This window comes from Humulus lupulus, chromosome 1 (genome assembly GCF_963169125.1).
Source record: "Humulus lupulus chromosome 1, drHumLupu1.1, whole genome shotgun sequence".
In the NCBI taxonomy this organism is placed as follows: Eukaryota; Viridiplantae; Streptophyta; class Magnoliopsida; order Rosales; family Cannabaceae; genus Humulus; species Humulus lupulus.
In genome coordinates, this window is record NC_084793.1 from 248461962 (window position 1) to 248534050 (window position 72089).

The 72089-nt window shown below is 38.5% G+C and overlaps 3 protein-coding genes across 3 annotated transcripts; all 3 read left to right on the top strand.

Moving 5' to 3' along the window:
* The first annotated feature begins 48332 nt into the window (after nucleotides 1-48332).
* Nucleotides 48333-48999, top strand: LOC133832125 (protein ALP1-like). Its single transcript, XM_062262512.1, has 2 exons — nucleotides 48333-48846; nucleotides 48929-48999. Exons 1-2 carry the CDS (start codon nucleotides 48333-48335, stop codon nucleotides 48997-48999), a joined length of 585 nt encoding a protein of 194 aa, XP_062118496.1.
* A 2770-nt stretch (nucleotides 49000-51769) lies between these two features.
* On the top strand, nucleotides 51770-52504 carry LOC133832134 (uncharacterized protein At2g29880-like). The gene is made up of 2 exons (XM_062262520.1): nucleotides 51770-51859; nucleotides 51941-52504. The coding sequence occupies exons 1-2, from the start codon at nucleotides 51770-51772 to the stop codon at nucleotides 52502-52504; spliced, it is 654 nt and encodes a 217-aa protein (XP_062118504.1).
* A 1325-nt stretch (nucleotides 52505-53829) lies between these two features.
* LOC133805301 (small nuclear ribonucleoprotein SmD1a) lies at nucleotides 53830-55914 on the top strand. The gene is made up of 5 exons (XM_062243442.1): nucleotides 53830-54025; nucleotides 54118-54151; nucleotides 54253-54329; nucleotides 55306-55497; nucleotides 55623-55914. Exons 2-5 carry the CDS (start codon nucleotides 54138-54140, stop codon nucleotides 55682-55684), a joined length of 345 nt encoding a protein of 114 aa, XP_062099426.1. The 5' UTR covers nucleotides 53830-54025; nucleotides 54118-54137; the 3' UTR covers nucleotides 55685-55914.
* Nucleotides 55915-72089: the final 16175 nt, after the last annotated feature.

The window sequence follows — 72089 nt, forward strand, 5'->3', positions numbered from 1 at the left end:
AGTCTCAAATAATTCGAAAGCCAAAAAGTCCCCTCCTTGAGCTATCTTTCTCTATTTATAGGCTCAAAGGGGATTACATGAATCTGTTACAAATATTCTCTCCTAAATAATCGGATACTCAGGAGATTGTGGGAGTCAATTTCGGGATTTACCAAGATCTTTATAGAAACATCATGAAGCATGCGGAACCTGCGACCAAGCTGGTCGCAGGTAAGCTTCGGCTGCCTACTGCTTATAATTTGTCTTCTAGTCGATACCCTAGCAGAGTTCCTCCAAGTGTCAGCCACGTGTCCTGGAATCACTCGCCACGTCATCTACGCCAATTTTTTGGATAACATTTGCCCCCCAAGTTTATTTATTATGAGCAATAAATAAACTTTTGAGGAAACAACCCTTCGGTGACCCCGCCATACGTGTCAGAACCCTTCGTGTGTTCTTGGAAAAAGCAACCTACTCTTGTCTAATCATGACTTTTCACTTCCCCAGTAATAATTCGACGGCTATCTCATTTCCCCATACTTCAAAAAAGGGGAAGCTGATGATTAATCCCTTTTAATGCCACAGACAAAACTTATAAATAGCATCTCCGAAGTTCTCTTTTTCTTTTTACGCATGCCATTACTCTTTCAAGAAACTCTAAAACCAGAGCTTCCATTTTCTTCCAGAGACCGTCCTTCTATGTTTTCAAGACTCAGCCCGAGAGTTCCCTGATCTCCGAAAACTCTTACCAATCTCCACGACCTTCTTTCTAGTAAGTCTTGGAATCTTTATGTTTCATATTTTTGTAATGCATGTTTTTTGTATGTTGACTGTTGAGTTCATCTATTTCTGGGTTGAGATGCTTGTCAGTAGAATGTCTTGTGGGTGAAAAAAGTTATGAGTTAGTTTGATAGTTGAGATCATACTTTTTAGGACGTAAAACCGAAGTAAGAGTTCGATTTTTAGGCCAGCCGAAAAAATAGGTTTTTCCCGCCCTAAGGGGAGTTGAAAAAGCTTTTATGAAAAACTTTTCACTTTCACCCTTTGATCCGTTTCTCAAACTGTTCGTGTGGAAAATTTTAGCTTTTGTTAGAATGCTGCTGTATAAAAGCTTAACTTTTATACTCGACTAGCGTTATTCTAAAAAGTCTAAAAAATTCTCTATCCTCACCTCCCCATTCTTCTGTTTGCAGACTTTAATGCCAGATTTGTGGGGAGTTGAACGGCCCATCGACGACGCTCTTCTTGCCCAGCTGCTCGAAGGCGAGGAACAACCGTCCGACCGAGTTTCCAAAATCCCATTTTCACGATCTTCCTCTAGACCTCGTCCATCACCTCCTCAAATGGCCCATTCTAAATCTTTAGGCAAGAAAAGACCTGACTCCGAAGATAGCCCAAATTCTCCTGCCCAGCCTGATTCACAGGCTAGGGTTCCTTCGACCAGTGGTCGAGAAAATCCCGCTCCTGACCCTAATATCCAAATCAGAGCCCGCCCTCGTCATCAAAATCTTCCTGATGTCGAGTGGTATCTCTCCCCGACCAGCCAAGTGACTCCTTGGATGCTTGCCAACTACCTCAGGAAGTATCCTCTCACAGGGGTCAATCTCAAAATTCCTGCTGCAGACCAAAGGGCTAACCTTCCCGGAGGTGTATACAGTGCTTGGTCTAGGTATCATATAGAGGCGGGGCTACCCTCCCTCTACATCCTTTTTATCAGGGGGTGGCCAACTATTTTGGTGTCGCCCCCTTCCAAATTACTTCGAATGGATATAGAATGCTGGTCGCACTCTATATCCTGTACAAACTTAAAAAAAAATGGCCAAAACCTACCCCCCATGAGGTCAATTATCTCTTCGACCTCAAGTCCAACCCTCAACAGTATGGGATGGGCTTCTTCCATCTTTGTCACCAGGAGACAAACCAGACGTTCCTGAGTGACACTACACACATATCCAACGTGGGGCAGTACAGCAAGGAGTACTTCCTCACTCCGGACATGACCAGCAACAACCTGGCCTTTGCTCGAGGAGGTAAGTGCTGTTTTTACTGGTCGATACTTTTCATCAGCGAATTTCCCTTCATTTTTCTTAAACTACACTTTGTCTTTCAGGCCCATGGTTACGTCCGACCCCAACACCAAACATGGTGTTGAGGTCCACCGCATTGGCCAAGATGACAGACGTAGAAAAAAGCGTCAAATCCCTGGTCACTGATGAAAATCTGAGGCTATCTGGCCTCCTGGCTCCTCGCCATGAAACAAGAGGACATGTGGTAGCAAATGCCACGGCCGAGGGGGATCCCGAGCAGCAACCCCCCGCGTCCCCTCCTCGAAGGAGGCCGACGGGGGTTACAATCAGGGAACCCACGGGTAATCCTTCTGCAGAAAGGCCTTCTGCACCCCAAGGCAAGGGGAAATAAAAGGCAACAAAGTCTGTTGTGGACTTGGGTGAATCCTCCGATGAAAACGGTACAGTTATTTCGCTTTTAAATAGCTTGCCAATTCCCTGTCACTTGTTTGACAGGGAGGGAAACTTTACGTATACTCCAAATCTAGGGCCAGACTTCTTCGTGCCAGATAGTGAGTGTGTGACTAATAGAGTCAATAGTATAGCGACCTAGTTGTAGCTCGGGTATTAAACTTTGTGACCTCTTTCTTGTTTTATCAAGAGTTTTTATCTGCCTTTATCTTATTATTTGCATATCTTTATTTGTACGCAGATATGGCCACTCCCAACGTCTTCAATTTATATCAAACTGAGGAGGAGGTAGAAGTCCCTCTGGTTCAGCGAAAAACATCCAGGAGGCATAACGGCGAATCGAGCCAAGGACCTCCTGCCAAGAAGGGTCAAACAAAAGATCCTTCCAAGGACGTGCCAACTGAGCAAACTTTTGCCCAGCCTTCGGTTCCTGTTGAGAAGGAAACCTTGCCTGCTACGATGAACCCTCCACCTATAGCCGCCAAAGAACAAACCCAGCGGGACGAAGCTCTTGGGGCCAAACTTTCGAACCGCACCTTGCGAGCAGCCAAGGACCGCCTTGCACACATCGTGAGGTACGACCGTTGCAAGGATGCGATGGCTGAGGCAGAGAATATGGGGGTCGACCAAATTCTGAACAGGGCCCTAAACGAAATGGCCAGCGTAAGCATTTCTTATCTCTTTGGCTTCCGTCTTTTATTCTTTGCAACAGACTCTAACTTTATCCTTTGTCCACAGGCTTTGCTGACTGCAACTGCTGCTCGTACCCGTGCCCAAGCTACCATCGACCAGGCTCGGGCAAAGGCCATCGAGAGGTACCAGGCGAAAGCTGCTGAGGAACTTCAGGCTGCAGAAGCCAAGCATGTGGGGGAGTTGGAGGCGGTCACCCAGCAGAAGGATGCTGCGGTGGCAAAGCTAGCGAAGGTCGAAGCTTCGAAGGTAGCTTTGAGGAAGCAGAGGGAGGAGTACCAGGAGTCCAGCCGAGTCCAATACCGCGAATGCAAGAGACTCAAAGAGGAGCTTCTTGCCAAGGACAAGGCCATAGCTGTTCTTAAGTGCCAAATAGAGCAGCTGAAGCTTACCAATGCCAAAGATCTGGAAAGGTACAAGAATGCGACGCTTCGGTGTTTTTATGACTTCTATAAACACAACCAGGGCACCAACTTTGACTACCTTTCAGAAGATGTCAGGAATGCTAAGCTGGCCCACTGCACTGCTCGATTGGCTGAAGAAGAGGAAAGAGCAAGGAACCCTGCCTCCCCAAGCATCGCTGGCGTGGAGGAAGGAGGAGTCATTGAGGATACGACCAATCAGAATGTTGATAAAGACCCTCCTGCTCCTAATGCTTCTTGAACTTTTTATTTTTTTTCTTTCTTTAATTACACGACCTACGGGTCGTGATGTAAAGACTATATATCTTTTTTGAATTTGCTGCATGGGCAGCAAACTTTCCTTTTATTTGAACAGTTACATCCAAGCAGTGATGCTTGCAGTGTAAAAGACTGCATTATGATGTTATAATATTTTCATTTACCATAACATCTGTTTGTATGACCGAACTTAGCATAGTACTTTGGTTTGATTTAACAAAATATAAATTTTGAAAAATACTCTAAGTACCTTAGCATGCTTTCACTTATTTTGTTCATGTGTTTACATACCTTTTGATATGCTTTGCTATCGATGTGCCTTATATGCCCCCAAGTGATCGAGGAGCTTTTAGTTCCTGGGTCACTTGCCTTGACCACAACTTGTTCGAACATTTCTGCTTGGTAGGAAACGTAATACTTATACTACAGCAAAACAACACACGTAATGAACAAATACTTGTAAACATAAATTTACAAAGGTTGGCAAGAATGACTGGCTGCGCACAGTCCCTTATAATCTCGTATTAAAAATGGACTAAACATGTCTTTACGAGTGATCCTAAAAAAGGATCTTACATATACAAGCGATTAGCCATACAACGTGGCTAACCCTTTTTGCAAAACTTGTAAAAAGTAAAATTTAATACAAGCCAGTCCTTTAAAAAGGATTGTTCACTGATAATACTTGCGCAGGTGTTCTCCATTCCAATAACGTGGAACAAGATCTCCGTTTAGGCGTGCAAGTTTGTAGGTGCCCGAGTGAAGGACTTCTTCAATCTGGTAAGGTCTTTCCCAATTAGGTCCGAGTACTCTAGTAGTGGGGTCGCGGGTATTCAAGAAAACTCTTCGTAGCACCAAGTCACCGAAGTTGAATTTTCTTTCTTTTACTTTTGAGTTAAAGTACCGGGCGACCTTTTGCTGGTACGCAGCAAATCGGAGTTGGGCTCTCTCCCATATTTCGTCAATTGAGTCTAGGGACTCCATCATCAGTTGGTTGTTCTGGTCCTGGTCGTATGTTATGCGTCGATGTGAGGGGGGATCTAACTCGACAGGAAACAGGCCTCATATCCGTAGGCTAAGGAAAATGGGGTATGACCTGTCGCTGTTCGGTGAGACGTTCTATACGACCAGAGGACTTCAGGTAGCTGCTCTGGCCATGCTCCTTTAGCGTCTTCAAGCCTCTTCTTCAGGGTGTCCTTAAGAGTTTTATTCACGACCTCTACTTTCTCGTTTGCTTGTGGATGCGCAACTGAAGAAAAGCTTTTGATAATCCCGTGCCTTTCACAGAAGTCGGTGAATAAGTCGCTGTCAAATTGGGTTCAGTTGTCTGAAATAATCTTTCGGGGCAAACCATACCGGCAAACAATGTTCTTGATGACAAAGTCAAGAACTTTCTTGGTCGTTATGGTAGCGAGTGGTTCAGCTTCGGCCCATTTGGTGAAGTAGTCGACTGCCACAACTGCGTACTTCACTCCGCCTTTTCCCGTGGGCAGGGATCCAATCAAATCTATCCCCCATACTGCAAAAGGCCACGGGCTCTGCATCTGTTTCAACTCGTTTAGAGCTGCTCGCGGAATTTTGGAGAACCTTTGACATTTATCGCATTTTCGTACAAACTCCATTGAATCTTCGTTCATTGTCGGCCAGAAGTAGCCTTGTCTTAGAATCTTTTTTGCCAAACTCTGCCCCCCAGCGTGATCTCCGCAGAAGCCTTCATGCACCTCTTTTATTAGTTCCTTAGCTTTTTTTGGTGTAACGCATCTGAGTAGTGGCATTGAATATCCTCTCCTGTACATAACACCATCGACCAGTATGTACCTAGCAGCCTGCCTTTGTAGAGTTCTGGCTTTGTTTCTATCTGTTGGTAGCACACCATTTGTCAGATACTCCAAGTAAGGCGCCATCCACGTATCCTCCATTCGGATTTCCATACTGACTTCAATTGCTTGTATGCTTGGCTCACTCAATCTTTCTACAGGCACAATGTTCAAAGTGTCAGCATCTTTTGCACTCGCGAGTTTGGCTAAGGCATCTGCATTCGAATTCTGATCCCGCAGTATTTGCTGGAGGGTATACTTCGTGAACTGGGCTAGCAGGTCTTTGGTTTTATTTAAGTAGGCCACCATTTTTAGGCCTCGTGCTTGATATTCCCCTAGAACTTGATTCACTACCAGCTATGAATCACTGTAAATATCAAGCCTCTTTATGCTCAAGTCTTTCGTCATTCTCAATCCAGTGAGGAGTGCTTCGTATTCGGCTTCATTATTTAACGCGGTGAAGTCGAACCTGATGGCGCAGTGAAATCGATGCCCTTCCGGCATTATCAATATCACTCCCGCTCCTGTGTGGGATTCGTTGGATGACCCATCCGTGAATAACTTCCACGAAGGAGCTTTCTCTTGAGGCTCAGGCGCACTAGGCTGTTCGCACTGCTCGCTGTCTGGGAGTTCGGTGAACTCTGCAATAAGATCAGCCAAGATTTGTCCTTTTACTGCTGCTCGCGATGAATATGTGATATCGAACTGCCCTAGTTCGACTGCCCATTTTAATAATCACCCAGCCGCCTCTGGTTTTTGGAGGACTTGCCGAAGGGGCTGGTCAGTTAAAACTATGATAGGGTGGGCTTGAAAGTAAGGGCGTAGCTTCCTTGAGGCCAAGATTAAACAGTATGCTAACCTTTCGATGGGTGGATATCTCAGTTCTGCTCCGATCAACCTCTTGCTTACATAGTAAACCGCTTTCTGTAGGCCTTCCTCCTCTCGCACTAATACCGCACTCGCAGCAACTTCCATGATCGCCAGGTAAATGAACAAAGTTTCTCCTTCTATCAGCTTGGATAAAATGGGAGGCTGTGCCATATGTGCTTTCAAGGCCTAAAAAGCTTGCTCACAGTCCCTTGTCCATTCGAACTTCTTATTGCCTTTAAGTAGATTGAAAAAAGGGACGCATTTGTCTGTTGATTTTGAAATAAATCTTCTTAGGGCTGCAATCCCCCCGGTTAAACTTTGTACATCTTTGATCTTTTCTGGCGATTTCATGTCGATCAGGGCTTTTATCTTGTCGGGGTTGGCCTCGATTCCTCTTGAATTTACAATGAACCCCAAAAACTTCCCTGATCCAACTCCGAAGGAACATTTGAGAGGATTTAGTTTCATCTGGTACTTGTTCAATACATCAAAACATTCTTGTAAATCCTTCACGTGTCCTTCTGCCTTCTTAGACTTTACCAGCATGTCGTCCATGTACACCTCCATGTTTATCTCGATCAATTCTTTAAACATGTGGTTAACTAACCGCTGGTAAGTCGCACCTGCGTTTTTCAGTCCGAAAGGCATTACTTTATAACAGTATAAGCCTGTATCGGTCCGAAAGCTGGTATGATCCTCGTTAGTGGGATGCATGCTAATCTGATTGTACCCCGAATATGCATCCATGAAGGAGAGGATCTCGTGTCCTGCAGTGGCATCGACCAACTGGTCGATTCTTGGGAGTGGGAAGCAATCCTTTGGGCAGGCTTTATTGAGGTCTGTAAAATCTACGCAGGTTCGCCATTTGCCGTTAGGCTTGGGAACTAGCACTGGATTGGAGACCCACGATGGATAAAACGCTACCCTGATGAACCCATTCTCCTTCAACCTTTCAACTTCTTCTTTTAAGGCTCTTGATCAATCTTTATCGAGCAGCCTTCTTTTTTGTTGCACGGGTGGAAAAGTCTTGTCTATATTCAAGACATGGCTGATAACTGCAGGGTCTATCCTAGCCATGTCTTTGTGCGACCAGGCAAAGACCTCCTGGTTCTTTCGCAAAAATTCCACTAGTGCATGCTTCGTGGTTGGTTCTAGGTTTTTCCCGACCTTCACGACTCTGGTCGGGTCTTTTTCGTCGAGTTGGACCTCCTCCAGGTCCTCAACGGGTCCAACGTTCTCTTCAAAATCCCCAAAGCGAGGATCTAGATCTCTATCCTCACTTTGGGCAACACTCTATTTGGTGACTTCATCACCGGATTGGGCTTGTGTATCAATTGCCATCTACAACCTATCTGAGGTAGTGCTCTTTGATGTTCCCTTTTTCGCCTTCGTGACTGAGGCATTATAGCACTCTCTGGCCTCCCTCTAGTTTCCCAACACGCGTCCTACCCCTGCGTCTGTCGGGAATTTCATGGCTAAGTGCCACATAGAGGTGACAGCCCGTAGATTAACCAGTATAGGTCTCCCAATGACGGCATTGTACGCCGAAGGACAATTAACTATTATAAAAGTAGCGAGTAATGTCCTGGTAGCAGGCGTTGTACCTGTCGTCACTGGTAGTCTGATTGATCCTGCGGGGGCAAGTCCCTCACCAGAGAAGCCATATATTGTCTGGTTGCAGGGCTCCAGGTCCTTAACGGACAACTTCATGTGTTCCAGCGAAGACTTATATAGGATATTCACCGAACTTCCTATATCGACCAGAACTCTCTTCACCATCATGTTGGCCATTTGGATATCCACGACCAGCGGATCGGAATGTGGGAACCGAACATGTTGGGCATCGTTATCAGAGAAGGTTATTTCGCCCTCTTCTGACCGAGCCTTTTTCGGCGTGCGGTCCTCCACAGTCATTATCTCGATGTCCTGGTCATGGTGCAGAGTCCGAGCGTATCATTCCCTGGCCTTTCCGCTATTTCCCGCGAGGTGCAGGCCTCCACAAATGGTTAACAGTGTGCCAGTCATGGGAGCAGGCTGCAAAGGTGGCGAGCGTTGGCGTGTGGGCACTTGCTCATTGCCACCTGGAGCTTCTCGTTGGGAATTTCCCGAGGCCCGTACGTATCTTCTCAAGTGTCCTTGTCTAATAAGGAGCTCGATTTCATCCTTCAGCTGGTTGCATTCGTTGGTGTCATGTCCGTAGTCATTATGATAACGACAGAACTTGGTAGTGTCTCTTTTCGAAATATCCTTTCGAATGGGGGCAGGCTTCTTATAAGGCAGACTGGAATTCGTGGCCTGATAGACCTCTCCCTGAGACTCAACTAGGGCAGTGTAGTTAGTGAACCGAGGTTCATAACGGTTACCCTTGGCTCGTTTATTGTCAGAGGTGGAAGGCTCATTGTGTGGCCGTTTTCCACCATTCTTGCCATTGTCGTTACCGTTCCTGTTACCCTTGCCGTTGCCGTTAGGTTTAGACCCATTGGCGGCTTTGGCGGGCTCGGCAACCTTCTTATCCTTGCCTGGAGGCTTTCCATCGTCGGCAATGGCATCTTTGAGCTTGATGTAATGATCAGCCCGGTCCAAGAATTCCTGGGTAGTTCTGACTCCATCTTTTCGGAGGCTCTTCCAGAGAGGGGTGCGACGCCTAACCCCTGCGGTTATGGCCATCATTTTTCCTTCGTCCCCCACCATTTTTGCTCCAGCGGCTGCTCGCATAAAGCGCTGGATGTAGTCCTTAAGCGATTCTCCATCCTGCTGGCGTATTTCAACCAGCTGGTTTGCCTCGGTCGGATGCACACGACCTGCGTAAAACTGTCCATAAAACTCCTTTACGAACATCTCCCAGGAAACTATGCTTGCAAGAGGGAACTTAAAAAACCATTCCTGCGCGGCATCAGAAAGTGTTGCAGGGAAGATCCTGCACCGAGCATCTTCAGACACTTTCTGAATGTCCATTTGTATCTCAAACTTATTGACGTGAGATATCGGGTCACCGTATCCATCAAAGTTCGGAAGCATAGGCATTTTAAACTTTCCAGGAGTCTCTGCCATAGCTATCCTCTGGACGAAAGGAGTGCCTTTTCTCCTGTCATGGTCGATGTAAGATGTTCTTCCCCCGACCAGCTGTTGCACCGCCTGGTTGAGGGCATCTATCTGGGCATGTACAGCTATAGGAATCGATGTGGCCTTTGTTGCTGGGGGGATGTTCTCGCCGTGCCGCTCACGGCGATCGTTGAGTACATCTCTCAAGTCCTCGTCTCTTCTCCGCTACTCGCTAGCTCCGAGCCGGTTGAAGACGTTATTTTGTTTGGGCTGCCCCCCAGCATCTCGTCTGTCGGGTTGGTCATCTTGAGGTGGCTGGCTCCTGTTTCCACCTCTTTCGTCATTCCTCCGACCGGCATTTCCTCTGCCGGAATCGGCTTCATCATAACCATTGCCATCTCTGAACCGTGATTGGCTGTGACGGGATCGACTGTTCCCTCGATTCCTTTCCCGGGCTAAAACGTCCCGAGCGTTAGAGGGTGGCCTGCGTTGGTCGTTGGGTCCCCGTGAATTATCATGCCGTGGGGGACCTCGGACCACAAAGCCTAACTCTGAGTTCCTCCTGTTACCAGGAGGATGTTGACCTCTGTTCGGAAGATTCGGCTCGTCGCCCCTATGGCGTCTAGGACTGCGAGGTTGCTGCCCGGTCCTATTCTGCCTCTGCGACGGGGGATTTCCACGACCAGCTTGGGAAGGAGGCTGTGCCTCAGGGTCTCCTAGAGGGACATCATCCTGAGGCGCTGGTGGCTGCTCGGGCCTTTGTGGGCTCGAGGGTTTGATAGGCGGACTAGGATTAGGACCCCTGTGGGGTGGCCCATTCGTAGGTTGATCAGGCTGCGAGGCAGGTGCAGCCTGATTCCTAGCCAATTGCAAGGCTTCCTCGAGGGCTGCCATGGCTTCGCTCTGGCGACGGTCCATCTCCGCCTGCCTCTCACTTAACTCCGCGCGCTGCTGTTCAATCTCTTGCTGCTGTCGCGCCATGATTTCGGCAGCACTTTCCTGACTGGCCCTCAGATTGGCCAGCTCTTCATGCAACGCCCCCAGTGTACTCTTCAGCATCACGTCATCCATTTCTTCCTCCTCAAAGTCCAAATGTGGCTCATCCTCAGCCACGCTTGCAGGAGGAGGAGGAGGCGGGTTTGATGGTGCAACGGTGGCCGCCTGTCCAGTTTTCCTTGCAATTTTCGCCATTGGTTTTCTCAACGGTGATATACCAAGCTCTCAATGAAAGCACCAGAATGTTGACCCTGATTTTGGTCAACTGACACAGAGTCAAAATACGCTTGACGTGGATGAATGCGTTGAAAAGAACATGATGACGAAAATAATAAGAACACGATATTTTATAGTGGTTCGGCCCCAGGATCTGGTAATAACCTCTGAAGAACAAGACTATCTCAAATAGAATCTCTCTAGTCTCAAATAATTCGAAAGCCAAAAAGTCCCCTCCTTGAGCTATCTTTCTCTATTTATAGGCTCAAGGGGGATTACATGAATCTGTTACAGATATTCTCTCCTAAATAATCGGATACTCAGGAGATTGTGGGAGTCAATTTCGGGATTTACCAAGATCTTTATAGAAACATCATGAAGCATGCGGAACCTGCGACCAAGCTAGTCGCAGGTAAGCTTCGGCTGCCTACTGCTTATAATTTGTCTTCTGGTCGATACCCTAGCAGAGTTCCTCCAAGTGTCAGCCACGTGTCCGGGAATCACTCGCCACGTCATCTACGCCAGTTTTTGGATAACAGTAGTATAATTGAGTGGGAGTGCTAATCATAGATATGAACATCTATAGCTTCTGATGAAGAAGTGAAACGATGGTTTCCTTTTAGTTTGGTTCAAGGTGTTAAATGATAGAGAACTCATTTCAGTAATTAAATTAGTTTACTGAAATATCATTTACAAGGAACTAAGTGTTTTAAGGATAAAATACAATGAGGGGTAAAACTGTATTTTAGTCCTATCTCATTGTAGACCGTCTATAGAGGATTGAGTGACAATTATGGTTGTAACAATGGATAATTAATAGCGTATCTATATTTGTTATAGAGTGTTCTATGAATTCAAGAGTGCAATTCCAAGTCTATAGTTGAGTCACGAGGAATTAATAAGTTAGTAAATTTATTTGTTAGATTTATGATAACTTATTGGAGCTTGATTTAATAGGCTCATGGTCCCCATTGTACCTTGGATAAAATCATCTAGATAGTCTCAATTAATTGATTTAATCATCAATTAGAATTATCAAAGTTGACCAGGTCAATTTTGGATAGTTTCACAGAGTTGTGTAATTTTGAGAAGAAAAGAGAAATTATGGCAGATTTATTAATTAAGATAAATTGGTATCTAAATTAATAAATAAATTTAAATCAAGATTCAAATTATAAATAATTAATTTGATAAAGGATTTAAATAATTATTTAATTAATTAAATCAATAGAAAATAATACAGGCCTTGATTTTAAGTCCAATAGGCTTATAATCAAATGGGAAATTTCATGGGCCTATAGCCCATGATAATTTCGATTTAGGGCTTCAAAATGGCTATTATTTTATTGATTTTTTGATTAAATTAAATGGTCTAATTGAGTCTATAAAAGGAGTGCTTAGAGAGAAGTCAAAACATAAGTCACAAGTCAAATTTTCTGATAGTTTTAGATTCTCTCTAAACAGAAGTCCTTTTCTAAGCTTCTTTGTTATTTTCTATTCTTCTCTCTATATCTATCTCATGTGCTGATAATTGCCCACACTAGTCTAGGTGGTTCTAAGGATAGATTGGAAGATTGTGAAGAAAATAGAGAAACTGCGACAGAGAGGATACAAGAGTTAGAGAAACTGAAGGAATGACTCTTTAATTCTGCTGCGTATACTGTAAGTATTCTATTCTTTGTTTCTCTTTGAATTCAATTTTAGAAACATGTTTTAGGCTATCTCGTATTAATTTGTTTAATATTAGATATACATGAAAATAAATAAAGATCATGTATAAGCTAATCTAACAATATGATCCTGGCTGATATTAATAATTTTTTTGAAAATCCCCTCCCCTACATTCCTCTGCGTATTTTGATATTTTTCTATTTAATATCAATAGTCATGTCTTAGACTTCCCATTGTATATTTTATTGTAAGCTCTAATCAACGTGGCTTGATTATCACAATGTATCAAAATCTTTGATACATCAACCGCGGTTTTTGGTATCTCCATCATGAGATATCTAAGCCACTCGACCACTTTGCTGGTTGTCGCTAAAGCTACAAACTCAAATTCTATGGTTGAGTGACATATACATGTTTTTTTCTTAAATCCCCAATAAACCGCACCCCACCAGGGTGAACATCCAATCAGTTGTAGAGAGATTATCTCCTACACCAGATATTCAACTTATGTCGGAATATCCTTCAAGTATCTTATGTACATTTGAATATTAGAGGTACGTTTATTTGGTTCTTTTAAGGTATCCAAAAACTCCTTCTATAGCCTTCCATTGTTTGATATTTGGATTGCTAGTAAACCTACTTAGTTTACTAACAGCAAATACAATATCCGCTCTTGTACAATGTGCGACATAAATTAACTCCCTATTGCACTTGCATACCTTAATTGAGTCATCGCTCTCCCTTCATTCTTTTCAAGATTTTGGCTTGAATCAAAGGGCGTGTTTGCCTCTTTGATATTAAGATGACTAATTTTGTCAAGTATTTTCTCAATATAATGAGCTTGACCTAAGGCATATCCATCTACATTTCTTCTAACTTTGATACCTAGTATGGTATTAACCTCTCAAAGGTCTTTCATCTTGAAAGTAGAAGATAGAAACCTCTTTGTTTCTATTATGTCTTTCATGTCATTACTTAATATTAACAAATAGACACGCTAGAATTGTTAGGAATGAGTTTCCTAATACGCAGCGGAATGGTGGTGTGGTTGGCCCAGTGTACAACAAAAATTTTGTAACATATTTAAACTAACTTTAAATATGCGGATCCATTAATATACATACATTAATCATAAGCAAGATAATAATAGAAATCATACCTCTTGAAGCCTATCAAGTGTCCTTGCTATCTTTTCGTATTTAGAACGATCTTCCTATCCAAGCCGCTACCACATACTCACACCAAGATCTTCCAAAGCGTTCTCTACACCTCAAGAAATGTGTGGGCACTTAGAGAATGAAGGATAGTTTATTTGTGATTTTACTTGATGTACTCAACACATGAGATTAAGAGAATAGGCCTGAGAATTGGTTCTTTATTTTCAGGGAGAGAAAACTATCGTTCTATTTTTCACAGAGCGAATGTTTAGAGTTGTCTCACACCTCTTTCTGAATATTTTTCTGATTAGTCATACTTAAAAGAAAATATTCAAATTTTAAAAAATAAATCTATAACCATTTTACAATTTACTTTTTAATTAATTAATTATTCTATTAATGAAAAAAAAATCCAAAAACTAATTTTTGAATTATCCATTAATTAATTAATTAAATAAATGAAAATCTCATCCCTGAAAATTGCCCTACACACCACACACAGTCCATAGACTATGTATACATGTGTAGCTTCCCTAATTTTAGGGATGTTGGTTTTTCAATTTTTATTTAATTATTTATTCAAACTACTTTGTCAGATATGATCTAACAACCTGATAACTAATTCAAATTTGAATTCAAATTAATTATCTTTTTAATTAATTATCAAATATAATTAATTATTTGAATAAATATTAATCTTTTAAATTCAAATCCAATTTGAACTTATCAGATTATTTTCTCCCATTCAAATAAAGATATTTAATTAATTCTAGCAATTAATTAAATCCAAAATTTTTGAAAATAAATATTTAATTTATTATAATTTCGAAAATTATAATTAATTAATTATTTAATTAAATTTCAAAATTAATTTAATTATTTAATATAATTTCAAAAATTATACAATAAGTAAATATTAATTAATTTTGTTAACTACAACTAATTTGTAATTAATTAATTAATCACTATTATCATATAATTGCATATTTGGCCTGAAGAACAAATTTCTTCTTAAATATGTCTTTAAACTATTTTCCCTTCATATCAACTCTTACCTTGAACAGTGTTGATAGAGCCGCTATGGGGACCTATGAACCTATAATTCCAAGCTCCAATAAATTTGAGATTATTAATTAAACTCTTTAATTAAATAATCTTAATTTATTAATCTCATGATTATTCCACTATAAATATGAGACTGCACTCTTGTAATTATAGACATTTCATTTACTGAGTACTTTATAATCATAAAGCGTCCATTGATATAATCATTTCATAATTATCTCTTGTTTCCTTAAGTACCATTGACTATACTAGTGAAGGTTAATTCATAACTAAATTATGAATTTGAGCTCAATAACCTTTCAGTCCCAAAAGTCAACCCTTAAGAGAATCATCATTCAATCTCTTGCGAGAAGGCATAGATTCCATATCTGTATACTATGTCCCCAGCCATCTACATTAATGAGTTCCCAAAACAAAAGTTTCTAGCTTGATCATTCTGACAGACCCTAACAAGTGAATCAAAGAACTCATATACCATAAACAGGAGTTCATAGTAACTTCAAGATTAAGATCTATTTGTATATGATCATCAGTTGATATATTTAATTAATACTTCGAAACGGTATTTAACTAAGTATTAATAAACATATCTGGTCCAGTTCTATATATTCTTTAATATATAAAGCACCTCCACTAAAGTGTCCTACCACACTAGTGATCCGGATCTAAATCACATGTATTCATAATACTAGTGGACTGTACTTGCAGTAATTAATCTAAAGATTCCATAACTTTATTTTACTGCGAACTATTCAAGTTCATTTATCTTAAACACAATCCTCCCGTACCAATACGTGTTTGAGATCACATATATGAACTTAGGAATTTTTCTGATATTTACTTAATATTATCACAGAATAATATAGTCCATAACATATATGCATAACAAATTCAATTCATTTATTTATTTCATAAAAACAATGTCTACTACATATGCTTTCAGGGCACATTTCCAACAAGAATGACATAATCATCACTAGTCTTAGAATATAAGTACTTGTCTGCGTATTGTGTCTAAACCCATCCAAGACAATAGCTTCATCAAAGTTCTCATGCCATTGTTTATGTGCTTATTTTAAACCATATAATGACTTAACAAGTCTACATTCCTTATGTTCATCTCCCTTTAGAACAAATCCTTCTGATTGCTACCATTTAGGAATGTCGTTTTGACATCCATTTGATGAACATATGGGTTGTGTATTGATGATAAGGCAAACAACAATCTTATTAAAGTTTTCCTTGCCACCGGTACATAGGTATCAAAATATTCTATGCCTTCCTTTTGTCTAAACCCTTTAGGCACCAATCTTGCTTTAAAGGTTTGGATGGTCTCATTGGTCTGATATTTTCTTCGAAATGTCCACTTACTACCTATTGGTTTTGATCCTTGTGGTAGATCAACAATTTCCGAAGAGTAGTTAGAAATAATTGAATCCATCTCATCATTCCAAAATATGGAGTCTCTTGAAGACATAGCTTTTTGGAAGGTTTTAGGATCATCCTCTACATGAAATACCAGTAGATACTTCCAAGTGTCTCCATTGTGATTACCCTCTACTAAGTAAATAATGTCCACTTGTGAGCTCTTATATTGTGATCCTATCTCGTTAAGCCTTTGACTTCTTCTAGGAAATAATAGTTTCTCTACAACCTTTGAAGTTAACTCCTCTTGAGTTCCTTCCAATGAGATAGGTTCTTGAGGTTTGTTGTGATAATACAACAAGTTCTCAAATAACTCAACTTGATTCAATTATGAAATTAGACTCCAAGTCTAATAGTCTATAGGCTTTATGATTTGAGGCGTAGCCTACAAATACACACCTTATCACTCTAGGACCCAACTTGGTCATTTTAGGTTTTGTACTCTTGCAATAGGCAAGGTACCCTTACACTTTGAGATGCCATAGGTTGCACCTATTTCCTTTCCATATCTCATACAATGAAATTTGATTCTTCCTTAAAGGAATTTGATTTAGAATATGATAAGTGAATAGCAAGGCTTCTCCCTATAATGCAAAACTTAAATTTGCATGTAAAAGCATAGTGTTTACCAGTTCTACAAATGTTCTATTCTTTCTCTCTGCTATACCAATTTTTTGGGGTGTATAAGGGGATGTACATTCATGTATTATACCATGTATTTCACAAAACAAATTGAATTCATTAGAAAAGTATTCACTGCCCCTATCACTTCTCATTACTTTGATTTTCTTTTCCAACTCTGGCTTTATAAATTTTAAACATGCTAAAGGTTTCATCCTCATTCTAAAGCAAGTAAACATATGTGAACCTGGAACAATCATCAATAAAGGTAATAAAGTATCTATGTACACCTCTAGTTATCATTCCATTCAATTCATATAAATCACTATGTATCGAATCTAACGAATTAGTATATCTTTCAATACTAGGATAAGTTTTCTTAATCATTTTAAATTTAACACACAGTTCGCATTGATCAAGCTCAACATCATCCCATACAATTAATTTAATTGTACTATAACCTAATGAGCAAGTCTATTATGCCACAGAGTAATAGAAACCAAGCATATAACATGAAGATGTAGATGTATTATTGTCAAAATTGGAGTCTTGAGTACATAATTTAATCATACCATCACTTTCCTACAAAGTGATTTCCCTTGTACAAAATTAGTTTACCGGATTTAAACATCGCTTTGATGCCCCGTTTGCTCAACAAGTTTCCACTTACAAGATTTCTACTCATATCTGGAACATATAATACATTTGTAAGAAGAAATTTCTTTCTGGATGTAAAGAAAAGATCCACTTCCCTTGCCCATCACCTTGGTTCTATGCTCATTCCACATTTGGATTTTATGGGCATCTTTGGTCTCTTCAAATGTCTTGAAGATTTTTCTATCATAATTTACATGAATGGCGGTACAAGTGTCATACCACCATCCCGCGCTTTACCTTATATAGCATTCACCTCACTCAAGGTTGCAACCAACTCCTCTTTAGTTGTGTTGACCTTGGATCCAAAGTTGGTAAATTTTCAGAATTTGCATTCCCTAGCCAAGTGACCACTCTTGCCATAAACAAAACAAGGGTCTTTGACACCCTTGAATTTCCCTTCATTCTTCCTTGGGGCTAGGTAATTTTCCTTCTTTGATTGGGGCTTCTTGTGAGCTTTTCCCTTTGATTGAGAGAATTTCTCTATGGTGTTAGCCTTGGATGTCCCTCCATTGAACTCTTCCATACATTTGACTCTAGATCGAGACTCGTCTTCAATCCTTAGGTGCTTGAGGATTTCCTCCAAAGATATCTCCTCATTCTTATAGAGAATCTTCTTCCTATAGCTCCTCCAAGATGGAGGCAACTTGGGTATTATAGCACCCACGATAAAGGACTCTGACAAGGTTATCTTTAGAGTAGACAACTTATTCATAATGACTTGTAATTCATTCACTTGAGGGAGTAGGGTTTTTCATCAAAAAATTTAAATTCCATGTGTTGAGTTATAAGGAATTTCTTGGTATCTTCTTCTTCGGTTTTGTATTTCTTCTCAAGTACTTTCCAAATTTCCTTTATCAATGTTGTGTTGGTGTAGAGATCATAGAGACGATCTGAGAGAGTGCTGAGGATGTGGCCACGGCATATGAGTTCATCTTCTTCGCGCTTCTCCCTTTCCTTGGTTACTTCTTGAGAATCATTGTATTTTGGTGGACCTAAAATCTTCAAATCTTTGTCTAGGATGTAGTAGACCTTCAAAGTTGTGAGAATGAACTTAATCTTGTCTTTCCAACGAACAAAGTTAGAGTCATCAAATCAATCTAGCCTCACTAGATCATGGGATATGAACTTGAGGGCTGAGAAAGAGGGACTTTCTTCAATGGTATAATTTTTTTACATGTGTTTTTTTACCGATATGGTCGTAATCAGCTAATACGATCAAATTAGTTATTTTTTATACTAATATAGTGGTAATCAATTACCATTATCAAATTATTTGCTAGTGGATGGGTATAGCTATACCTCCCCACTAATAATAGTAGTGGAACAAATAAACTTATTTCATTGTTACAATTAAATTCTATAGTCATCTAGCTGAATTGTTTCAATTTTTGGAAATAAAATTCAAGATAAATAGGTTTCCTCCTGAACAATGACCCTTGTAGAGTCTTGCCTTAATTATTTTGCTTTGCAGAAATGCCCCCCGAACTAAGTTATTGAAAACATGCCCTTATGTTACATCCTGCTAAAAAATTTAATGTTTTTGCTGACGTGTTTGGGAAAAATTTAATGTGCGGACACTTGTCGCACTTTAATTAGTCCAGGTAATTAATTGTTTTAAGAAAAATCTTTTTAATTGATTTTTAAATAGAAAAAATATATTAAATATTTAAAAATAAAAGAAAATTGTTTAAAATAATTTTTTTTAAAAAATCAATTAACTGTACCAACTAAAGTGCGACATGTGTTCGTACTTTGCATCTACCCCAACCATGTTAGAAAAAAAGTTAAATTTTTTGATATAAAGTAAAAGACGGACACATTTTTCAATGCTTTTTTAGTTTGAAAGGCATTTTCGCCAACCAAAATAAATTGATGGACAAGACTCTATAAGGATCATAATTTGGGAAAAAAACTATTTATCCTAAAATTATCTTATTTTTCTCAATTTAGAAGGAAAAAATTATTATTGAAAAGAAACATAACAAATGGTTAAATTGGAAGTGAAGTAAATTTTGATAATATAGTTGAATTGATTCTTCATATAATCAAATATAACATAACAATATCAAGCCATAACCTAACACAAAACATATAATACAACAAAGTTAGTCCCTACATCTAACATAAAACATGTAGCATAATTAGGCCAAATCAAAATCTAACACAATATAATTATATAGATTATTCCTATATCTCAAATAGATATTCTATAAGTATAAGGAAAAGTGTTAAAAAGATAGAGAAAGGGATGAAAAACACAAAGAACTATGTATCCTACATAGGGTGCATATGGCCAATTTGGTAAAGTTGTAGTTTATTCAATAATCAACTTAAAATTATTGTTGTGTATTTGGTAAATTATAATTTAAAAGTATTTTGAGATATAAAAATGATATTATAGTATTTGATAAACTTTATAATTAAAGTGGTTTGTTGATATAAAATTACTAAAATAAAAAATATTTAAAAATATCTAATAAATATAAAATTATAAAAATATTTTTTGTAATTTTATTTTACATTTTTTATTAATTTATTTCAAATATTTTTATTTTGAATGGTATACATAATAAATAAATACATAAAATAATTATAGATATTCCTATAAGATAAAATCTAAAATTAGGTTGTACCAGCTTAAGATTTTAATTTTAGCTTTTTTATAAATTATTTAATAATCTGAATGTTTACCAAACAATTTTATTGCATATTTTAAAAAAAATCTTTTAGATTTATAAAAGTCGTATCAAACTACTAAAAATTAGTAATATAGCTTGGAAAATATTTGGACAATCTTGAAACAAATTAAGGGCATGTTTGGTATTATTTTTAGTTTTTTGTTTTCAAAGTTGTGTTCTCAGAAATGAGAACAGAAAACTGTTTTTGTAGTTTTCAAAAAAACAAGAGGTGTTTGGTTAATGTTTTCTAAAAACAATTTTTTAGTTTTATTTTTTTATAATTTTAAATAAAAAATTAACAAATATATTTACAAAGAGAAAAATATTTTAAAAGTTTGTAATAAATAATGAGATAAAATAATTTGAAAAAAAATGATGAAAAATAAGAAGTGAGAAAGTAAGGAGAGAAAATTTGAAGAAATAGAAATTGAGAAGAGAGAAATTGATCCAAGAAAAAATGAGAGAGAATGTGATGAGAAAGAAAGTGGAGAGAGAGAAGTGAGTAGAGAGAAAGTGATGAGAGAGGAAATGGGGAGAGAGAAAAAATGAGAAGAGAGAAAGTAAAGAGAGAGAAACTAATGACAGAGAAAATGATGTGACAATAAATGATATTAGATAATAATAATTAAAAAAGTAATGTGATAAAAAAAAAAGATAGACCAAAAAAATTTGAGAACAACAGAAAATAACTTTTTGATGTTCTCAAAATTTTATGTTTTTTATAACTTTATTTTTAAAATCTGTTTTTTTTATTGTTTTCAAAAAACACATTTTAACTTTTAAAAACAAAAAACAGTCTTTTAGATAAGGGGCCAACACTCACTAAACCTCCATATTTGGCAAGAAACATCAAGTGTAACTATTGACAACAATAAAATGTTATATTTTATTGCTTCATATTAATGACATGTAATAATATTTAGGAATTATACCTTATTTTAAATTTATAATTACAATTTTAAAAATAATAAAAAATTATCATCACCCCCAAATAATTAAAGAGAAAACAAATTTTCATTCTATTTTTGACATTTCCGCACTCTTATTTTATTCCCTTCTATGTTTAATCATTTCTATTAAACATAATGTAAGATTGTAGACGGAAAAAAAAAAAAGAGCTTTTATTGCATGTTGTGGCTAATGGATTTGCAAAAAGAGCGAGGATGTCTAACTTGAGTGCTTCTAGGGAAGTGGCTCCGGGGCCCTCATTTTTTCTGCTTTTTTTTTAAAAAAAAACTATATTGATTTTATATATATATTTTTTCTTAATTTCTTAAAAAAAATGTTTTGGCTAGCCCTCTTTAATTTATTTTTTCACTTTGGCTCCTCTTGACTTGCGAGTGTAATTATATTATAAAGATTAGCTGAGTAGTTGACCTGTTAGTCTGTTTTTGCAAGAGTCAAGAGTAAAGACAGAATATTTTTATTTCCCTCTTTAATGAATAATATTTGCTACCAATGGGGAATTCTTTCTCATCTTAAATGAAAAATGGAAGTGATTAGATTTGTACCAACAACAACCATAAATTAATTTAATACCACAATAAAAGGATATAATCGAGCTTTTTTAGATTTTTGGTTCTGTCCATAAGTACTTCAATGTTCATAAAGATGTAGTTTTGCTGTTTAATACAATATTCCATTCTTAAATAATAATAATAATTTGGTCAATTTTTTTATCATTTTTTCTTGTCACTTTTTTTTAATCATTTTTTACACATCACTTTCTTTTTTCATCATTAATACTCATATTATGTTTTCATTCTTCATTTCGGTACTAACACTTTTTCTCTCTTTATTTTTGTCTTACCATTTTCTCCGTCGTCAGTTTTTCATTTAATTTGTGTTCCTTCCACTGTGTTTAATAAATTGGAGGAAGAGGAGAGATGAAGGGATGAGATTTTCACTAAATCCTAAAAAATGAACCTCTCAAAAAAATAAGAGAATGAGATAACAAAGGAAAAATAATAATTAGTGGATTTGCCCCCAACGTTTGTTAATAATATGATTGTACCCCTTGAATTTTAACATAGTATTATTTTGCCCTCTAAATGGCAAAATAAGTATTCTTTTACTGCTAACTTTTGACACAATATTTCTTTGCCCCCTAAATGACAAAATAAATATTCTTTTACCCCATAAGTTTAACACAATTTACAAATCATTAATTACTTAAGGATATAATGGTCTTTTATATGATTAATTAAACAAGTATTTTTTCATACCAAAATATTTATGAATATACTTTATCAAATATATATATATATATATGCATATACAAGATTTATGATATGACTATTTGCATACAATTGTCAACCTATTACAAAAAAACAATACTTTTAATATATATTTTAAAGAAATTAATATATGAGAAAAAAAAAAAGTTATTATATAATAATAGTTTAATGTCATGAAATATTTTGGTAAAATATATGTAAATTTTATATTGTTTAACTCATGTTATTTTGTTCAAAAAATAAATAAATAACTCTTGTTACCAAAATATAACAATTTAATATTTTGGTAACATGATTTATTTATTTATTTTTAACAAAATAGCATGTGTTAAAATATAACAATTTTACATATATTTTTAAATAATCTGGTAACCTGAGTTTTTTTTTAAATAAATAAAATAACATAATTTTAAATATAAAATTCTTACATATATTTTACCAATATATTTCATGATATTAAAGTATTGTTATATTTTAATTTATTTTTTTCTTCATATATTAATTTTTTTTAAAATATATATATTGATAGTATTGTTTCTTTAGTATTGGGTTGATAATTATATGCAAATAGTCATATGATAAATCTTGTATACATAATTATTTTGGTAAAAAAAATAACTATATAATAAATTTTATAAAATACTATTATATCCTTTAGTAACTAATAGTGTTAAACTTATGGGGTAAAAAAAATATTTATTTTGGCCATTTAGGTGGCAAAATAATACTATATCAAAAGTCAAGGGGTAAAATAAATACTTACTTTTTCATTTAGGGGGCAAAATAATACTATGTCAAAAGTCAGAGGTTAAAATTATACTACTAACAAAAGTTGAGGGGCAAATCCACTAATTGTTCAAGCAAAATTTATAAAGAAAATTACATAAATACCTTCTAATAATTTAAATACTATATTTTACAATAGTTAGTTTAATAATTATGGATTTAAACTTTGTATCAATCATTCATACTCTCCTGTGAATTTCAAGCAACATAAAGGGAAGATATCACCCTCTCCATTAATCAATGTCTCCAACATTCTTAAATTTCTGATCCATTCAAGCCTCCAAGTATCCTACCAAACATAACCAAATTGTTTTCCTCGTCTAAACTTTTTCTCTTCTTAGTTTCTCTTTTATCAATTTCTCTTTTATCACTTTTTTATCACTTTCTCTTTCACGTTAATCATTATTTATTATAAATTTTCACAATATTTCTCTCTCTAAATATATTCATTAATTTTTCTATTCAATTTTTATATATATTTTTTAGGAAACATTAGTTAAACACCTCTTGTTTTTAAAAATAATAAAAATAGTTTTCTACTCTTGTTTTTAAAAAAAAAAAACAAAAATAATGTTCAACAAGACTTAATCTTTTTCGTCCAAAAGGAGAAGGAAAAATTGGCCAAGACCGCTACACTGTATATTTGTAAAGGTGCAGGACTTGCTAATCAAGCCAACCAATTAAAAACGTGATTTTTGGAGTCATTAATGTACTAGGGTTAAAAGGTTTTGGTCTCAAAAGATGCTTTCCATATAATTAAACATTTACACATGGGATCCCAAAAGAAATAGCATTTAAAAGTCTATTTACAAAATTTCCAGAGTTCAAACAACCACCAGCCTTTCTAAAGGCAAAACAGAAGTTTATGGTTTTCCTGTCCCTGTCTCCCCTCAACCGTGGCGGCTGAGCAGCTGATCATGTACATTCTGCTCTCAGAGCTCTCCAAATCAGGGCTGATCAAGCTTGCCCTTGTCTTTACCTGCACCACAAAGCACCCGTGAGCCAAGGCCCAGCAAGAAAACATATCATATTATTTAATAAGCAATAATAACATTTGGTTAACCCTTTAAGCATGTTCATACCCTTAACATACCACAATAATCACAAAGTATGGAGATTCAACCAAAGAGTCAGCTAATCATCACCCAACTATACAGCATAACAATCCACCAATCAATAATATCAAACAAATCACATGATAATCAGGGTCGACACCTTAGGTCATACCCTCTGTTTACCTCACTGACTCCGGCCCGCTTAAACCGAGCTCAGTGCATAATAAGCTGTCCTCAACTACCAGTGGCCGAGCCGCGCCCTATGCGCTAGTGTAAACCTCAGCACTCTTAGGCCGTTGGTTTACTATTTACATGGCATGATACCATCCTTTACAAAGCATACAAAATAGGGAACCCTTAGTCCCATTATAAATCCACAACCGGGAGTAGTTTTCTTACCTTTAACTTCCAAGTTTACAGATTACGAGCAACACCTCTCGAGCACGATCCGCTTCCCGAGCCCTAGCTTAATACCTAGTCATAACCAAGATAGGTAGTAGCATTAATAATCGCGTTAATATATTCGGATGGAGTTCTAGCTTCTGGGACATTGAATTCTACCAAACACGGTTGTGGAATCGATCCCGAGCACACTAGGTTAGGTTCTCGCGCTTAAAACCTCAAAAAGATCAAGAATACCCTTAAGGGCTGCGACCCTTGAAACCTAGCCGCGACCCGCCCCTAAAACAGAGGCTAGGCCTCTCTAAAGATAGACACGCGCCGCAGCCCTGCTGTAACGCCCTAAACCCCAGGGACCGTTATGGTGTGCCTTGTAAACAGTGCTAAACTCACTAATCGAGTCATTTGGCCAAAATCGTGTAACTAGGTATGATTAGCGGTTTAGGGATTAAAATTTTTGGTTAAGATGTAACGTTTCATTAGAACGTTTAATATATATATATATATATGTTGGGATCCCAAAATTATAATTTCAAAGTCTACTACAAGAAAATATTTACAACAAGTCGTTCTATGCGGCAAAACAGGGTTTAACCCTAGTTCCTTCTCAACCTCGACCGTGTGGACGAGCAGCTGCATATGTACACTTCATCACCTAACCTCTCCAACTCAAGGATGGTCCATCTTTCTTTTGCCTTTACTTGCACCACATAGCACCCATGAGCCGAAGCCCAGCAAGAAAACACAATAAAGCAGAGTATAATATCAGCAATGATCGTAATAATCATCCAAGACTCTCAGTCCCAATATAAATAGGTGACAGTCGCAATAGTCACAAAAGTGGGTACAGCCCCCCTCTAGCCATGTGACGTTAGGGTCACTCGGGCTTAACTGATAAGAGAACCTTTCATAAGGTTGAACAGGATAGGTGTATGGTGATTAGTCACCAACATAACCTTCCCCATGACTTACAGTCATAACCCTGGAACAGCGTTCCCTAGCCATGTGACAAATAGTCACCGGGCCATATGCCCTGGCTCTGAATAACTAGTCTCAGACTAGCCAAGCGCTTATAAGTTCATCGACCTTAGGGTCGGTCCAGCGTTAATACCCCATATGAGTCATTCTTTGCTGATATCGATTAGATCTAATCTTCATTTGGCTCGGCGTTCATGACGCTATGCCATTTCTGACTCTTAGGTCAGTAAACACGACCAGTGTTCAACCCATTGTGAACTTGACTAGTAAATCACAGCTTCACACATGGATCTAACACCATTGCCAATTCTGGCTAATAAGTCAGTGCCACACACAAGTAAGCCATGCTACCAAACATATATCACATATCCAATATCCATAAACAAGGTATTCGGCATGCTTACTCAACAAGTACTAACACAATTAGGACTATGCACGAACACAGAGGCTCAAGCTCTGAACAATATCATACTCAACATGTAAAGCATGTCCTAATCACATGTTTCTCGTGCATCATATGCATTATATTTAACAATCCAACATGCACCAATAATAGCCATGCATGGAACAGCGTTCCCTAGCCATGTGACAAATAGTCACCAGGCCATATGCCCTGGCTCTGAATAACTAGTCTCAGACTAGCCAAGCGCTTCTAAGTTCATCGACCTTAGGGTCGGTCCAGCGTTAATACCCCATATGAGTCATTCTTTGCTGATATCGATTAGATCTAATCTTCATTTGGCTCGGCGTTCATGACGCTATGCCATTTCTGACTCTTAGGTCAGTAAAACATGACCAGTGTTCAACCCATTGTGAACTTGACTAGTAAATCACAGCTTCACACATGGATCTAACACCATTGCCAATTCTGGCTAATAAGTCAGTGCCACACACAAGTAAGCCATGCTACCAAACATATATCACATATCCAATATCCATAAACAAGGTATTCGGCATGCTTACTCAACAAGTACTAACACAATTAGGACTATGCACGAACACAGAGGCTCAAGCTCTGAACAATATCATACTCAACATGTAAAGCATGTCCTAATCACATGTTTCTCGTGCATCATATGCATTATATTTAACAATCCAACATGCACCAATAATAGCCATGCATGTCACACATACACAGGGTGCAGTTTTCTTACCTCAGATTCGAGCTAGAACGAATAGAAGAATGACCCTTGAGAACGATCAACTTTTAGTCCTTTAGCGGTCACCTAGTCATAACCAAATATAGGATACCATCAATAAAAATGATCAACATAGGTTCCCAAACCGATATCTAGCCTCCGGGACATCAATCCATACTTAACCGGGTAGTAGGATTGACCCCGAGGCCTAAAGCTAGCATCCCCAAGTCAAAAACCCATTTCTGGCCAAAACTGCCTCTATGGGCTGCGGCCCTCCCTAGCCATGCCGCGGTTCACCTTCAGACAGAGGCAAAAATCTCCCCAGAAACACACACAGGCCGCGGCTCACCATAGCCATGCCGCGGCACATTAAGCAAAACAACAAAAACCAGAATTTCTTCCCCTGCGTTCTCCTTGAAACCAACCCTTGAAACCAATCCCAAACATCAACCTAACACCCAACTCAACCCCTAAACTCCATCTACAACTCACCCTCATCAAAACCCAAGTTAAACACCAAAAAAACTTCCATTAATTCCAACTAACCACCAAGAAATCACAAACTGAAACTTAAAAGAAAACAGGGTATAACAAGACTTTCATGACTGAGTTTCCTTACCTCAAGCTTGGTTTTCAATCCCCTTCAATGGCTGAATCAAGTTCCTAAGCTCAAACCTTGATTTCCTAGCTTATTCCTTCAAATTGGCTTCAAAATTCCAAAGGGAGAAAGAGGGAAAATGGTGCACGGGTGAGGGAGAGAAAGAAGGTTGTTGATGCTCTGTTTTTTAACAATTCCACAACCTTCTAAACTCAAAGGGCTGATATATATCTTAGGGGTGAAAAGACTATTTTGCCCCTAGGTCAAATAAAGGCTTCTAAACACTCCCAAGGGTAAAATCATCCTTTCCTGTCTATCTCGATAATTATAATTAACACCCTCCAATTCTCAATATTCTCAAATACCAATAATTCACATCCCGTTACCCTTTAATTCCCAGCAATGTTCTAATCATCAAATTACCCTGAGACTCACTTCGAGCCCCAAACTTAATCCCGTTATGACTAGACCGAAAACTTGCATTCCATGATTGTCTCATGTCGAATGGCTCGAACCAATCCACATATAATGTGGTATTATTTATAATTCACCCACATGCATGAAAATACACAATCACGCCCCCAACGGCCAAATTACCAAAATGCCCTTGCAATTAAAATATGAACCCATATGCATGCATTCACCATCATATAGTAATATAATTCACATAAACATGCATATAATCATTAAATACCATAATAAATCAATTATGGCCCTCCTGGCCTCCTAATCAAGGTCCTAAACCTTATTAGGAAATTTGGGGCATTACACCTGCCCTGTGGCACCGCGGCGCTTCCCCACTGCAGAGCCTCCTTGGCTCTTCCTTGCTTCGCAGGGCCGCGACACTCTAGAATAGAGCCGCGGCCCAGCCCTTCGTGCCCAGAAAAACCACCATTCCCATCATTCTAACCTTGCTCAAAGCACCCTAATTCCAAAACCCATTGATCACAAGACTTTTAACATGATTCTAACAACATAATCCAACAAAAATCTAGCTTAAAAACTCATTAAAATCCCATTTTGATTTCTAAAACCCAGTAGCTCAAGAACTCTAAAACCAGTCATGCACACTCAGAATTTAAACTCTAAATTACGAATTGAAGCTTACCTTCTTTGATAAACCACTTCCTTAACAATTTCTGAGCTAAAACCCAAGCTTCTCAGCTTCAATTCAGTCCTTAAACATCAAAACCATAAACACTTCTAATACTCAGCCAAAACTCAGAATTCTAATGATCAAGAGTGTAACTCAGCCCTTACCTTAGTCCTGGTTGAGTTTCCTTAGCTGAACACTGGACTAAACCTTCAAGATTCCAACCCAAACCATTGAATTCCCAACTGAATTCCCTTAGGTTTCAGTAATTTTTTCTTTAGAGAGAGAAGAGAAGGGAGAGAGGAACAAAAAGGGTTGGTTTGAGTTTTTGTTCTACTGTCTTCTATTTACTTAGTCTAACCTTAGTTAATTAAGTCAATCTCGAGGCTCGGGGTACCGAAAACGTCCCCGAGGGCAAAATGGTAAAATTCCCCAATATTCCCGCTTAGGCTTCCTAACCTCAAATATATCTCCATATATTTATTTCCATAATCTGATAACCCAAATACTCATCTAATACCTGAAACACCCCTTGACTTGCCCCAAGTCAAATATTAAGCCCCGTTGTGACTTTCCCGCTAACTAGCTCCCTAGGATCGCCTCGAGTCGCACGCTGCAGATTTACCCACATAATAATGTGGTTTTCACAAATACAACATACAATCACATTTACATTCATATAACCATGCAAGCATGTTTATCATGTAATCACACGTTAATTTAATAAATTCACACATAAACCAATTATGCCCTCCCGGCACACTAATCAAGGTCCTTAAGCCATATTAGTGATTTTGGGTCATTACAACTATCCTCTCCTACTGAGAATTTCATCCTCAAAATTTACCTGAATAGCTTGGGATACTGATCCCACATCACCGTCTCTAGCTCCCAGGTCGCTTCCTCGACCCTGTTATTTCTCCGCAACACTTTAACTAACAGAATCATCTTGTTCCGTAGAACTTTATCCTGCTGGTCCAAAACCTGAACCGGTCGGTCCTCATAGGACAAATCTGTTTGTAACTCTAAATCCTCATACTTCAGTACATGTGTCGAATCTGAGACATACTTCCGCAACATAGAGACATGGAAAACATCATGAACTCCCAACAACAACAATGGCAAGGCCAACCTGTAAGCTACCTGTCCAATCCTTTCTAAAATCTCGAAAGGTCCAACAAACCGAGGGCTCAACTTTCCCTTTACTCCAAACCTCTTCACCCCTCGCTGTGGTGAAACTCGTAGAAACACGTGGTCCCCAACTTGAAACTCCATGTCTCTACGCTTAGGATCAACGTAACTTTTTTGTCTACTCTGCGAAGCGAGCATTTTGGCTCGAATCTTCTCAATAGCCTCGTTTGTCTTCTGAACCATATCTGGCCCCAAATATTTTCTCTCACCCATCTCATCCCAATGAATGGACAACTTACACTTCCTTCCATATAGCAACTCATAAGGAGCCATACCAATCATGGACTGATAACTGTTGTTATACAAAAATTCGATCAACGGAAGATACTTACTCCAAGATCCCTAGAAATCAATCACACACGCTCTAAGCATGTCCTCCAGCACCTGAATCATCCTCTCAGACTGTCCATCAGTTTGAGGATAAAAGGCTGTGCTAAACTTCAACTGAGTCTCCATGGCTCCCTGCAGAGCTCCCCAGAACTTAGAGGTAAAGATAGGGTCTCGATCAGATACAATAGACTTGGGAACCCCATGGAGTCGAACTATCTCTCTCACATACAACTCTGCATACTATTCCACTGTATAAGTCGACTTCACTAGCAGAAAATGAGCAGACTTGGTGTATCGGTCCACTATCACCCACACCGAGTCACAAAGTCCCACTGTCCTGGGTAGACCTCCCACAAAATCCATTGTAATGTCTTCCCACTTCCACTTAGGGATACTCAAAGGCTCAAGAAACCCTGCTTGCTGCTGATGCTCAGCCTTCACCTGATGACATGTCAAACATCTGGCCACATACTCTACTACATCCTTCTTCATCCCAGGCCACCAATATAATGTCTGTAGATCCTGATACATCTTTGTGGTACCCGGATGAAGCGAGTATGGCATAGTGTGAGACTCATCTAATATCTCTCGTCTGATCCCCTCATCTACCGGAACACAAATCTTCCCCTGATATCAAAGCATACCAGCTTTAGAAACGGAATAATCCTTAGCTATCCCTGCTAAGACATTCTGTCTAACTTCCTGTAGCTGTGCATCTACCAACTGCCCTTTCTTGATCCGCTCTAACAGGGTCGACTGCAATGTAATATTAGCTAATCGGCCTATCACCAGTTCTATCCTTGAACTGGCCATCTCATCAAGTAATTCTCTCGAGATCTGAACAAAACGAAATAACTGCCCCGAGGCCCTCCAGCTCAATGCATCTGCTACAACATTGGCTTTCCTTGGGTGGTAAAGAATATCACAATCACAGTCTTTAACCAACTCCAACCAACGCCTTTTCCTCATGTTCAGATCCTTATGGGTGAAGAAATACTTCAAACTCTTATGGTCAGTGTATATCTCGCACTTCTCCCCATACAGATAATGCCGCCAAACCTTCAATGCGAATACCACTGCCGCCAGCTCCAGATCATGGGTAGGATACTGCTGTTCATACTCCTTCAGTTGCCGCGATGCATAAGCTATAACCTTCTCATTCTACATCAACACACAGCCTAAACCCATCCTCGATGCATCACAATATACTACAAACTTTCCTTCTTCCGAAGGAAGTCTCAGTACTAGTGCAGTAATAAGCCGTCGCTTCAGCTCTTGGAAACTGTTCTCACACTTCTCTAACCAAACAAACTTCTGGTTCTTTCTTGTCAAATCTGTCGTTGGTGAAGAAATCTTCGAGAATCCTTCCAAAAATCGCCTGTAATCTGCCAACCCAAGAAAACTCCACACCTCTTAGGCGTTCCTTGGCCTCGGCCAATCTCTCATTGCTTCCACCTTAGACGGATCCACCCTAATCCCTTCTGCACCAACTATATGCCCAAGAAAAGTCACCTCAGGTAACCAAAACTCACACTTCTTAAACTTAGCATATAACTGGTGTTCCCTTAATCTCTGTAAAACCTATCGAAGATGTCGCTCGTGCTCCGCCTCTGAACTGGAGTACACTAAGATGTCGTCGATGAAGATAATGATGAACTGATCCAAGAAGTCCTTGAACACCCTGTTCATCAGATCCATGAAAGTTGCTGGGGCGTTGGTCAAACCAAAATACATGACCAAGAACTCGTAGTGCCCATACCGCATTCGAAAGGTCGTCTTCGGTATGTCCTCATCCTTGATCCTCAGCTGGTGATAACCAGATCGAAGATCAATCTTTGAGAACACCGTCTTTCCCTGCAGATGATCGAACAAGTCATCAATCCTTGGTAGAGGGTACTTATTCTTAATAGTTAACTTGTTCAATTCCCTATAATCTATACACATCTTTAAAGTCCCGTCCTTCTTCTTAACAAACAAAACTGGAGCACCCCATGGAGAGTAACTAGGTCTGATGAATCCAAAATCCAAAAGTTCTTGCAGCTGTATCTTCAGTTCCTTCAACTCTGCCGGTGCCATCCTATATGGTGTTCTTGATACTGGTTCTTTCCCCGATGTTAACTCAATAACAAACTAAATCTCCCTGTGTGGCGACAACCCCGGTAGCTCCTCAGGAAATACATCCAAATACTCACAAACCACCCTAGTCTCTCCTGGCCCCACTGGCAACATCTTGGTAGTGTCCACAACACTAGCCAGAAAACCTATACATCCACCCTGTAACAAGTCTCTAGCTCTCAATGCAGAAATCATGGGTACACGGGGTCCACATATTGTACCCACGAAGACAAAAGGGTCCTCGCCCTTAGGCTCAAAAGTCACCATCTTCTTCCTACAATCAATAGTAGCCCCATATCTGACCAGCCAATCCAACCCTAAGATCATATCGAAATCCTCCATATCTAGCTCAATCAAGTCAACAGAAAGCTCCCTACTATCAACCATCACTGGCAGTGCCTTAATCCACCTCCTAGAAACTACCAGTTCCTCAGTAGGCAATAAAGTCCCAAACCCCGCAGTCCGATACTCACTAGGTCTACACAGTCTATCAATCACTTTACTAGAAACAAAGGAATGTGTAGCACCATAATCAATCAATACAGAAAAAGGAGAGTCAGCGCTAGAAAGCTGGCCTGTCACTACCGAGGGACTAGCCTCGGCCTCTGCCTGCGTCAGGGTGAACACTCGAGCTGGCGTTAAGCTGTCCACCTTTCCTGCTTCCCCTTTCTTCCCTGTTGGGAAATATTTCTTGAGGTGCCCCACCGTGCCACACACATAACAAGCCTTGGCCCGACATTCACCCTGATGACGTCTTCTACACCTTGGGCACTCTGGGTAGCTCCTCCATGGTTCACCGCTACCCTGACGGCCGCCCTGACCACCCCGACCCTTCCTATCAGGAGCAGCAGCGGTCGAAGTGTCAGTGGTCTTTCTCTTGAAATCACTGGGGCCTCCACCCCTACCTGACCCAGAATAAGGAGGCACCACCCTGCGACCCTCGCGCCTCACTGCACTTTCCTTCTAAATTTTGTTCTCCGCTTCCTCAGCGGTAAGAGCCTTTTCAACGGCCTGGGCATAAGTTGTTCCTTCAGGTACCGTTGTAATTCTAACATCTTGGGCTATCATAGCATTAAGTCCCCTAATGAACCTGTCTTGCCTGGCTGCATCAGTAGGCACATGGTCTAGTGCGAACTTCGCGCGTCTGTCAAACTTCAGGGCATATTCTGTAACTGTCATGTTTCCCTGAACCAATCCTACGAACTCATTAACCTTTGTTTCCCTGATGGAAACATTATAGTACTTCTGACTGAACAAATCTTTAAATCCTTCCCAACCCAATGCAGTGACATCCCTGGTCTGTGAGGCCACTTCCCACCAGATGCGGGCATCCTCTCTCAACATATATGTGGCATAGGCCACTCTGTCATGTCCCTCTATCCTCATGAAATCCAGGATAGTAGTAATCATAGTCAGCCATTGCTCAAACTTTAGTGGATCAGGTCCTCCCTCAAAGATTGGGGGCTGCTGCTTCCTGAACCGCTCATATAACGGCTCCCACCTGTTCCCAACCTCCCCTGACTGTACAATTGGTACCACTGCAGGTGGTACAATAGGGGCAGCACTCCCTGATGGAGCCTGCTGTTGCAACAAGCGAATCTGCTCATCTTGACTCTGCAATCGTGCTTGCATATCTGCCATAAGTTGCTGCCAGTTCTCAGGGACTGGCGGAGGAATCTGGCCCTGGTCATTACCCCCGGTCCCAGACCTAGTGCCAGCTAGTCGTGTAGATTTTCTTGGACGCATAGCTATCCAAGTCAATCTGCAATCAACGACTCAGCTATCAGACCATGATGACAGGGTAAAAGCTTCTCCAAAATCCACCAAAGGAACAAAGCCAATCACAAACAGTCAAAATATAGGCATTTATCCACATGCACCGGCATGCTAATAAGCATGCCCCAACATTACCACACAATAGCTAAGATGAAAGCATTCACCCATACACAATAAGCAGTTAATCATCCAAATATTCATTTACATGCACAGTGATGCTAATAAGCATGCCTTAATATTTTCATACAGCAGTCAAGGGCCAGGCCCTATCAGTATCTCATGCTTCCTATTAATCCAATAAATAACAACATTCATAATTCATTCCAAACATACAAGCATACATGCACATATACACATTACCAAACCCTGAATCGAGCTTGTCTCTAACAGCGAATGTACATGTCCAGCCGGTCTTCAGGAACCCTTAAACCTAGGACGCTCTGATACCAAGTTGTAATGCCCTGGATAGCCAAGACCGCTACACTGTGTATTTGTAAAGGTGCAGGACTTGCTAATCAAGCCAACCAGTTAAAAACGTGATTTTTGGAATCATTAATGTACTAGGGTTAAAAGGTTTTGGTCTCACAAGATGCTTTCCATATAATTAAACATTTACACATAGGATCCCAAAAGAAATAGCATTTAAAAGTTTGTTTACAAAATTTCCAGAGTTCAGACAACCACCAGCCTTTCTAAAGGCAAAATAGAAGTTTATGGCTTTCCTGTCCCTGTCTCCCCTCAACCATGGCGGCTGAGCAGCTAATCATGTACATTCTGCTCTCAGAGCTCTCTAAATCAGGGCTGATCAAGCTTGCCCTTGCCTTTACCTGCACCACGAAGCACCCGTGAGCCAAGGCCCAGCAAGAAAACATATCATATTATTTAATAAGTAATAATAACATTTGGTTAACCCTTTAAGCATGTTCATACACTTAACATACCACAATAATCACAAAGCATGGAGATTCAACCAAAGAGTCAGCTAATCATCACCTAGCTATACAGCATAACAATCCATCAATCAATAATATCAAACAAATCACATGATAATCAGGGTCGACACCTTAGGTCGCACCCTCTGTTTACCCTACTAACTCCGGCCCGCTTAAACCGAGCTTAGTACGTAATAAGCTGTCCTCAGCTACCAGTGGTCGAGCCGCGCCCTATGCGCTAGTGTAAACCTCGGCACTCTTAGGCCGCTGGTTTACTATTTACATGGAATGATACCATCCTTTAAAAAGCATACAAAATAGGGAACCCTTATTCCCATTATAAATCCACAACCGGGTGCAGTTTTCTTAACTTTAACTTCCAAGTTTACTGACTATGAGCGACGCCTCTCGAGCACGATCCGCTTCCCGAGCCCTAGCTTAATACCTAGTCACAACCAAGATAGGGAGTACCATTAATAATCGCGTTAATATATCCGAATGGAGTTCTAGCTTCCGGGACATCGAATTCCACCAAATACGATGGTGTAATCGATCCCAAGCACCCTAGGTTAGGTTCCCGCGCTTAAAACCTCAAAAAGATCAAGAATACCCTTAAGGGTTGCGACCCTTGAAACCCAGCCGCGACCCGCCCCTGAAACAGAGGCTAGGCCTCTCTAAAGACAGACATGCGCCGCGGCCCTGCCCTGTGGCACCGCGGCGCTTCCCCACTGCAGAGCCTCCTTGGCTCTTCCTTGCTTCGTAGGGCCGCGACACTCTAGAACAGAGTCGCAGCCCAGCCCTTCGTGCCTAGAAAAACCACCATTCCCATCATTCTAACCTTGCTCAAAGCCACCTCAAAGCACCCTAATTCCAAAACCCATTGATCACAAGACTTTTAACATGATTCTAACAACATAATCCAACAAAAACCTAGCTTAAAAACTCATTAAAATCCCATTTTGATTTCTGAAACCCAGTAGCTTAAGAACTCTAAAACCAATCATGCACACTCAGAATTTAAACTCTAAATTACGAATTGAAGCTTACCTTCTTTGATGAACCACTTCCTTAACAATTTTTGAGCTAAAACCCAAGCTTCTCAGCTTCAATTTAGTCCTTAAACATCAAAACCATAAACACTTTTAATACTCAGCCAAAACTCAGAATTCTAATGATCAAGAGTGTAACTCAGCCCTTACCTTAGTCCTGGTTGAGTTTCCTTAGCTAAACACTGGACTAAACCTTCAAGATTCCAGCCCAAACCATTGAATTCCAAGCAGAATTCCCTTAGGTTTCAGTAGTTTTTTCTTGAGAGAGAGAAGAGAAGGGAGAGAGGAACAAAAAGGGTCGGTTTGGGTTTTTGTTTTACTGTCTTCTATTTACTTAGTCTAACCTTATTTAATTAAGTCAATCCTGAGGCTCGAGGTACCGAAAACGTCCTCGAGGGAAAAATGGTAAAATTCCCCAATATTTCCGCCTAGGCTTCCTAACCTCAAATATATCTCCATATATTTATTTCCATAACCCGATAACCCAAATACTCATCTAATACCCAAAATACCCCTTGACTTGCCCTAAGTCAAATATTAAGCCCCGTTGTGACTTTCCCACTAACTAGCTCCCTAGGATCGCCTCGAGTCGCATGCTGCAGATTTAACCACATAATAATGTGGTTCTCACAAATACAACATATAATCACATTTACATTCATATAACCATGCAAGCATGTTTATCATATAATCACACGTTAATTTGATAAATTCACACATAAACCAATTATGCCCTCCCCGCACACTAATCAAGGTCCTTAAGCCATATTAGTGATTTTGGGTCATTACAAAAACATTATGAGAAATTATGAGTAAAACGTGATCCAAACAGATGAGGGAAGGTTCTAGATCTTCTAGATCTATCCTTTAATAAATTTATTCATCTAAAATCATTAATTCCTTAATAAACATACATGCGACAAGTGTCACGTTCTTAATTATTCTATTTAAACCTTAGGTTATAATAAATAATATTTCTAGGACCAACTATATTAATCAAACCTTATGTTAAAATTAATATTTCTAAACCATAGGTTAAACTTATAAAATTCATAACTATTTCTACGAGTTTCTAACTAAATCCTGACTTTGACCAATATCCACGAAAACTAAAATTCTACAGTTGCTACTACTACTACTACTACTACTGCTACTACTACTACTACTACTGTTGCTACTATCTAGCCAAGTAAAATTTCGGGACGCTACAATTCTCCCCTACTTACAAGAATTTCATCCTCAAAATTTACTTACCAAACATCTTGGGATACCGCTCCCTTATATATTCCTCCAATTCCCATGTGGCCTATCTTTTTGTGCTATTGCTCCACAAGATATTAACCGTAGGGACACTTTTGGACCTTAACTCCTTAGTTCCCCATTCTAGAACGCGTACTGGCTGTTTTTCATAACTGAAATCTTGTTTTAACTCTAGATCCTCGTAATCGAGCACATGGGATGGATCTGATATGTATTTACTCAACATCGATACATGAAAAATGTTATGTGTTTCAACTAATGATGGTGGTAAAGCCAACCGATATGCTACATGCCCTACTTTGTCCAATATCTCAAAAGGACCTATAAACCTCGGGCTTAACTTTCCTTTCTTTCTGAAACGCATAATCCCCTCCATCGGAGAAACTTTGAGAAAGACTTGATCGCCTACTGAAAACTGAACATTCCGCCTCTTAACGTCGGCATAGCTCTTCTGGCGACTTTGAGCGGCAATCATTCGTTGTCTTATCTTTTATACTACCTTAGTTGCTTCTCTTACAGCCTCAGGTCCTAAATATCGTCTTTCACGAACCTCATCCCAATGAAGTGGTGACCGACATTTCCATCCATATAGCATCTCATAAGGTGCCATGCCTATCGTTGCCTGATAGCTGTTGTTGTAAGAGAATTCTATCGATGGAAGATACTTGCTCCATGATCTTGAGAAGTCTAAAGCACACACCCTCAGCATATCTTCTAATATTTGTATGGTACGTTCTGACTGACCATCGGTTTGAGGGTGAAATGTTGTACTTAGTGCCCATTACACACTGTAGACCTTCCCAGAGCTTTGATGTGAAAACCGATCCTTTATCAGAGACTATTGTCTTTGGAACTCCATGTAATCTCACTATCTCCGCCACATAAAGCTTTGCGTACTACTCAGCGTTATAAACTGTTCTTATCAGCAAGAAGTGAGCAGATTTTGTGAGTCTATCTACTATCATCCAAACAGAGTCATGCTGATTGGTGGTCCTTGGTAATCCCGTCACGAAGTCCATAGCTATATCTTCCCATTTCCTTTCGGGAATCTCCAATGGTTGCAAAGTTCCAGCGGGTCTCTGATGTTCAGCCTTAACTTGTTGACATGTAAGGTATTTTGCTACAAATTATGCGACGTCTTTCTTTATTCCCGACCACTAGTACATTGCCTTGACTTCGTTATACATCTTGGTCTATCCCGGGTGAAGTGAATATGGAGTAGTGTGCACTTCCTTCATAATACTTTCTCTTAATTCACCACTTTCAGGCACACATACTCGATTTCTATATCGTAGCATGCCTTCTTTTGTTAAGGAGAAATCAACATTCTCTGAGCTTTGTAGTGCTGCCTTCATCTTAAGAAGAAACTCGTCTTCTTGTTGTTTCTCCTTTTATTTCCTCCATTAGTGTTGACTTGATCGTGAGGTCAGCTAGTTGTCCAGTTATTAGCTCAATTCTTGACCTCTTAATATCATCTTGTAAGTGTTGAGCTATCCCCTTAAGTGTTAACAAGCTTCCGTAACTCTGCCTACTAAGTGCGTCTGCCATGACATTAGCCTTTCCCGGATGATACAAGATCTCACAATCATAGTCCTTTACTAATTCCAGCCACCTCCGTTGCCTCATATTGAGCTCCTTCTGCATAAATAAGTACTTTAGACGTTTGTGGTCCATATAGATTTCACACTTTTCTCCGTACAGATAGTGCCTCCAAATCTTTAGAGTGAAAACCACTGTTGTCAATTCTAAGTCATGGGTCAGATACCGCTATTCGTACTCCTTTAGCTATCTCGAGCGACCACTCTTTCATCTTGCATCAAAACGCATCCAAGTCCCTGCTTCAACGTGACACAATATATTATACTTGCCTTTATCATTTGGGACGCATAGAACTGGGGTTGATATGAGCTTGTCTTTTAATGTTTGGAAGCTTTCTTCGTATTTCTCCTTCCATACAAATTTCAGTTGCTTCCGTATCAAATTTGTTAAGGGTGTAGCTATTCTGGAGAACCCTTCAACAAATCATCTATAGTATCTTGCCAATCCCAGAAAACTTCTCACCTCCGTGGCACTCTTGGGTTTGGGCCAGTCCTTCACTGCTTTGATCTTGGTTGGATCTGTTTCCACGCCATTTTTAGACACAATGTGTCCTAGATATGCCACCTTCTCTATCCAGAATTCGCATTTCTTAAACTTAGCGTATAATTGATGACTTTTGAGTCGTCCCAACGTCAGTCACAAGTGCTCTTCATGCCCGACTTTCGTCTTTGAGTAGATCAATATGTCATCTATAAACAGTACAATGAACTTATCCAGGTAGTCCTTAAATACTCAGTTCATAAGATCCATGAACACTGTTGGTGCGTTTGTTAAGCCAAAAGACATTACCAAAAACTTGTAGTGTCCATATCTAGTCCAAAAAGCTGCCTTTGGGATATATTCTTCTCGTACTCTTAGCTAATGATACCCTGACCGCAAATCTATCTTCGAGAATACCGTAGATCCTTGTAGTTGATCAAAAAGATCGTCTATTCGAGGCAAAGGGTATTTGTTCTTGATTGTCACTTTATTTAGTTCTTGATAGTTGATGCACATCCTCATACTCTCGTCTTTCTTTTTTACAAACAACACTGGTGCTCCCCAAGGCGAATAGCTTGGTTGGATGAAACCCTTGTCTAATAGCTCCTGCAATTGGATCTTTAGCTCCTTTACTTCGGTAGGCGCCATTCTATAGGAAGCTTTCAAGATTGGTGCCATCTCAAGTTCCAATTCTATTTCAAACTCGATTTCTCTGCTCAGAAGTAATCCCAGTAGATCTTTTGGAAACACCTCGGGAAATTCGCATACAATATGTACATCCTTTGGTTCGAGTTGCGCCTCTCGTGTTTTGTCCACCACAATGGCTAGAAACGCTTGGCAACCACTATTGATTAACTGTTGAGCTTTGAGAGCTGAGACTATCGGTATACGAGTTCGGGAATCTTCTCCTTTGAAGGTGAACTATTCTCCGCCTTCAGTTTGAAAGTTGATTGTCTTACCCTTACAGTCTATCGTTGCCCCATATTTTGCTAACCAGTCCATGCCTAAAATTACATCATAATCCTTAAGGTCTAACTCGATCAAATCTACTGATAATTCTTTTCCTCCGATTCTAACTACAATGCTATGCACCCCTCTACTAGATAGCATTCTTTCCCCCGAGGGTAACTCCGTGACAAACTTATCTCTAAAATTTTTGCATGGTCTATCTAAGCTATCAATCATTTTCATAGAGCCAAAAGAATGCGTAGCTCCCGAATCGAATAAAATATTGCATAGTTTACCAGAGATAGTGACCTGACCTGTTACCACAGCATTACTAGTTTCTGCTTCACCTCTAGTAAGAGAAAAATCTCTGGCTGGCACAAGCTTGTCATCTTTCATCTTTAGGCAATCATTTTTAATGTGTCTTTCTTCTCCACAATTGAAACAGCCTTTCATCTTATATCGGCATTCTCCTAATGCTTCCTCTTGCAAATAGGGCATTGGGGATATTCCACATAGGGCTTCTTATTCCTGTTACTTTCAGATGCAGTCTTGTTCTTTTTTCTCGACTTTTTGATTTTGACCACCGTCATGTTTTCGTTTGTGGTCATTCTGTTCATTGTTATTCTTTTTAGCATCCCTTCTGGTCGCGCCTTCTTTTCAGATCCTTTCTTCTGCCTACTCAGCTTCCAAGGCTACCTCTAATGTTTCTGCATAAGTGGTTATTCCCCGAATCAACTTCACACCATGGGCTATCATAGGTTTCAATCCCTTTCACGAATCTTTGAATTCTTAGCATCTCTATGGGTACCATGTTCGCCATGAACTTAGCCAGCCTATCAAACTTCTTGGCATACTCTGTCACAGTTGAATTCCCTTGAGTAAGCGCAATGAATTCGTCCACCCTTGTGGCTAGAATTGCAGGACTGTAGTACTTCTTGTTGAACACTTGGATAAACTCATCCCAAGTCATAACGTTCACATCTCTAGTCTGCTTCACTATATCCCACCAGATGCTGGCGTCTTTCTTTAGCAAGCTTGAAGCACATGAGACTCGATCTTCATTTCCCAGCCGCATGTGCTCTAGTATGAACTCCACTAATCGTAGCCATTCTTCTGCTTCTATTGGGTCTGACCCGCCATCGAAGTTTGGTGGTTGCTACTTTCTAAAGCATTCATACACTACCTCATAGCGAGGTTCTGCCAACTGTAGTAATTGTGCTAGAGGAATGACTTACTGCGCCACTTGTTGTTGTTGCCCTGAATTTATTTGGAATTCTTCTTCTCTTCTCCTTAGCTCTGCCCTAAGACGGGCATTTTCTCTTTCCAAATTTATTTGAGTAGCAGCAGCTGCCGGCTCTTCCACTACATTGGGTGCTTCTGGCACTCCTGGGGCTGCTAGAAACTCTTCATATGTGGGGGTGGCAGCTACTCCTCTTCCTCACCCCCTTCCCCTTCCTCGGCTTCTGCCTCGGCCACTTCCTTGGCCATTTAATCTTTCAGATCTTCTTGGTTCCTGCTCCATGTGTCTTTTTTGTTTCCCCAAAAGAGAAAAGTTTGAAAAAACTATGACAAACAAAACAAGTAGAGGTTACAACTTAGCCTATTGTACTACTATTTATTAGGTCCATCTATCTATTAAAACTACCATACTACAATTAATTCCAACTCTGGTAAATGGGCCTTAACAATTGAATCTTTCATGGAGGAAGGCTGGGTTTAGTATATCGTACCCGCTACTAAGGCCCCCTAACTTCCACTTGGACCCAAAAGACAAGAATTTGAACCCTTGCTTTATTAATTGTTATTCACTTAATTAGATCCAATCTAATAATGCAAAGAAAATGGGCATTCACAAATGGGCTAACCCATAAGAGAGGAATTTAAACTTTACACTTTCAATTGAATCTAAAAAAAATTTCTTAACACTTACTACACAATGAAACAATAACAAAAGCAAATAACATGTTTTATAAGAAAATAATTACAAGCTAGTCAAATAATTCTAAAACAGCATAGAATAAAAATTTAACGATGTGTTCTTATATACGTCTAATCCTCCACATCGAATCCATTGTCCTACTCAGGGTCTGGTATTCTTCTTATAGCTTTAACCTTTCTAACCACACTTGAGTCCATTGGGCTAATTTCAGAAAATAACACAAGAAAAACATTACAAACATATTTCGAAAACAATGTGTTTACTTACTTGGTAACAAGTAGGTCCTTTGTAGTTATCGTGTGTATTTCGTGGGAACGTTCAGGACCAATATAGCCATGGGCTCTGATACCACCTGTAACGCCCTAATTTCTCATAAATTACCGAGAACACAACGTTGGATCATAATCATAAATATTGCTCTTTTATTGAATAAAAACTTAAAAATAAATACATGGATCCATGGTTTTACAAAAATAAAACAATTGTCTTTAACATAAAAATGAGCAACATTTAAATGAAACTTTAAAATAACATGCTTTAATAAAAAAAATAGGCCGCTTGATCTTCCTCGACTATATGGTCCCCACGAGTACATCACGAAGCTCCTAGGTCCCCCTCGCCACCGGCCTTTCTATCTCAATTTTCTTCACAACAACATCATAAGGGGTGGGCTTCTAAGCCTAGTAAGGAAAATACAAACAAAAGTTAGTCATACAATCAAACATATCCTAAATTACACAAGAGTCATACCAAAACTTATTAATACTATTCATACAACAATAAACCCTAGGTCATATCATAACCTAAATCATATCATAAATCATAATCTAAGTCATAGATCATAAATCATAGGTCATAAATCATAATCATAACTATAGGTCATATGTCATAATAACAAGTCAGATATAATAAAAAGATAAGTGTTTATACAGGGGTGGCAATTAAGCCTCGGACATAAGTCCGTCATACACCAGACATCACTTAGGTCCGTCCTAAAGTTGTGGCAACCGAGCCTACCGGACATAAGTCTGTCATACATCATTGGACACCTTAGGTCCAGACACACTTACCCCTTTATTGTACCTGAAATGTTAGGTCATACAAACATAAACTATATCATAAACTACATAAACTAGGTCATAATACTAAACTACCTAATTTTCCTTACCAAAAACCGGAATATTGGAGACAGGAGCGGGATTGAAAACTCCTAAAACCAAACATAAGAAACAATAAGTCCTCTAAAGAAAAGAAGATGAAAATAAAATCTAAACCTTCAAGATAGTAACTTATCGAAGACCTTAAGTTTCAAGAAATTTAACACCTAACCAAAATTCATTATAACGAGTTAGGATTTGAAGAAAAATGAAAGAATAATGGAAACTATGATGAACTAAACCTGAAGATTAACGGTACCTTAGATAGCTTAAAGCTTTGATCTATACCTCAAACACCGAAATCACACAAAATCTTACTTCCCAAGTGTTTATAAAAGCTTTAGATTTGAAAGCTTTAACCCCAAAACCCTAGTGTTTCTCTCTAGAATGAACTTAGCAGCTTGGAGGCTCTGAACTGTGCTTGAATGATGAATAGAATGGCCGAGTGAAGGGTCTTATTTATAGAGTTCAAAGAGTGAAACTAACTCCTTTGAAGATGAATAAATAAATGATTAAAAATTGAATAAATTTTAATTATCTATTCAACAGATGCCCAGAACTCGGTCAAAAACGTTCAGGAACGAGTCAAAGTTGTTGAGGGTGGTTTCTAGTTCAGAATTCTACAAAAATTAAAAAATGGCCATTGGAGCCGATATATCGCCTAGGGTAGGAGATATATCGCCCCTACCTATGCCCCGAGGGTCCGTGGTTTTGTTCGTGCGAAGTCGGCGTGTTTTCCGTATCAATCATAGGAGACATATCTGCCCCTATAGCTGCGATATATCGGCATACACTGATATTTTAAACACATTTGTGCACACTTTCAGCATAATTGAATTTTTTTTAAACCACTTTGACTGAGTAAAACGTGATCCTAACAGATGAGGGAAGGTTCTAGAATTTCTAAATCTATTCTTTAATAAATTTATTCATCCAAAATCATTAATTCCTTAATAAACATACATGTGACAAGTGTCATGTTCTTAATTATTCTATATAAACCTTAGGTTATAATAAATAAAATTTCTAGGACCAATTATATTAATCAAACCTTATTTTAAAATTAATATTTCTAAACCATAGGTTAAACTTATAAAAGTCATAACTATTTCTACGAGTTTCTAACTAAATCCCGACTACTACTACTGCTGCTGCTGCTGCTGCTACTATCTAGCTAAGTAAAATTCTGGGATGCTACAAATTAAGGCCTTAGAATGAAGAAGAAGAAGGTGTGGAATAAAATAATTTTAAAAGAATTAGATAAATGTTTTTTTTTTGTGTTATATAATTTAAATATCCATATTCTTATTCTTGATAAGGGCATTTTTATACTTTTAAGTTGGTGAGCAATCACCTCACGTATGGGTGAAATTATAAGGAATCTCAAAATTTGGTATATTTATGTAATTTCAAAAGGATATTGGTAATAATAATACTTAAATATTTTTAATTGTTACACTTTAATGCCCAAGAATAATACATTCCATCAATAAAATGTTGCAGCTGTCAGTTGCCACACTAAACGACTGACAGACGACCACATGGCTTGATTTCATTGGTCCATGTGATTTTAATTATTTAAATATTGTAAAAAATTATTAAAAGCTAATTAAAATTAATTTAATCAAAACAAAAACATAAACATAATTAAAATAATTAAATACGTGTTCTTCAGCCTTGAAACCAAGATTCAAAACTCAAAATTAAAGAAAAATTGATATTAAGTTCATCCTTGAAACTTATATTCAACCATCATCCTTCTTCAAATCAAATTCAAAACAAAAAATTCTGAACATTATAAACCATATTCAAAACCGAAATCATAAATCAATAAACGAAATAAAAATCATTCAATATCATATTACATCATAATAATAACTCAAAAATCCATAAACCAAAACCAATAGCCAAATAACCAAAACTGAGAATTTCAATAACACAGATTGCCATCCATGGTGTTATCATCATCTTCGTCCCCATAGTACTCAGATCTTGTCGACTAGAACACCTAGTTCCTCCTAGTCGTGTAATGCCCAGCCTCGTTAAAAACCTAACACCTTTGTCTTCCTCATCCAATCCATATGTGCGACCTATAGTGGTAGCAAACCCAACAACATCATATCTTTACCTTCCTCAGATGCGTAGCTACAGCAAAACCCTATTATTTCATCGGGCTTTCGTCGTGCCTCTAGCGACTGAGTTTACAATTTCATTGGGTTGCCTCTGGTGACTAGTGTAATGGGAGAAACCAACTTAATGGGATTTCGTCAGACTGGGTGTCATGTGTTTCTAGGTTGGGGTGGTGACTGGTGTAATGGGAGAGACCAACTTAATGAGATATCGTCAGACTGGGTGTCATGTGTTTCTAGGTTAGGGTGGATCTGATTTAAGGATTTGGGTATTTTCTTATTCTTTTGTTTCACATTTTAAAATTAATTAAGATTTTAGTTTGTGAAAAAAAAAACATAATTAAGGTTTCCTAATTTTTATTAAATATAGTGAAAATTCAGTTTTTTCAAACATTATGTGGACAATTTGAATCACGTGGCCTAATAAATGACAACCACGTGTATTCTAATTCAACCCTTAGGGGGCGTTTGGTATGGGGTAATCTTAAGGTGGGAATGGGAAAGTGGAGACAAACCCATGTTTGGTATGTCATTTTTGACATTTTTAGCTGAGGGTTTTACTTTCCCGTGGGATTCATGTGACCTTATTCGGGGGTAATATCTTCACTTAAAAATACCTGAGTTTTATTTTACTGCAATCTCAACCTTTTCTCTTCTTCATTTCATGAAACCCCTTCTTCTTCATTTCGTGAAGCCCTAGAGCTGCCTCTTCTCTTCATCTCCTTCACTGAACCAAGTATGTAATCTCTCTCTCTCTCTCTCTGATTTTTATTTTTTGTCTATGATCTATACTAGCTGAACTTTGTGTTTTCTTGGTTTGTTTCCATGGGAAGTTATTGATGATGGTAGCGTTGAAATCTAGAGATGGGTTTAGGTTTTTAAGGTCAGATGATGAGAATGATATGGAGGCTCTGTTTGGCTTTTTTGTTTATGTGTATTTTGCCTTTGATGACCTTGATTTTTTTTTTCTGTGTAATAAGAAGATCATGAACTATGTTCCTCCATCTACCATGTGATTTTTTTTTCTTCCTTCAAATAACTTTTACTTAAAAATTTCAAACCGTTTTTTGTTAAGCTATAGGATAGGATAGGATATATATATATATATATTGATAACTAGGCAAAATACTCTCTTTCAAAATCCTAAAGAAATCTCCAAAAGCTTAAACTTCAAATCTAAATAAACTTATTCAAACCACTGCTAGCTCCCCCACACGAAGGGATGAAAGCTACAAGAGAGAGAAATGAGGGATGGTGAAGATGTATGGAAGAGATAGAGAGGAGTGAGTACCATTACAAGAAAAGGCCAAGCAAATCCATTCAAACTGACATATCAACAAACTCAAAAAATTTCAAAAGAGATAAAAAAAATAGTTGAAAAGACTTGAGAGAATAATAAAAGTGGGGAAAATACAAATGAACTTAATTATATCATTGTTAAACTATTGCTCTTTTCATATTCAGATCTAACATCATTCCAAGAATATATTGTAGTACACTTGGACATGTGAAGTTTGCCACTTTTTCAACTCAGACTCTCAGAGCACGTAAGACACTTATTATTTAATTAGTTTTTAGCTAGTCTTGGGCAAACTTTTCTTGTGGTTAATTATATGTTACAAAAAAAAAGAAAGAATAGATCCTTGTGAAATAAATGAGCCTGAAGATAGTATTTGAAATAGTGACAATTATGTCTACCAGTCTACTAGAGGACTAGATCATAGATGTCATGAAAATGTAGTTTCTAATATATGCTATGGGGATACTACTACTCATCATTATTAAATCATGCATGTACATAAATTTTCTGATTTGATATAGAAAAAGGAATTAACATATATATACATAATGATAAACTAAAGATTAGTACCTTCTGGTGAACCCCAATATGGCGAGCCTTACAAGAACTTTGCTTGGAGAGACACAAAAGAAAGATGAAAAAACAAGAGATAATCAACATGATAGTGAAGTGTATGTAGATTATAACTTGTTCAAGCTGAGAGTTTATATAACTCTCGCTCTATTTGTAGTAAGTAATAAATATAAGAGCAGGTTAGTAATAAGGAGAAATATATATATGACAGAGCTTCATATATAAAAGAAAAAAGAGGGTGTTCAGAAGAAAATTTAAGGGGAGTGATTGACAAATTAAGAAGGAAAACGGTAAGACAGTGGTAGCCAGTTGCCTCACTTGTCTACTATATATAATTAAGTGAATAAGGTCCATATAGCTAGGAGAAGATATAGTATATTTATATATATGTATAATGCCTTTGTGTGGATTCTGTAGAACACGATTCTAGGCTTTGATTAGTCAAACGTTCTTAAGTCGTTATTAATTAATTAATTAATGAACCTAGAGTTGATCTTATGCAGCTAATTATATATATTAAAAACAGATATGTGATGCATGCTTCCTTTAGTTGCAGAGAAGAGAATGGAATATCAAGTCAACACAAAGAAGTTATACCTAAACCCCACAAAAAGATCAAATAATAAGATATAGCCCCAAATCACAAAAAACAGTGGACATAAAAAAACATATACAATGCGATGAAGAACAAAAACAATGGAGGATCAAATCAACACAAAGAAGCTAATTAATAACAACAAATATTTGTACCACATTTGAGTTCAACTCGTTTTCCAATATTTGTACATTTCTATATATACTAATATTACAAAGGACACTTATTAATTTTGTGAAAGTAGGTTCTCTGTTTCTTATAATTGTTTTAGATTATTACACAATATTATATAGCTCAAATTTGTAGAAGATTGTTTGTTTGTTCTATATGCATTATTTGGGATAGCATTATAAAAAAACATAAGTGAGTTATTATTTCAAACTTCATGCACATATGACTTGTCTTCCATTGGTTGCAAAGAAAAAAAGAATTGTAGCAATTTTGCTTCAGTATATGGAGATATTAAATGATATGATACTTTTGTTCATACTCAAAATAATTTTCGTTATTTGTAAGAGGCATATAAGTACAAATAGGTTTCTTGAAAGTTCCTTTCGTAGACACAAAATACGTCAACTAAATAGTTTTAGAATGATACATGCTAGTGACTTAGCATGTGTAGAAAATACTCGCATGGATAGGAGAACATTTGCCATTTTGTGTCACCACCTTAGAACTATTGGGGGTTTGAAAGGAACCAAAAATATGGATGTTGAAGAAATGGTTGCTATGTTTTTACATATTGTATCTCATGACATTAAGAATAGAATTATGAGACGACAATTTGCACGTTCGGGTGAAATAGTTAGTAGACAATTTAATGCGGTTTTAAATGCTGTGTTGCGCCTTCATGAGTTATTGTTAAAAAAACCTGAACCAATTCTTGGTAGTTCAACTAATGAGAGATGGAAGTGGTTTAAGAATTGTTTTGGAGCACTAGATGGTACAAACATTAAAGTCAATGTGTCCGCCTTAGATAGGCCTAGGTACTGGACTAGAAAGAGCGAAATTGCTACTAATGTATTAGGTGTAGTCTCACAAGATATGCAATTTATTTATGTCTTACCTGGATGGGAAGGATCAGCTGCCGACTCTAGAGTGTTACGAGATGCCATATCTAGGACAAATGGGTTGAAAGTTCCACAAGGTATATATTTCTCTCATATGTAGTATCATACATATACAAGTTAATTCATAATAGGTTCACAATATTGTTAATTAATTTACAGGACATTACTACTTATGTGATGCTGGATATCCCAATGGTGAAGGCTTCTTAGCACCATATAGAGGACAATGATATCACTTGAATGATTGGGATATCCCACCTAATACACCTGCTGAATTTTTCAATATGAAACATTCTTCAGCTCGAAATGTAGAAGAGAGAGCATTTGGACTATTGAAGGGACGATGGGCAATTCTTAGAGGTAGATCATACTATCCTGTCAAAATTCAATGTCAAATTATTTTGGCATGCTGCCTTCTTCACAACTTGATTAGAAGAGAAATGCCTATCGTGTTGGGGTTTTATGCCCTAATTAAAACCCAAATTCTTTGTAATCTCATTTTATTATCAATAAAAGAATAGAAATCATTTTTTGACTTGGTCAATCACTTTGCTCACATGTTTTATTTTCATGATTATTTTTTTAATATAAACTTCTATTAAATCCCGAGCATATAGCTAATCTTATTTATAGTGACGTAATCACAGTGGAATATAAATATGATTATATGTTCAAAATAAGTTAGTCCTAAGATTAGTCAGTGCACCGGATTTACACTGACTTGCCAATCTACGATATGATCTACTTACACATTACAGTGTTATGTTCTTTCCAGAACATTAGCAAAGTAGATAAGATCGGATGTATATGTTACATCGGACAGGACCGATATTGACAGTTGATAAGATAAGTAAACATGCCATCATTATCTATTCTAGTCATATCATATAGTTGACCATAGGTCAATTCAATCTCAATTCTGAGTGGTTAGTATTCTAACTGATTGTATTATTTGAGTTCTTTGACTTGTTCGTTACCAGCTTACCCTACGGACTAGCCCATACTTACATCTTGGGAACTCGATAGTATAATTGAGTGGGAGTGTTAATCATAGATATGAACATCTATAGCTTCTGATGAAGAAGTGAAACAATGGTTTCCTTTTAGTTTGGTTCAAGGTGTTAAATGATAGAGTTCTCATTTCAGTAATTAAATTAGTTTACTGAAATATCATTTACAAGAAACTAAGTGTTTTAAGGATAAAATACAATGAGGGGTAAAACGGTATTTTAGTCCTATCTCATTGTAGACCGTCTATAGAGGAGTGAGTGACAATTATGGTTGTAACAATGAATAATTAATAACGTATCTATATTTGTTATAGAGCGTTCTATGAATTCAAGAGTGCAATTCCAAGTCTATAGTGGAGTCATGAGGAATTAATAAGTTAGTAAATTTATTTGTTAGATTTATGATAACTTATTGGAGCTTGATTTCATAGGCCCATGGTCCCCATTGTACCTTGGATAAAATCATCTAGATAGTCTCAATTAATTGATTTAATTATCAATTAGAAGTATCAAAGTTGACCAGGTCAATTTTGGATAGTTTTACAAAATTGTGTAATTTTGAGAAGAAAAGAGAAATTATGGCAGATTTATTAATCAAGATAAATTGGTATCTAAATTAATAAATAAATTTAAATCAAGGTTCAAATTATAAATAATTAATTTGATAAAGGATTTAAATAATTATTTAATTAATTAAATCAATAGAAAATAATACAGGCCTTGATTTTAAGTCCAATGGGCTTATAATCAAATGGGAAATTTCACGGGCCTATAGCCCATGATAATTTCGACCTAGGGCTTCAAAATGGCTGTTATTTTATTGATTTTTTAATTAAATTAAATGACCTAATTGAGTCTATAAAAGGAGTGCTTAGAGAGAAGATTTTAGAGACGACAGATAAGTCACAAGTCAGATTTTCTGATAGTTTTATATTCTCTCTAAACACAAGTCCTTTTCTAAGCCACTTTGTTATTTTCTCTTCTTCTCTCTATATCTATCTCATGTGTTGAGAATTGCCCACACTAGTCTAGGTGGTTCTAAGGATACATTGGAAGATTGTGAAGAAAATAGAAGATCGGTTCAGTTTCTTGATAATACTCTGCGACTGAAAGGATACAAGAGTTAGAGAAACTGAAGGAAGGACTCTTAATTCCACTGCGTATACTGTAAGTATTATACTATTTGTTTCTCTTTGAATTCAATTTTAGAAACATGTTTTAGGCTATCTTGTATTAATTTGTTTAATATTAGATATACATGAAAATAAATAAAGATCCTGTATAAGCTTTTTCTAACATATCGATCCTCTAGAACAAGCAATAGGGGAAAGTGAGGAGGACAATTGTGATGAAGATGAAAGTGTAGGCAATGATCATTATACACATATTAAAATATCTAACGCTTGGACTTCTTGGAGAGACAACTTAGCTAGAGAGATGTTTGACCAATGGCACAACAGGAGGCATACATAAATTGTATTTCTTTGCATTATTTGTGTTTGATTTTGTTTGAAACAATTTTATCATTATGTGTTGGATGTCTCCAAATACTATGGATTTTATTTGATTTGGTTTGTAAATGCTTGGAATTTTTATGGAAATTTATAATGTTGGCAGTTTATGCTATCAATTTTATATCGATGTTCTTAGTTCAATTTTATATGTTAATATATTATTGCTATACTTTTGTTATAAGTAGATGTGAGATACATGTATGCTTAGAAAAATGGATGCTCTGGAGCAATCAACATCAATTCTTGGAAAAAAGTATCAGTGGACTTCAATTGAGGATTCAAAGTTGGTTGAGTATTTGTTGGAGTTGGTAAATAGTGGAAAATGGAAAGTAGACAATGGGACCTTCAAACCTGGCTATTTACAAAAATTGGAAAAATGGATATGTGAGAAAATTCCTCATTGTGGATTGAAAGCACAACCCCACATTGATTCTCGTATCAAGATGCTAAAGAAATAATTTCATGCAATTTCTAAAATGTTGGGACCTTCAACAAGTGGTTTTGGTTGGAATGAGGAACTAAAGTGTGTTGTTGCTGAAAAAAGTGTGTTTGATGAATGGATTAAAGTAAGTGTCACCTTATTGTTGAATTTAATTTAGAACTTAATCACATATTAATTCTTTCTCTGTTACTTTTAACTATTACAGAGCCATCCGAATGCAAAAGGCTTAAGGAATAGACCATTTCCTCATTATGAAGACTTAGTTACTGTATTTGGGAAGGATTGTGCAAATGGGCAAGGAGCTATGGGATTTTTTGAAACGGTTGATGAAATTGATAAAGAGATAGACAATGTTGCAAATTATGAGTTTGATCATTTATCTCCAATAGATGATCTTATTGGTAATGCAACCAATAGTCATACAAACACGGCGAGAACTTCAGCACATTCAAGTAAGAAAAGTAGAAAGAGATCTAGGAATGAAGATCCATTGGTTGAGTTATTGACTGACACAGTGAAAAAATTTGGTGACATACAAGCTGTTGTTGGTGATAGTATTCGAAGAATTGCTGATTGTTTCCAGTTTGAGACAAAAGGTGCTACCAGAAGGATGAAAGTATTTGATGAACTGAAGCAAATTGATGGGTTGCCAAATGAACAACGAGTCAAAGCTAGAAAACTTCTTGTTCAAAACCAAGCTTACATAGATTTTTTATTCACATTGGATGATGAATTCAAGTTGGGATTCATACTTGGGCTATTTGAATGAGGTGAGATCTAATATTTGATAGTATTTTGGAAAATAGTACTGGTGAGATGGCTTTGGGAAATATATGTTTTTTCACTTTTAGATGAAACTTTTGGCAAAATAGTATGTCACACTTTGGTTGAAACTTTTGGCAAGGTAATATGCCACCTTTTGGATGAAACTTTTTGCAAGATAATATTTTATCTTTTGGATGAAACTTTTGGCAATATAATATGCCATTTTTGGATTATGTTTTGAGAACTTATGTTTGTATTTTACTCATTGGAATAAAACTTTGACAAATATAATTTAAAAATATGCTATTATGTTATATTTTATATTTTATTTTTTATTATTTAATAATATATATTTTTTATTGATTTTATACATACAACATTGATAATAAAAATAGTTACAAAAATATTTTTAATATTTGGAAAAAAAATTAAAGACAAACTGATTCATTTGTATTTTACAAAATAATTTAATTATTCCAAAAAAAAGATGAATAATTTAAAAATATGCTATTATGTTATATTTTATTTTTATTTTTTATTATTTAATAATATATATTTTTATTGTTTTTATACATACAACATTGATAATAAAAATAGTTACAAAAATATTTTTAATATTTGGAATTTTTTTTTAAAGAAAAACGGATTTATTTGTATTTTACAAAAAATTTTAATTATTAAAAAAAATAAATAAATCATATTCCATTCCTATGTGCAACCAAACAATGTAATATTAATATTCTTTGGAATCATAATAATATTCCCAAAGGCAACCAAACATAGCAATGTTGCTTTCCTATGGTTTAACATCCCCTTCTTCAATTTTCAAGGAATCTTGAACCTATTCCCATCAAGTCAAACCCATGTACCAAACGCCCCCTTTAGGTGTTTGGTATGGGATAAAGTAAATGCGGGAATGAGAATCCAAATCTCTTACTATGTTTGTTTCAAATTTTAAAGGGTTAAAATTAATAATTTGTGTAGGCCTCATATATATTTTAAGAGTAAAGTGAATCATTTTGTACACAAAAGTTTAATATTACTTCTATCTTACCTTCTACACTTTCCAAGACAATTCAACTACTCAAAACAAATACCCCTACCGAATACCAACACTTACCATTTTTTTTAACGAATGTATTATTTTCACTAAAAAAAAATTGAGTATTAACATTTGAAAAGATTTTGGAAATATCAAAGTCAATATACCTTCAAAAAATATTTTGGTACAGAAAGTAAAATTGTTTGCTAATTACAAAATTCTCGATGGGGTATTTTTGTTATTTTATTTTGCCCTAAAATAAGTTTTTTTCTAAAATCAGTGAGTTCAAATGTATAATTCGATCTGCATTTCAAAACCCCTATCTATATAAACCCTTTCCCTCTCCCCGCTCCTCGTGTCTCCTCCATTTCCATCTCCGCCGTCTGAGACTCCACCCATCGTTCTTGCCGCTCAGCCTGCTCTTCGTTTATCTCTCCTATCGTATTTTAGGGTTTTCTTTCTTCGTTTTCCTGTTTTCCAAAGGTAACTGCAGCAGATCTTGTACTTAGTTCACTCATTCTTTTTGGCTGAGAATTGTTGGGATTATACTGATTGATTTGTTTATGATTGTTCAGTTCTAGCCCTTGCTTTAAGGATGAAGCTCGTCAGGTAAGTGATTATATATATATATATATATTTCTCCCTGAAATAATACTATTGCCCTTGCTCTGTGCTAATTTGTATTTGAAATTAACTTAAAAAATGAACAGGTTCTTGATGAAGTTGAACAATGAGACTGTGTCTATCGAACTCAAAAATGGCACCGTTGTTCATGGCACCATCACAGGTTTCTTTCTGCTCCACTCAATTTATTATTATTTTTCCATAGTTAGGTTGAACAGCCTTTTCTATGAACATTAATTGACTATTTTTTCTGATACACTGTCATGTGAAACCTATACTGGGAGTACTCATCTTGTCTTCCAAATTGTTGTGTAGAAAAAGGAAGCTAAGCTTTCAAATGGGTATTCACTATATGCATATGTGAGTGTCATTTGTGTATGCTTGTATTTTTGTACTAATATATTCCATAGACAGTGTATGACAAGATTCTTATGTTATAATCGTATGATTTGTAATCTTGGAGAGGGTTTCCCTTCGTTAGGGTTTAGATGTTTTCCTCCCTTTCTGGGAAAGTTTTCAGGGATGTGTGATTTTTATGTTTTTTTTGTCCATGTTATGTTGGACTTTATCTTATTGAGTACATGGTACCCTGCAAAGTGAAGCTGGTGAAACTTGGCAACACTGCAAATTTATTGAATTTGGGTTCTTACTCTTGCTTTAGCTCTTTCTGTCAATTTCAGTTAAAGATTTATAAAGCTCTTTTAATGTTGTCTGAATTAATAACTCTTTTAGCCATGTAGAAGCAATTCAATATTGGTTAAAGCGACATGAAGGGTTAATGTGTCCACCTCCTAGTGTAGCTCCTGTAATGTTATACAACAATCCTCTCCTCGAGGAATAGCTGTCATATTTGTCCTGGAAAAATACATTTCTCTTTGACAGTTTGAAGTACTAGTGTGTATTCTTTAGTTCCCCTGCTCAATATGATTGTTGTTTGATTAAATTATCACATATGCAATTTTGCTAGGTTGAATTTTTCACATGATAGATGTTTATTCTTGTTTCATGTTTTTGTTTTCATGTCATAATTGCCTAGTTTACACACCAAGGGTAAAGTACTGTAGATTTTTACATGGACTCTTAAGTTGGATTCACATACTTTCTTCTTTTCTAATTGTTGGAATTATGGCTGGTCACAGGTGTGGATATTAGTATGAATACACATTTGAAGACTGTGAAACTTACTTTGAAGGGAAAGAACCCAGTTACCCTTGATCATCTTAGCGTGAGGGGCAACAATATTAGATATTATATCCTTCCTGACAGCTTGAATCTTGAGACTCTTCTGGTAGAAGAGACACCAAGGGTCAAGCCCAAGAAGCCAACTGCTGGTATTGGGAACTTCTTTTTAGCATGATTCGTTTTGACCCTTTCACTGTCTGTTTTTCTTTGCTTTACATTATTTATGTACTGTGACTACTATTGCTTATCTTTGAAATGGTTTTCTAAATTTCAGGGAGGGCTGTGGGACGGGGACGTGGTCGTGGCCGTGGAAGGGGTCGTGGACGTGGCCGTTAGATGCATTACACTGATTTCAATTCTCAAGGCACATGGTTATGTAAAAACACCTATGTTGTAATGAAGAACTTATTGGAGATCTTTTAAGGTATCAAAGGAGTGACAGTGTTGGTTACTTCATTTAGTTGTCTATCCTCGGTGATTTTGACACTTAACATTTCTTGCAAGTAGTGTTTAGTTTTGGATGTTGATTCAACGAGAATTAGTACTCCCAATATTTTGGGTGACCAGATGGTTCATGATTCATCAGCATGCCTATTACCAAAATCATCCATTGATGGAATTTATTAGTGATTTATCCCATACAGCCATATCAAAGTTCTCGCAATGACCATCCCAAGACTACTCAGGCTCTGGGTGTTGACTTAATATTTTTTTGAATGAGATATATACTTGAGATGAATTTCTGTTGTTTGTGAGATGTAGATCGTGGTTACTTGTTGGATCATAGTTTTTTATAATTCATTTTTCAACTTCTTACAGCAGTTTACAAGTATGAAGTTGCATTTATAATATAGGTTACCAGTAGCTCTCATATAAGTGAAATGTTATTTCAACCACTATATAATAGAACTCACATTAAATTTGCTTCTTTAACCATAAATCTGGAGATGGTTGCTAAGTTATGGCCCAAGGAATTAGTGATCAGAGAGTATCGAAGGAACTCTGAAGGAAAAGACCTTTTACAGATGTAATAAGAAAAATAATAGATTAGAGTTTGATAGGTACTGCCAAATGAAAACAATTAGAGAAAGAGAGAATTTGAGGATGAAAGCGTTGAGCTAAATTTATTTATATATATAAGATTACAAATGAAACTTGTTGAGATAATGACTTGATTGAACTCTAACCGACCGACTAACAAACTGAGCAATCTGTTACAATAAGCAATAGATTCTAAATGGTTTTTAATTGTGGACAATTTCTACTCTAATAGTTCCCCTCAATTTATATTTACTGAGTGTGTCAAATTAAGCCAGTTACAAAGAAGGCCGGCTTAGTGAACAAGTCTACTTGTTGCTGTGCTGTAGGAATGTTTCTGATCTCAAGCTTATTGAAAAGAACACCATTTTTCGCGATTCAAGTGATGTTTCTGTGCTGTGCTGTAGGAATGTTACAACCATTCAATGAAGCCTATTGAAAACAAAGTGAAATAATTATACAAACCAAATATTACTAGTACATATATATTTATTATATTAGGTAAAAGCAAGTGATATTTAGTTTTATTTAGAAATTGTATTAATTTATATTTAAATTAACAATGTCATATATTGTAAAAGAATGATATAAATATATATTTTTTTTAAATTTAAAACAAAATATTGTTTATAGTTTTTTTAAATTGTAATTTTTAAATCACAAATTGCCCTACTTACCTCTATTCAATGTACAAAATCATTTGATCATGATATTCTTCAAAGCATATCTTGAGAAAAAAACTTGTTTATTCTTGATAGAAAAGGAATGCTATTCTACTTTCTTATGTAGTTATAGTGTATTTATAGTGTTTTTTTTTTATTATTTAATATGAATATATATTGATATAAGTTAGATTAAGTAATAAAAAAAAGTAAGATATTTTAAAAAAATATATATGTAAATGATAAAAAAGTGAAAATTAGGATTATGTATTATATATGTTGACCCAAGATTTGGCCAACTGACACGGAGTCAAAATATGCTTGATATGAATGAAAGAGATGAGAAGAACGTAATGGCAAAAGTAAATAAGACACAATATTTTATAGTGGTTCGGCCCCAGGATCTGGTAATGACCTACGTCCACTTAGAATGATATTGATATAATAACCAGAAGAGTGATCAAAGAACTAGGGTTCAATGAGTTTCACCACTTTCTCAAGAACAATACAGTATTCCTAGGATAATCACTGTAATCTCTCACGTATCAAAAGCCAAAAAAGTCCCCTCCCTTGAGCTATCTCTTGCTATTTATAGGCTCAAGGGGGATTACAAAAGATTGTTACAGATATTCTTTCCTGAATAATCAGATACTCAGGAGATTGTGTGAGATAAATTCGGGATTCATAAAGATCTTCCCATAAATGTCGCCTTGTACACGGAACTATCGACCAGACTGGTCGCGGGTAAGACAGGCTTACACTGCTTCTAATGTGTCCTCTGGTCGATACTCTAGCAGAACGTTTCCAGGTGTCAGCCATGTGTCCAGGGATTACTTGCCACGTCACCAATGCTAATTTTAAGGATAACATTTGCCCCCCAAGTTTATTTATCACGAGCAGTAAATAAACTTTTGGACGAACGAATCTTCGGTAACCCCACCTGGCGTGTCAGAACCCTTCGTGTGTTCTTGAAAAAAGCAACCTACCTCTGTCTAATCACGTCCTTTCGGTTCCCCAGAAAAGATTTCGACGGCCATCCCGCTTCCCCATACTTTGAAAAAGGAAAACTAATGATTATACTTTTTACTATCAGAAACAAACTTATATAAGACCTTCGAAGCCTTTATTTTCTTTTTACGCACGCCATCGTTTCCACAAGAAAACCTAAAATCCAGAGCCCTTAACGTTCCTGAAGACCGCTCCGTCTGCACTTTTAGGACCCCGTCCGAGAGCTCCTTGATCTCCTTGATCTTTCTTCCATCTCCACGATCACTTTTCTTGGTAAGTTTTCGAGTTCTCACGCTTCTAATTTTTTGTGATGCATGCTTTTGATTGTGCACTGTTTGAGTTTATCTGCTTTTGGTTTGAGACGCTTGTAGACAGAATATTTGGTAGGTGAAATAGGGTTACGAGTTAGTTTAAAATCCGGGATCATGCTTTTCAGGACGTAAAATCGAAGTAAAAATTCGATCTTTAGGCTAGTTGAAAAATAAATTTTTCCCGCCCTAAGGGGAGTTGAAAAAGTTTTTTCAGAAAAACTTTTTACTTTCACCCTTTGATCCGTTTTTCAAACTGTTCGTGTAGAAAAATTTAGCCTTTCGTTAGAATGCTGTTGTATAAAAACTTAATTTTTATATTCGACCAGCGTTATTCTAAAAAGCTTTTAAAAGTTTTCTATCCTCACCTCCCCATTCTTCTATATGCAGACTTTAATGCCAGATTTGTGGGGAGGTGAAAGGCCTATTGATGACGACCTTCTCGCCCAGCTGCTCGAGGGAGAAGATCAACCAGCTGACCGTGTCCACGAGATACCTTTTTCGTGATCCTCTTCCAGACCCCATCTTTCTCCTTCAATGTCCCGTTCCAAATCTTCAGGCAAGAAAAGACCCGAGTCTGAAAACAACCCAAATTCTCCTGCCCGTTGATTCGCAGGCAAGGGCTCCCTCGACCAGCGGTCGAGAAAATCTTGTTCCTGACCCTAATATCCAAATTAGGGCCAGCCTTCGCCATCAGAACTTGCTTGATGTCGAGTGGTATACTTCCCCAGCCAGTTTAGTAACTCTTCGAATGGTTGCTAACTGCTTCAGAAGATTCCCCCTCACAGGGGTTTCCATTATACAACCTGCCGCAGACCAGAGGGCTAACCTCCCCGGAGGTGTCAACAGCGCCTGGTCTCGGTATCATATTGAGGCGGGAGCTTATCTCCCTCTTCATCCCTTTTTTGTGGGGGTGGCCAATTATTTTGGTGTCGCCCCCTTCCAAATAACTCCAAACGGATATAGAATGCTGGCCGCACTCTATATCCTATATAAACTTAAGAAATTGCCAGAACCTTCACCCCACGAGGTCAGCTATCTCTTTGACCTCAAGTCCAACCCGCAACAACACGGAACAGGTTTCTTCCATTTTTGTCACCAGGAAACCAATCGAACATTCCTGAGTGACACTACGCATATCTCGAATGTGGGGCAGTATAATAAGGAGTACTTCCTTACCCCGGACATATCTAGCAACAACCTGGCCTTCGCACGAGGAGGTAAGCACCGTTTCTGACTGGTCGATACTTTTACTCAAGGTGTCTCCTTTCTTTTTTCTCAAACTGTAATCTGCTTTTCAGGCCCTTGGTTACGTCCGACCCCAACACCAGCCATGGTGTTGAGGTCTAATACTCTGGCCAGGATGTCTGACGCAGCGAAAAGCGTCAAGATCCTGGTGACCGAAGAAAACTTGAGGCGGTCTGGCCTCCTGTCTCCTCGCCATGAAACTAGAGGGTCCATGGTGGACGAAGCCACTGCCGAGGGGGTTCCCGAGCAGCAACCTCCCGTGTCTCCTCCTCGGAGGAGGCCAACGGGGATTACTATTAGGGAGCCCACGGGCAATCCTTCCGCAGAAAGGTCTTCTGCTCCCCAAGGCAAGGGGAAACAAAAGGCCAAAGAGCCAGCTGTGGACTTGGGAGAGTCCTCTGATGATAATGGTAACACTATTTTACTTTTAAATGGTTTGCCAATTCCCTGTCATTTGTTCGAATGGGAAGGCAATTTTACGTATACTCCAAAATTAGGGCCAGACTTCTTCATGCCAAATAATGAGTATATGACTAATATAGTCAATAGTGTAGCGACCAGTAGTTGTAGCTCGAGTATTCACTTTGTTGCCTTTCTTCTGTTGCATATAATGTATTTCCATCTGCCTCTCATTCTTATCAGTTTTTTGTGTTTACTTGCATGCAGATATGGCCACTCCCAATATCTTTGACATGTACTAGGCCGAGGAGGAAGAGGAGGTTCCCCAACTCCAGCGGAGATCCAAGAGGAGAACTGTCAAATCCAGCGGAGGCCCTCCAGCCAAGAAGGGTCGAACAGAAGACCTTCCCAAGGACGCGCCAACTGGGCAAACTCCTGGGCCAACGGGGCAAACTCATCCACCAGCTCCTACCGAGAAGCAGACTCCTTCTGCCCCACCAAATCCTCCGGCTGCGCCCGCCAGAGAGGAAATTATTCGTGACGAAGCTCTCGGGGCTAAACTCATGAGCCGTACCCTTTGATCAGCCAGGGATCGCCTTGACCGCATTGGCAAAGGTGACCGTGTCAGGGATGCAATGGTCGAGGCTGAAAACTTGGGGGCCGACCAGGTTCTGAACAGGGCCCTGAATGAAATCTCCAGTGTGAGTACTTCTTTACTTTTTTTTAAGCCTTAGTCTTTTATTCTTCACAGCAGGCTCTAACTTTTTCCTTTGTTCACAGGCCTTGCTATCTGCTATCACCGCTCGTACCCGTATCCAGGCTTCCATCGAGCAGGCCAAGGCAAAGGCCACTGAGAGGCATCAAGTGAAGGCGGCTGAGGAGCTTTCGGCTGCAGAGGCTAGGCACGCCAAGGAGTTGGAGGCAATGGCTCGAGAAAGGGATGCTGCGGTGACCAAATTGTCAGGGGCTGAAGCTGCCAAAGATGCCGCAGTAAAGTTGAGGCAGCAGTATCGAGATTCCAACCAAACCCATCTTCACGAGATCAAGCATCTGGGAGAGACACTCAAGTCCAAGGACGAGGCTATTGTCACTCTTGAAGGCAAGGTGAAGCAGCTGGAGCTTGACAACTCCATAAATCTTGAAAAGTACAAGAGGACGACGCTCCGATGTTTCTACAACTTCTGGAAACATAATTAGGGTGCCGACTTTAGTTATCTTTCGGAGGAAGTCAGGGCTGCTGAGTTGGCTCACTGTACCGCCCAACTGGCTGAGGAGGAGGCAAGATTGAGGATCCCTGCCTCTCCAAGCATCGTTGGTGTGGAAGAAGAAGAAGTTGTCGAGGACGCGACCAACCAGGATGCTGCCCAGGACCCTCTGGCCCCAAATGCCTCTTAAACTTTCTCATTTATTTTTTCTTTCTTTTTGGCTATACAACCCACGGGTCGTGATGTAAAGACAATAATTTCTTTTTAAACTTTGCTGCACGGGCAGCAAATCTTTTTTTCTTTTATTCGAACAGTTACATCCAAGCAGCGATGCTTGCGGTGTAAAAGCTTAAATCTTGATGCTATAATATCTTTATTTATTATAACATTTGTCTATATGACCGAACTTAGCATAGTACTTTGGTATGATTTAACAAAACATAAATTTTGAAAAATATTCTAAGTACTGTAGCATGCTTTCACTCATTTTGTTCATGTGTTTACATACCTTTGAGAGTATGCTTTGCTATCGATGTGCCTTATATGCCCCCCAAGTGATCGAGGAGCTTTAGGTCTTTGGTCACTTGCCCTGACCATGGCCTGTTCGAACATTCCTGTTCGTGCGGAAAAAATGATACTTGTAATACAGCAAAACAACACACGTAATGAACAAATACTTGTAAATGTAAATTCACAAAGGTTGGCAAGAATGACTGGCTGCGCACAGTCCCTTATAATCTCGTATTAAAAATGGACTAAACATGTCTTTATGAGTGATTCTATAATAGAACCTTACATATATGAGCAGTTAGCCATACAACGTGGCTAACCCTCTTTGCAAAACTTATAAAAATTAAATTTTTTTTAATACAAGCCAGTCCTTTAAAAAGGGCTGTTTACTGATAATACTTGCGCAGGTGTTCTCCATTCCAATAGCGGGGAACGAGATCTCCATTTAAGCGTGCAAGTTTGTATGTGCCTGGATGAAGGACTTCTTCAATTTGGTAAGGTCCTTCCCAATTGGGTCCGAGCACTCCAGCAGTAGGGTCGCGGGTATTTAAGAAAACTCGTCGTAATACCAAGTCACTGACGTTGAATTTTCTTTCTTTAACTTTGGAGTTAAAGTACCGGGCGACTTTTTGCTGGTATGCAGCAACTCGGAGTTGAGATTTCTCTCGTATGTCATCGATTGAGTCTAGGGACTCCATCATTAGCTGGCTGTTCTGATCTTGGTCGTAAGTCAAACGCCGATGCGAGGGAGGATCTAACTCGACGGGCAACATGGCTTCATATCCGTAGGCTAGGGAAAATGGAATATGTCCTGTTGCTGTACAGTGAGACGTTCTATACGACCAGAGGACTTCAGGCAATTGCTCTGGCCATGCTCCTTTAGCTTCTTCAAGTCTTTTCTTCAGGGTGTCTTTAAGAGTCTTGTTTACGGCTTCGACCTGCCCGTTTGCTTGGGGGTGTGCAACTGAAGAAAAGCTTTTAATAACTCCATGCCTCTCGCAGAAATCGGTGAATAAGTCGCTGTCAAATTGGGTCCCGTTGTCTGAAACTATCTTCCTGGGCAAACCATATCTGCATACAATGTTCTTGATGACGAAGTCAAGAACTTTCTTGGTCGTGATGGTTGCGAGTGGTTCAGCTTCGGCCCATTTGGTGAAGTAATCAACTGCCACAACTGCGTACTTTACTCCGCCTTTCCCTGTGGGCAGGGATCCAATCAAATCTATCCCCCATACTGCGAAAGGCCACGGGCTCTGCATCTGTTTCAGTTCGTTTGGAGCTGCTCGTGGAATCTTGGAGAACCTTTGACATTTATCACATCTTCGTACATACTCCATCGAATCCTCGTTCATCGTTGGCCAGAAGTAGCCTTGTCTTAGAATCTTTTTTGCCAAACTCTGCCCCCCAGCGTGATCCCCGCAGAAGCCTTCATGCACCTCCTTCATGAGTTCCTTAGCCTTATCTGGTGTAACGCACCTGAGCAGTGGCATTGAGAATCCTCTTCGGTACATAACACCATCGACCAGTATGTACCTAGCAGCTCGTCTTTGCAGAGTTCTGGCTTTGTTCCTATCTGTTGGGAGCGTACCATTTGTCAGATACTCCAAGTAAGGCGCCATCCATGCATCCTCCATTCGAATCTCCATACTGGACTCAGTTGCTTGTATGCTCGGCTTACTCAGTCTTTCAACTGGCACAATGTTCAAAGTGTCAGCATCCTTTACGCTCGCGAGTTTGGCTAAGGCATCCGCGTTTGAATTCTGATCTCGCGGGATCTGCTGGAGGGTGTACTTCGTGAACTGGGATAGCAGGTCCTTTGCTTTATTTAAGTAGGCTACCATTTTCAAACCTCGCGCTTGATATTCTCCTAGGACCTGATTCACCACCAGCTGTGAATCACTGTAGATATCAAGCGTCTTTATGCTCATATCCTTTGCCATTCTCAATCCAGCGAGGAGTGCTTCGTATTCTGCTTCATTGTTTGATGCAGTGAAGTCGAACCTGATGGCGCAGTGAAATCGATGCCCTTCCGGTGTTATCAATATCACTCCCGCTCCAGCGTGGGATTCGTTGGATGAACCATCCGTGAATAGCTTCCACGAAGGAGTTTTGTCTTGAGGCTCGGGCGCTTCAGGCTGTTCGCACTGCTCGCTATCTGGGAGTTCAGTGAACTCTGCAATAAGATTGGCTAAGACTTGTCCTTTTACTGCCGCTCGCGGTGAATAGGTTATGTCGAACTGCCCTAACTCGACTGCCCATTTTAACAATCGCCCAGCCGCCTCGGGTTTCTGGAGGACTTGCCGAAGGGGCTGATAAATTAGAACTGTGATAAGATGGGCTTGGAAGTAGGGGCGCAGCTTTCTAGAGGCAAGGATCAAGCAATATGCTAACCTCTCGATTGACGGATATCTCAATTCTGCCCCGATCAGTCTCTTGCTGACATAGTAGACTACTTTTTGTGCACCTTCTTCCTCTCGCACTAGCACCGCGCTGGCAGCAACTTCAGTAATCGCCAGATAAATAAACAAAGTTTCTCCTTCGATCGGCTTTGATAAGATGGGAGGCTGTGCCATATGAGCTTTCAGCGCCTGGAATGCTTGCTCGCAGTGTTCTGTCCACTCAAACTTTTTATTCCCCCTAAGTAGATTGAAGAATGGGATGCACTTGTCTGTTGATTTTGAAATGAATCTACTTAGGGCTGCGATTCTTCCGGTTAAACTTTGTACATCTTTGATCTTTTCTGGCGACTTCATGTCGATCAGGGCCTTTATCTTGTCGGGGTTGGCCTCGATTCCTCTTGAATTTATGATAAACCCCAAAAACTTCCCTGATCCGACTCCAAAGGAACACTTGAGGGGATTTAATTTCATTTGGTACTTGTTTAACACATTAAAGCACTCTTGTAAATCCCTCACATGCCCTTCTGCTTTCTTAGATTTTACCAGCATGTCGTCCACATATACCTCCATGTTTACACCGATTTGCTCCATGAACATGTGGTTGACTAGCCGTTGGTAAGTCGCACCTGCATTTTTCAGTCCGAAGGGCATTACTCTGTAGCAATACAAGCCCGTATCGGTCCGAAAGCTGGTGTGATCCTCATCAGGGGGATGCATGCTAATCTGGTTATAGCCCAAATATGCATCCATGAATGAGAGGATCTCGTGCCCTGCAGTAGCATCGACCAGCTGGTCGATCCTTGGGAGTGGGAAGCAGTCTTTTGGGCAGGCTTTATTGAGGTCTGTAAAATCCACACAAGTCCGCCACTTGCAGTTAGGCTTGGGGACCAGCACCGGATTGGAGACCCACGACGGATAAAAAGCCACCCTTATGAATCCATTCTCCTTTAGCCTTTCCACTTCTTCTTTTAAGGCTTGTGATCTGTCTTTATCGAGCAACCTTCTTTTTTGTTGCACGGGTGGAAAGGTCTTGTCTATATTCAGGACATGGCTGATTACTGCAGGGTCTATCCCAACCATGTCTTTATGCGACCAGGCGAAAACCTCCTGGTTCTCTCGCAAGAATTCCACCAGTGCGTGCTTCGTGGTAGGCTCTAAGTTTTTCCCAAATTTTATGACTCTGGTTGGGTCTTCTTTGTCGAGTTGGACCTCCTCCAGGTCCTCGACGGGTCCAACATTTTCTTCAAAATCCCCAAAGCGAGGATCCAAATCTCCATCCTCACTTTGGGCAACACCCTATTTGGTGACTTCATCACCTGATTGGGCTTGCGTATCAACTGCCATCTGCAATCTATCTGGGGCAGTGCTCCTCGGCATTCCGCTTTTCGCCTTTGCGATCGAGGCGTTGTAGCACTCCCTGGCTTCTCTTTGGTTTCCCAAAACGCGTCCTACCCCCGCGTCTGTTGGGAACTTCATGGCTAGGTGCCACATAGAGATGACGGCCCGTAGATCAGCTAGTATGGGCCTTCCAATAATGGCGTTGTACGCCGAAGGACAATCGACCACTACAAAAGTGGCGAGTAATGTCCTTGTTGCAGGCGCTGTACCTGTCGTTACTAGGAGTTTGATCATTCCGGCTGGGGCGAGTCCTTCTCCAGAGAAGCCGTATATCGTTTGATTGCAGGGCTCCAAGTCTTTTATGGACAATTTCATGCGTTCCAGTGTTGACTTATACAGGGTGTTCACTGAACTTCCTGTATCGACCAGTACTCTCTTCACCATCATATTGGCCATCTGGATATCCACGACCAGCGGATCGGAATGTGGGAACCGGACGTGTTGAGCATCGCCATCAGAGAAGGTTATGTCACCTTCCTCTGACCGAGCCTTTTTCGGTGCACGGTCCTCCACAGTCATCATCTCGATGTCCTGGTCGTGGCGCAGAGTCCGAGCATATCGTTCTCTGGCCTTTCCGCTATTTCCCGCGAGGTGCGGGCCTCCACAGATGGTTAAGAGTGTTCCAGCCACGGGGGCAGGCTGTAATGGTGGCGAGCGTTGGCGTGTGGACGCTTGCTCGTTGCCACCTGGAGTTTCTCGTTGGGAATTTCCCGAGGCCCGTACGTATCTTCTCAAGTGTCCTTGTCTAATAAGGAACTCGATTTCGTCTTTTAACTGGTTGCATGCATTAGTGTCTTGTCCGTAGTCGTTATGGTAGCGACAGAACTTGGTAGTGTCTCTTTTCGAAATGTCCTTTCGAATGGGTCCAGGTTTCTTGTAAGGCACACGGGAGCTTGTGGCCTGGTAAACCTCTCCCCGAGACTCAACGAGGGCAGTGTAGTTAGTGAACCGAGGCTCATAACGATTACCCTTAGCTCGTTTGTTGTCGGAGGTGGAAGGTTCGTTATACGGCCGTTTTCCACCATTCTTGCCATTACCGTTGCCGTTCCCGTTGCCATTAGGTTTGGAACCGTTGGCGGCTTTGGCGGGTTCGGAAACCTTCTTACCCTTGTTCGAGGGTTTTCCATCATCAGCAATGGCTTCTTCGAGCTTGATGTAGCGGTCAGCTCGGTCTAAGAATTCTTGGGTAGTTCTCACTCCTTCTTTTCAGAGACTTTTCCAGAGGGGAGAGGAACGTTTAACCCCTGCTGTAATGGCCATCATCTTGCCTTCGTCTCCTACTGTTTTTGCTCCAGCCGCCGCTCGCATAAAGTGCTGGACGTAATCCTTCACTGACTCCCCGTCCTGCTGGAGAATTTCGGCTAGCTGGTTTGCTTCGGTTGGGTGCACGCGACCAGCATAGAATTGTCCGTAGAACTCCCGTACGAACATTTCCCAAGAAACAATGCTCGCGGGTGGGAACTTGAAGAACCACTCCTGCGCAGCTTCAGAAAGTGTTGCAGGGAAGATCCTGCACCGAGCGTCTTCAGACACTTTCTGAATGTCCATCTGAATTTCAAACTTATTGACGTGCGAAACTGGGTCTCCATACCCGTCAAAGTTTGGAAGCGTAGGCATCTTGAATTTGCTGGGAGTTTCGGCGTTAGCTATCCTTTGTACGAAAGGAGTGCCTTTCCTCCTATCGTGGTCGATGTATGAAGTCCTTCCCCCAACCAGCTGCTGCACAGCCTGGTTGAGGGCGTCTATCTGGGCCTGCTCTGCGGCAGGAATCGCTGTGGCCTCTGTTGCCGGGGGGAAATTTTCGCCGTGTCTCTCACGGCGATTATTGAGTACATCTCTCAGGTCCTCTTCTCTTCTTCGCTGCTCGCTACCCCCGAGCCGGTTGAAGACATTATTTTGTCTAGGCTGCTCCCCAGCGTCCTGTCTATTTGGTTGGTCATCTTGAGGTACCTGGCTCCTGCCTTTACCTCTTTCTCCATTCCTCCCATCGGCATTTCCTTTGCCTGAGTCGGCCTCATTGTATCCGTGGCCATCTCTGAACCTCGACTGGCTATGGTGAGATCAACTGTTCCCTCGATGTCCGTTCCTGGCTGAACCATCCCGAGCGTTAGAGGGTGGCCTGCGTTGGTCGTGGTGCCCCTGTGCATCATCGTGCTGTGGGGGGCCTCGGACTGCAGAGCCTAACTCTGAGTCTCTCCTGTTGCCAGGAGGGTACTGACCTCTGTTCGGTAGGTTCGGCCCATCATCCCTACGGCGTCTAGGGCTGCGAGGCTGATGCTCGGCCCTATTCTGCCTTTATTGCGGGGGATTACCCCGAGCAGCTTGGGATGGTGGCTGTGGCTCAGGATCCTGTGGGACATTGTCATGGGGCATCTGAGGCTGCTCGGGCCTTTGCGGACTTGAGGGCTGAATTGGTGGGCTCGGATTAGGACCCCTCTGGGGTGGCCCATTCACCGGTTGGTCAGGCTGCGAGGCAGGTGCAGTCTGATTTCTAGCCAATAGCAAGGCTGCCTCAAGGGCTGCCATGGCTTCGTTCTGGCGGCGGTCCACCTCCGCCTGCCTTTCGCTCAATTCCTCGCGCTGCCGTTCAATCTCCTGCTGCTGCCGCATCATAACTTCAGCGGCAGTCTCCTGACTGGCTCTCAGACTAGCCAGCTCTTCCTGCAACGCGCCCAGGGTACTCTTCAGTGTTGCATCATCCATTTCCTCCTCCTCAAAGTCTAGTTGTGGCTCATCCTCCGCCATGCTTGCAGGAGGAGGAGGAGGTGGCGGGTTTGACGGTGCAGCGGCGGCCGCCTGTCCAGTTTTCTTTCCAGCTTTCGCCATTAGTTTTCTTAACAACGATAAATCAAGCTCTCAATGAAAGCACCAGAATGTTGACCCAAGATTTGGCCAACTGACACGGAGTCAAAATATGCTTGATATGAATGAAAGAGATGAGAAGAACGTAATGGCAAAAGTAAATAAGACACAATATTTTATAGTGGTTCGGCCCCAGGATCTGGTAATGACCTACGTCCACTTAGAATGATATTGATATAATAACCAGAAGAGTGATCAAAGAACTAGGGTTCAATGAGTTTCACCACTTTCTCAAGAACAATACAGTATTCCTAGGATAATCACTATAATCTCTCACGTATCAAAAGCCAAAAAAGTCCCCTCCCTTGAGCTATCTCTTGCTATTTATAGGCTCAAGGGGGATTACAAAAGATTGTTACAGATATTCTTTCCTGAATAATCAGATACTCAGGAGATTGTGTGAGATAAATTCGGGATTCATAAAGATCTTCCCATAAAGGTTGCCTTGTACACGGAACTATCGACCAGACTGGTCGCGGGTAAAACAGGCTTACACTGCTTCTAATGTGTCCTCTGGTCGATACTCTAGCAGAACGTTTCCAGGTGTCAGCCACGTGTCCAGGGATTACTTGCCACGTCACCAATGCTAATTTTAAGGATAATAATATATTATTATTATAATATTGATATTTTATAATATTTGAATTTATATTAATATAATTATTAAATATCTAGTGTATTGTATTTTTTAATTAGTTCTAAATGTATATTTCGTTATATATTTGTAAGATTTTGTTAAAGTTGACATAAAAAAGAAGAAAAAAAACCTTAAAGATTTCGTTAGATAGACATTTTTATATATACTAGATACAAATAACGTGCAATATTTGAATTCATATATATAATATGATAACTTTTTTAAACATAAATGATATTTTTTTATTAAAAATTAAGATTATGTATTAAATATTATTATCATAATAATATTTAAATTCATATTAATATAATTAGTAAAAATTTAAGATTATAATAATATTATATAACATTTAAATTTATATTAATATAATTATTAAATATCAAGTTTTGTACTATATATTATTATTATTATAATGATATTTTATAACATTTGAATTTAAATTAAAATTTTTATTATAATATTTGAATTTATATTAATATAATTAATAAGTATCTATTTTTAATTAGTTTTAATGGTATCTTCCGTTAAATATTTAAAATATTCCGTTAAAGTTAACAAAACAAACCGTTAAAACAAAAAATTTCCGTTATCTGCATACTTTTTATATAGAAGATATATATATATATATAAATGAATAAGCTGCTCTCTCATTCTTCCTTCTTTTGTCGTGCATTATATTATTTTGTAATATAAGAAAGAAAATTTCTATAATAGGGGATTCAAAAAGAGCCTTATCGGTTGGGCTCTTTTGTGTTCTAAACTCGTGAGCAATTTTCGGCGTGATTTTTTTTATGACCGTGCATATTGTAGTTATTTAGAGCATCTTGTAAATTTTCAGAAATTTTTGAATAATTTACAGTGCTGAAAACTAGTTTAAAAATAGGTTGTTGCACTCGTGACTAATTTTTTTATGCGCGCGAAAAATAGCATGTTTGAACCTAGTTTTCGGCATTGTAAATTATTTGAAATTTTCTGAAAATTTGCAAGATGTTCTAAATAACTATAATATACACGATCATAAAAAAAATCGCGTCGAAAATTATTCACGGGTCGACAATACAAAAGAGTCCAACCAGTGGGGCTTTTTTTGAAGCCCCTACCATATAATGATAGATGATATTTTTCTCTTTGTGAGTATGATTTGTCTTTTCTTTCTTGGGAAGTTTTTAAAAATATGGGAATTTAATTGAAAATATGTAATAATATGGCTTTTCCATGTATTTAAGTTTTACAAAGTTAAAAAAAAAGCCAAATTTACAATGAGGTTATTTGTGGCAAAAATACTCAATATTTACTGAATGTAACATTTAAATACCAAAATTTTTTTTAACGGAAAAAAATACCCAAAATTGCTAAAATGTAGCATTTAAATATCCAAATTTTTTTTGAGGCAAAAATATCCAAAATTGTTAAAATGTTGCACCTTTACTATCCAAATAGTTAAACAAAATTAATACAATGTATTTAAAGTTATAAAAAATCAGTAAGATTATATAAAAATATAAAAAATAACACAAATTAATTCTAAAATTAAAGAATAATATTATTTAATGAAAATAATAAATAAATATTCTTTTTATAATATTAACGTTTTTTAATAATTTTTTTTCTCTTTTAATAGTTTTTAGTTATTGATTTCCTTTTAACTATTTTCAATCAAAAATATTTTTTTTCATTAAATAAAATATTTTTTAATTTTAAAATTAATTTAGGTTATTGTTGTATATTTTTATATAATTTTAATGATTTTTATAACTTAAATCACATTTATATAAATCTTTTTTAACTATTTGGTAGTAAAGGTACAACACAACGTTTTAGCAATTTGTGTATTTTTGCCGGCAACAAAAGGATTTGAGTATTTAAATGCTACATATTAATAACTTTGGGTACTTTTCCAGTAAAAAAAATTTAGGTAATTAAATATTACATTCGGTAAACATTAGTTATTTTTGCCGCAAATATCCCTTCACAATATATACACTGTAATTCTATTAAAAATTACATAATGGTGATAGGTCAATTATAACATTTATATGGTTTCATGGTGTTGATTACTTTTTTTTAGGACCAAGATTACACTTCAAAGACCAGAGAAACCCGCTTCGTGTTAGTGAGACCACATACAGTTGAACTCAAGTGGTGACCCCCGGTAATCTCGGAGACGGTCCACCATGAAAGTATGGTGATTGTATTAGCACCCGAGAAGGGAACAAATATGGCACTAGAGATTTTTCAAGAGAGGCCTGAGGCTATGAAATGTTAGAATAATTTATATGAACTGATATAATTATATGTTACTCATGCAGTGTCGTGATTAGCATGTAAGGATAACTATATAATCGGTATTGAATGCTATTACCATCGCGCCATAATGGGATGGACATAACGTACTAACACGCTCGAGACCCATATGGACACGCTCTCAATGTCTTTAGGCCAGCCCATTGGGCCAAGGCAACTAATCCTCTCATTGGGTATCTAGGCCCAATAAGCCCATTATGGTTTATAAAAAGGGTTACACCCTTTTATAAATGTGTGTGGACAATAGGTGTTTTAGAGGAAAAATGTGAGAGAGTAGTGTTCACCTAAACCCCAAGCATCCCACTTGATCTTTGATGTGTAGGTGGCTGAATTGTGATGAGCATAATTATAGAGAATGATGGTTCATAGACTTGATCACAAAGGTAAGTAAAGTTGCCTTTTATTCATATTATGTTTGATGCCTTAAATAAGATGATTCATTGTGCAATATTGAACATGAATATGTTTGATAAATTCTTGATTATTGTTTGATGCTCAATTAATTTCAACAATTGGTATCAGAGCCAGGTTATCTGATTTTAAGGCTCATGAATACTTTGTCAAAATTTTGAGTGCATTTTTGGATTTTTGAAAATTTTATGAGTTTTGATTATCCAAAATTTGAAATACATGGTTTTAACCAAAATAAATGATGGACTGAGTCTACATATCAAATATATAACTTGTGGGTGGTGTTTTTTATGATTATTGGACTCATATTTGGCCATTTTGGACTGGTTTTCAAGCCTTTTTTTTAGCTGAA

Excerpts from the sequence above, each read along its gene's own strand:
- LOC133805301 (XM_062243442.1), top strand. Across the intron at positions 54,330-55,305 it reads TGTTCATGGCACCATCACAG|GTGTGGATATTAGTATGAAT; the intron begins GTTTCTTTCTGC and ends GGCTGGTCACAG. Across the intron at positions 55,498-55,622 it reads GCCCAAGAAGCCAACTGCTG|GGAGGGCTGTGGGACGGGGA; the intron begins GTATTGGGAACT and ends TCTAAATTTCAG.
- LOC133832134 (XM_062262520.1), top strand. The coding sequence starts at position 51,770 with ATGTTGGGACCTTCAACAAGTGGTTTTGGTTGGAATGAGGAACTAAAG. Across the intron at positions 51,860-51,940 it reads TGTTTGATGAATGGATTAAA|AGCCATCCGAATGCAAAAGG; the intron begins GTAAGTGTCACC and ends TAACTATTACAG.
- LOC133832125 (XM_062262512.1), top strand. The coding sequence starts at position 48,333 with ATGGATAGGAGAACATTTGCCATTTTGTGTCACCACCTTAGAACTATT. Across the intron at positions 48,847-48,928 it reads TGGGTTGAAAGTTCCACAAG|GACATTACTACTTATGTGAT; the intron begins GTATATATTTCT and ends ATTAATTTACAG.